We start from the raw sequence: 71,564 nt of genomic DNA, 5'->3' as shown, positions 1-71,564 counted from the left end.
CACAGCACTGCGTCCGTCCTGTCACCAAAGCTTGCCTTGTCTTCCTAAGGCTGACCGCCAGTCAGCAGCCCCAGGGCCACCCGTCTTTCTCCCAAATGCCTGTGATCGACAGGAACGAGGTTTGATTGGTTTTGCTTCTACTTGAGAAATGTGGCATCAGATCCCCTAGGCCATCGTCCTCCTTCTTAGGAGTCTGTGATGCTTCTCACAGCTGGGACTACTGGAGCAAGACACTGTACCGTCACTGAAGCGGCCTTGCCTTTCTCTGTCTTTCTTTCTTTCTTTCTTTCTTTCTTTCTTTCTTTCTTTCTTTCTTTCTTTCCTTCTTTCTTTCTTTCTTTTCTTCCTTCCTCCCTCCCTCCCTCCCTCTCTCCCTCCCTCTCTCCCTCTCTCCCTCCCTCCCTCCCTTTCTCCCTCCCTTCTCTTTCTTTCTTTCTTTCTTTCTTTCTTTCTTTCTTTCTTTCTTTCTTTCTTTCTTTCTTTCTTTCCTTGCTTGCTTTGCTAGTTGTGGGGCTTGAACTCAGGGCCTGAGCACTGTCCTTGAGCTCTACCACTTGAGTCACAGCACCACTTCCAGCTTTTTTCTATGTATGTGGTACCAAGGAATTAAACCAGGGTCTTCATGAATGCTAGGCAAGCACTCTACCACTAGGCCAAACTCCCGGCCCTGAAACAGCCTTTCTAGAGCACACAAGTGACCATCAGGGTTTCAAGTACAGGTGCCTTGACTCCCTTAGTATTCGTCCTGGGAAGGCAGAAATGGCATTTGAAAGCAGCCTTGTTTGACTTCAATGCAACCCAGCGCATCCTGGGCTGAATCAGCTAATGCCCAGTCCTTGTCCTTAAATGTGAATCTCCAAAGTCCCGATATTAGAGGTCAGCCCAGGCTCAGAGTAGGCACTCAATCTATAAAATCATCAGGATAAAATCGTGTTCCAGCCAAAGCCTGTGAGATTCTTATGTCCAATTAACCTCCAGAAAACTTGAAATGGCGCTGTGGATCAAAGTGGAAGAGCACTAGTCTTGAGCACCAAAGCTCAGGGACTGCCTAGGCCCTGAGTGCTCCTTGGTATTATATAGATGTTAAAATATTTATCATGATCCCTAAGTAGCCAGGCTAACAGAGGAGAGGAGCCTGCAAGGGACTTGCATTCACTGGGATGAAGGGAAAGCTGGTTTTCTCATACTGGGCTCCCTTCCTGGCTCTCCCCCATGGCCTGACCAGTTCAGTAGCACTGGACTGGCTGTTGGTCTTGGCTGTGGCTTCTCATCACCCAACAAACTAAGCCATGCCAGCCACAGCCAGTCTCTCCCATAGATCTCCAGGTCATCTCTTAGTGCCGTAAGTTGATATGGGATGGAGGACGGGAATTAACTCCTTATGGATACAGAGACAGTGGCTTCCACACGGAGGCCAAAACATGCCCCGTCAGAGCTTTCTTCCTGTCCTCGAATCTCTGTGCATTGTTTTCTAAATGGGGTTTATCTCATCGATTCAATTTTGCTCCATTGCTAGTGAATCCCAGGCGCTGTGGGGAATTTACAAGTAAAAAAAAAGAGCATGATAAACTCCAAGCAAATAGGTACAAGATGATCACAAGAAGAATCCGGAAGTCCCATTGTGCCAGAGCTCTTGAGAAACAGAGAATGCTGCAGGAAAGGCAGCACTGGGGAATGCAGCTCAGCTGCAGCTCAGCCGCAGGGTACAAGGCAGGGCAGCAGTGCAGAGCTCCTACTGTTCTGAGCAGGGAGGAGAGGCTTGGCTGGTCTTGTCTCCACCCACAGTCTCCCTACCACATTTCCTAGCTCACGGGGAAATGTCAAATGGCCTGGGGTGCGGCTCAAGGGGTAGAATGCATTCCCGGCATGCCTGAGGACTTGGAGGTTCAATCTCAGCTTCCATGTGTCTCTCTCTTCACACACACACACACACACACACACACACACACACACACACACACGTCACTTAAAGCATTGTCAATTCTCCTTCATATCAGGAGCATTAGTGAAAGATAAGGAAATCAAGCTATGTCTTCTCCACCCACTAGAAGAACGGTTTGGTATAGTAATATTCACCCTATAAAGATGAGCCAGATGGTCACTGGATTTTTTAAAATCGTTTACCACTAAGAATCCACCTATAGCCCCCCTCCTCTCACAGCTCCTCTGTTTAGCAGTCAGATACCTGGAATCTGCCACGAGCACTTTTGTCAGTGGCACTTCAGGCCCTCTGATTTTGAGGACAAGGACCTGTGCTGGGGTGTGGTCAGCAGATGGCTGGCCTTTGTGGGCCGGAATCTATCCTGCACTGTGCTCCTTTGACCACTAGAGGGTAATCTTGTTTTGCTAATGTTGAAACAAGGTTTGTCCTTCAGAAACCCATGTTCTAGGTGCTTTTAAGGAGTAAAAATAGCTTTTTAAAAATTAGCTGATGGCCTGATTAGTTCCTAATAAATATCAAACAACCAAATTGAGAATTGTGTAAAAATTAATCTAGGGCTGGGAGCTTGGCCTAGTGGTAGAGTGCTTGTCTAAAGACCGTGGTTTGATTTTTTGGTATCACATATATAGAAAAAGCCCAAAGTGTTGCTGTGGCTCAAGTGGTAGAGCCTTGAGAAAGCCCAAGGGCAGTGCTCAGGCTCTATGTTCAAGCCCTGGGACCGGCAAAAAAATTAATCTAACGTCCTGGATGTGTGGAGTTCCTCGGAAGGTGGAGGCAGGAGATCACTTGGGAGGCCAGCCTCCATGAAATCCTGTCTACGTAATAAGTAAATAAGTAATCCTCAGAATGACAATCCAGCATCCTCAACACAAGGCATTTCTGTTTAGTGCTTCATAGAGTTACTCTGAAATTAAAGCAAATCACCAGAAAAAAATGGCCAAATATGAATTCTCTGCTGAAACCACGTCTGGCAATACATTCTACCCACCTATGTTCTTCTAGTGGGCTCTCACACCATAGCTAAGACACAAGTATACATGAGTCTTCTGATAGATTAGAAAATTCAATCTTGGCAAAATTCCATCCTCAAGACCTTCTGGTGGCTGTGTTTGGAGCTGAGATTTGAATGCAGGCTTTTGGGTTTGTCATCAGGATGAATCACACTGCAGTTCTCAAAGTGCAGCCAGAGTGCCTGGAGATGCGGGGAGAGGTGACTGGAGGTGCTCCATTCAGTCCTCCCTCCCCGGGCCAGGCTCGCTTTAGGTTTCAGCAACTCCAACACTCTGTGAAATCATAGTCACAGGATGATAGAAGACAATTTTCAAATGTTCCAACAGGGAAAGAAGGAGGACAGAAAGCTTGACCAGTGTCAATGGAGGAACAGGGAAAGAAAGCCCAACAGAAAGAAGAATAAGATAGTAGAAATAATTCCTAGTGTATGACTAATCACTAAAAGTAAAATCAGACAGACAGCACTCTTCAATCTCTGTGTAAATAAACTAGAAATTCATCACTAAACCCCTGAACCTGATGTTTAGACAGTTACAATTATAGTTGTAAATAACCTTTGGTTCAGAGAACAAGTCAGGACAATACTCAGAATGTATTTAATTGATGGCCAATAATTCTACAGGAGGTACTGAATTAGCCAGTCATGTAAAAGGACATTTAGAGGACATCCCTAGGGGAAGGCTCTAACTGTGTAACTCCTTTGAGCAAGGAACTGACGTTTCCCACAATGCGTAGCAGGAAGCTGAAGTGTGTTCTAGATGGGGGGGGGGCATCAGGACAGGAATTGAGACAGGATTGGTGAACACACACATCGTCACATCCACTGCACCTGATGGAAAAATTGAACTGCAAAGCTTGAGGGCAGGGATGGACGGGGGAGAGATGGGGAAGACGACAGGGAGGACGTCGGGAGAGATGGCATGGATCTGGATGCATTGCACTTCTGAGACTGGAGCCCCTTTGCAAAACTAGTTAATACAAACCTGTAGTTCTATTATAAAAGGAAATTTATAGCTGTAATTTCCTGTATGAGACAAAAGTGGGATAGGAAGAGCTGGAATTTCACTTCAATAAATTATATCACAGTAACACAGTAAGACTTCTCTCTCCAAAGAGAAAAAAAACAAAAGTCAGAGATGAATGAAATAGAAAGACCAAGGGATTTTTTTGGGGGGGGTAAAGATCACAGTTCAGTGAAAAGATGAAAATAAGAAACATTTGCAGGATTCATCCAGAAAAAGAGTAGAAGGATCATGTGTTCAAAAGTCACTGAGAACTGGGGCCGGGAGTGTAGCCTGGTGGTAGAGAGCTCATCTAGCGTACGTGAAGCCCTGGGTTCGATTCCTCAGTACCACATACACAGAAAGAGCTGGAAGTGGTGCTGTGGCTCCGGCAGCATTGAGCTAGCCTTGAAAGAGCCCAAGGACATTGCCTAAGCCCTGAGTTCAAGCTCCAGGACTGGCAAAAAAAAGAAAACGAAAAAGAAAAAAAAAAGTCACTGAGAACTTAAGCTAGCAAATAAAGTCAAAGATAAAATGGATGCCAGGCACTGTGAGCCAGACCCTCAGAGGGCTGGGGTCTGAGGATGAGGGGATGATGACGTGACATGCATCAAGACACATTGTGTTCATAAGCTGATTGGTTTGGCAATGATGTCTTTGTACAACTGCTTTAAGATAACAAATATAGTCTGTAAAATGTTTCAGAAGAATATTGAAAATCTACATTTGATTTTAAATTCCTATCTAAAAATTTTCATCAGAATAAAGTATAAATAGTGGCATGGATGCAATTTTTGTATATTTTAAGTGAAGGCATTTAAAATGAAATCAAGAGATTTCTTTTTTTTTTTTTGCCAGTCCTGGGCTTGAGCTCAGGGCCTGAGCACTGTCCTTGGACTTTCTCAAGGCTAGAGCTCTACCACTTGAGCTTCAGCACCACTTCTGGCTTTTTTCTATGTATGTGGTACCGAGGAATCGAACCCGGGTCTTCATGCATGCTAGGCAAGCACTCTACCACTAGGCCAAACTACCGGCCCCAAATCAAGAGATTTCTATATCAAAAAGAGCCAACATAAAGTGTCAACTCATTATCTACTATCATCCAATCGAAAGATATCAAGACTTTCTCCAATCGTCATTAATTTTATAGTTTTCTCCTTGAACTTTTAGTTCCATTATAATACTTTACATTACTCTATATCAAAACAGATATATTTTATATTTGTAATGTTAATATTCTCTATATTTGATTAATATATGTATAATAAATTTTATATAACAATGCAAATTAGTTTTTTTCTTATAAATATAAACATTTCTTACATTGATTTATGATAATAAGTACTATTTATTTTTTTTAACATTCAATTGCCCCAAACATAGATATCTTACCCATTTTGATGAACAAATATTCAAATAATGATCTTTTATTTGCATCTCCTTATCAAGCCGTACATTCGTGAATGAATATTACATTTTGCTAGAATGACTAATAAAATAATCTCATTTCTTCCTTTCAAAATACACACAGAGCTGGGAGATTGGCACAAATGGTTGAGTTTTCCTGATTTGCCTGAGTCCCTGAGTTCAGTCCCTAGTAACACCAGTCAAAATCACACACACACACACACACACACACACACACACACACACACACACACACCATAAAACATAATGAGGAATCTCATTAAATCAACATATATAAATAAATACGTATTTACAATACAGGAATGAAAGCTTTTCTGTTACGTCTTAGCAATTTCATTCAGCACTTGATTGAAATCCTTCTACATGTCAAGTCTAAAAAGCACATATGAAACTCATAACAAGTATTTTTAGTGATCTGTGAGAGAATTTTAAAGATTCATGGGCGATCCACAATTCAAATCCTAGCCTGAGGAAGCACAAGCTTCAAGACCAGCCTGGGCTAGCTAGTGAGTTCAGTGCTAATCTTGTTTACATACTGAGACTGTCTCAATACAATACAACACAATACAATACAAAAGCTTATTCATGTTGCAGTGGAGGCAGGAAAGGGCAAATGTGTCCAAACTACACAATGGACTGAATTTTTAAAATTTCCATTTATTTATGATGAAATAAAAAGCAAGTTTTTGAAGTTTTGTCAATATAGATGTCTTATGGTAGCTTTCTCTATGATCTATAACAATAGAATTCACATAACACTCCAGTTGAGGGAAATAATGTGTATTGAAAGATACAAGGTACAGGATTTGTAATTACAGAAAACTTAGTCATGCTTGTGATCAAAGTCCCTTTATATAGACCATTCCAAATTGTGGTTTGGAAAGCGTTGACAAAGCCAAGTATTCTTTCATGTAAAATCACGTCCTGACGTGATCATTTTTTTTTAATGTTTATTATTCATGTAATTTCTTTTTTTTTTTTGCCAGTCCTGGGCTTGAGCTCAGGGCCTGAGCACTGTCCTTGGACTTTCTCAAGGCTAGAGCTCTACCACTTGAGCCTCAGCACCACTTCTGGCTTTTTCTAAGTATGTGGCACCAAGGAATCGAACCCGGGTCTTCGTGTATGCTAGGCAAGCACTCTACCACTAGGCCAAACTCCTGGCCCCTGACGTGCTCATTTTTATGGAATAGTGATGCTTCTCTTCAAACCGTGAGTGTTAACTGCTCAAGAAACGATGACGCATCCCAGTGCTCTGCAGGCTTTACTGAACCCGCAGTGAATGCCTGCCTCGAGTGCAAGCAGCAAGCCGCTTGGTTTTGCAGTTCAGCCAACCAGCGACAGTTAAGAAAGCCGCTTGTGATGCTCCTTCTCTGATTAGAGTTGATTGACTTTATGAAAGAAAACTGGCCCGCTGGGGACCTAGAGACCCCCCTTAGCACTCTCCATGTCTGAGAAACCCTCCAGTCTCCCCAGGACAACGTTTGGCCCAGTTTTGGGTCAACTATACTAAATGAGTGTTCGCATTAGACCTAAGATTAGTGTCTCATCTAAATCCCATTACCATGTCAACTGCTGCCATCATTATTATTATAATTTTAAAAAAGATACAGATTTTCAAAGCTATCGGCAGCGTGATATTACATTCCACAGAAGACAGCTGTCAGGAAAAGATGGCCCTGTCATTAGTAGATTCCAGGATGTGTTCCCATGGTGACACCTAGCAATTCATCTGCTAGTCCTCCGTCTGGCCCCCCACTGCCTAGACCCCAATGTCCCCTGTGCCACAGTCATGGGTTCAAATGTTGAGGTTCCTTCCTTCAGAGGGAAATCAGCTCTGCACACATTTCAGGAAGAAAAGAATGAAGACTTAAGGGAGGAGGGAGGGGCAGGCTGGTGTGGCCTCCTCATGCAGGCTCTTTGATCCCAGATGAGAAATGTAAATGAGCCTAAATGCACTGCCTGTGTCAACCCTTAATCCTGAAGTCAGAATAAGAGAAGCATCTGCTTCAGCCCCACCCTCCTTTTTAAATAATCAATGTAGGAAAATTACAAGTCAGAGGTGGGGAGATGGGTTGCATGATATTCGCCTGGGAATTCACAGAACAGATCACATATTGACCATGGCCCAGCTGTGTGCTAGGGACTTAGCCATATTTGGTAGACAGAATAAGATGATAGCTAATTAGCAAATACGTATCCCCCCGACCACGGTCATTCGCATCTGTTTCTTCCCTCAAAGGTGCCACCCTTGGGTGCTTGTCCAGTGTCTTTGACTCACATGGAGATTAAAGCATGAGCAAGTCAGTCTTTAGGATAATGCTATGTGTTTAAGCTCTCATTGGAGACCCTTGTAATATGTTCCCTGAGTTTAGGTTGCCTCTTTTCAGTTTTTTAGTAGTTTTGAATCAGCGTTGACTGAACACAGAGTAGTGGTGTAGGGAGAAGGGCAGCTCGGAGGTGAACTGATTCCATGCTAAGGCATCACACAAGGTCGAGTCCCAGGCCTCTGTCAGCCCACGGCTCGGAATTCCCACTGCAGCTGAGCCTTTGCTGTCCACAGCTTCCAGCAGGCTGTGTTCTTCACAGCACACAGAGCTCTGGCCCGACCTCGGGTATGGTTCCAGGTGTCATTGGGGGAAACAAAACTGGAAGACAATTTTAATTTTGGATCCCTTCTAAAGTAAATATCAATCAGTATAATGGGCAGGAATTTGCTGGCAAGACAGAAGGAAAACCACTTTGTAGATTGCAGTCGCCAAGGCTGATTCAAAAGCATTTCTTTATGCTAATGGGATTTGGTATGGCAGTTTATTAAGTTTGTAGGGTAAAACAAGGCTGAAAGGGGCAGGGGATCTTTTGAGTGCGTGTTTCTTTTTTAGATAATCTTATAATAAATGTGATGTTAGAAGAATGACATTGAGCCCATGTCTGGAGAGAGAGTCTCTGGTGTAGTTTGGTCCTTATAAATGAGCTCCATGCTGTACATCTGTTTCTGAAGGCTACTCAAAAATAAAAGTGTTGTATCACTTGCTTTCTGCCTGTGATTCTTTGTCTAAATCACTATGACATAAGGTATTTTTCTTCTTTGGAATTTGAATATTTTCTACTTTGATTAGTGCAGAATTTTTTTTTTTTGGCTAGTTATGGGCTTGGGCTCAGGGCTTAAGCACTGTCCTTTGGTTTTCTCAAGGGTAGAGCTCTACCACTTGAGCTACAGCACCAGTTCTGGGTTTTTTCTCTGTGTGTGGTACTGAGGAATTGAACCCTGGTCTTTGTACATAATAGGCAAGCACTCTGCCACTAGGCCAAACTCCCGGTCCCAGTGTGGAATTTTTTGCATAACTAGACCCATTGAAACTTTGCAAGAAAAGAAGAATGAGATATTAGATTTGTATACCATATTCCAAACCAGTCTTGTCATTGCAGAAAAACTGAAAACGTAACCATACCTGAACCCAGCTCTGTGACCTGGAACGTATTCCTAAAGTCTCTGAATTTCATTTTTTTGAAAATTGTGGAGTTAAAATTATTCTTACCTCATCAGTGTTCTGCGAGGATTAAATGACCTAATGCAGCCAGTTGCAGACTGTCTTGGCTAAACCTTAATCTCCCATCTTTTTAAGATGAGAATATTTTAAATAGTGCACTCATCAGGACTTTGTGATGATTGAATGAAATTGTCCGAGAGAATTATTTTGTTCAGCGCTTGGCTAAGATTATTGTACATATGTATACTTAGTACATGCAAATTCTCCTTTCTCCTGTCTTCTTAGGTTATAAGATACAATTTCATAGCCCAGCAATCCTTAGCTTGATTGCCTGGTATGTGGGTTGTTCTGTCAGATTGCATTTCCTTTGTCCATTTCCTTTCTACTTCACTGGTTGCTCAGCAACTTCTCCAACTATATGTAAGAACGGAGAAAGATTTCAAAGACGCCTGTCAATGCACAGAATTTCTTTGGCCAAAATTCAGATGGGTAGAGACTCTCTGAATGAAGTCACAGGTTATTCTCCTAATTTAAATACATCCTGGACATCTAGGATCCACTGGCTGGGATTAATACAAGGGAAATCCTAGTTAAGCTGCACCGTGGAAGCAGAGCCTTACCACACGTCTGGAGAACTCCAGACGTACAGGGAATATTTCCTTCCCATCTCTGCTACTTGCCTGGCTCATTCACTGACCAACTCCCTCATCCCAGGGGGCTTTGTCTCCTTTTGCTTTTCTTACCTTAGGTTCCCTGCTCAAGGAGGTCAAGCACACTCCCCTCTGCCCCCTTTCTATGAAGCCATCATCAGCCTCACACTCAATCTAAGATGCAAGGCATGGCAGCATGGCAGCCATCGGCCCCATTCCAATCCCCCATGGACACTGGTTTGCAGTTGTGACTGGAGGGGAGTGGCAGAAGCTCCATCTCTAGCAGCCACACACTAGATGTCTTTAGAAGGTAAGAGGATTCCTGTTTCTGGAGTTTCACCATGCAGAGGTCTGCTAAAGGACAGGCCTGGGATATATATGTATGAAGGAGCAAGGTTTAGTGAGAAGATGTCAGCAAATTGAGTACAACAGGAAACCTGGGCTATAGCCCTGGCTTTGTTGCTTAAAGGAGACACTCCTTTGTCACTTAAAGGTTCACCCTTGTGTCCCTAGTGCTCTCAGATTCTTTTTACTTGGTGGAGAGGAAGGTAAGTGCTGAGTCAGCTCCTCCCTTAGCACTGCTGCAGGAAGAATGAAGCTTAGTAAGAAAAAGTGAAACATCAAAGCTTGTTTGTGAGCATCAAGGCCTCTATCTCCCTAGAAATCTCTGCTCTTTTAGAAGTCATTGTGGGGACACTGGAAAGAATATGGACCATAGGGTGAGGGGAGATGAGGTGGGGCATGGGGGGGGGTGTAGAAGGCCAGGTGACAGAGCCTGTAGAAGACTTAAAACATCTTAATCACTTTCTGGTCCAAGCAGTTAAAAAAAATTGGCATATAAGGTACATTTCTAATAGTGTTTAATTTAAAAAATTAGCATATTCATTCATGATGGAATTTGACCTAAAGTTGGGAAATTTTTTGTTGTTGTTTTAGAATAAAGGACCCAAAGTATTTATGTTAACGACTAAGGAAGGGCAGAGAGTTTGGCAGGGTGGTAGAGTGCTTGCCTTGCCCAGCATGCATGACGACCGGGTTTGATTCCCAGTACATGAAAAATCAGAAGTGGTGCTGTGGCTCAAGTGGTAGAGCTCTAGCCTTGGGAAAGCCCAGGACAGTGCTCAGACCCTGATTAAGCCCCAGGATTGGCAAGACATGACTAAGGAAAATAACTGCATTTTAGTTTTAAACAGTCACAGTGTAAATAGTTCTCAATGTTTTTCTTTTAAAATTCAATATTGGTCTGAATTCAGTATGAGGTGGCAATGTAAGATTGCTAAAAAGTTGCTGCCATATAAGCACAGACTAGGAGATACACGATAATCACCCTTTGGGGAAGAGAATACCTTCTTGATAGCCCAGTGTGAGGCAGAGTGTGGAACACAGGAACTGGCCACGCACGTGTGGATACCAGTCCATGCTCTCTGTGTTCCCCAAATCATAGCAGTTATTACTTGTGCCATCTCTTCTTTCTTGTCATAGCTCCTAGGATTTTTACCTTGTAATTTCTGCAGGCAGGTTTGTCTGTGAGGCATTTACATATTATATATATGTATGTATTCATAATTATATATCATAGAAATATGTTTTAGGTTTCTTTCTTCCACTGTAAAATGTAACTTCAGTGCAATGAATGATTTCTAGTATGCTGTCTCCAACCTGACAAATCAGACACCTGCAGAGTGAAAGCTTCTCAAGGCACAGAACACTGCCTTTACCCCTGCCACACCCCAGAAACTTCCTTGGCCATTCCCTAACCTTCTCAGAAACAATGACTGCTCTGAATTTTCCCCCAAACTGTAGCTAAGTTTTCCCACCCTGGAATTTCATATCAACAAGATTTCTTTCATTTACTGCCAGCATATTGTATTGAGATTTATCCATGCTGTGTGCATCACCAGTAGCTGGCTTCTCATTATGTCCAGGTATTTTTCAAGCCCTATAAAGTCTGGGCTTGTGCTGTTAGGTTTCTGCATCCTTTAAAGTACACAAAAGAACTTCACACATTGTAAGTGTTCTGTGGACATTCGGTGGCTTTGTGGGTGAGTTATCTGATCAAATGGCAAGTCATATGAGACACAAGCAAGTTTCCCTTTTCTCTCCAGACAGTCTCACAATGTTCGACTTACCTAGCACCAGGGCTGCACATTCTGCTTTCAGAAGCCGGCCTGCTTTCTGGTAGAAATCCAAGGATCCGCCCATTTGCAGTTACTCAGCAGTTGCTGTAGTCTGCAGCCTGCATTCGGCTGCAGCTGCCGCAGCCACAGCAGAAAGGTACCGGGAAGGTACTGGGGAGGAGCTGGCTGCTGCTGGCCAGGATCCAGCATGGCTCCATGCAAAGGAGCCAGCCGCAGGCTTTGTCTGTCCCATATAGAAAGGCAAACAGAAAGCCTCCTAATTCCATTGATTTCTGAAGACACACACACACACACACACTCACACAGAAATCAGCCTAGAAATCCAAGTGCCACATGAAACATCTGGGGGCTGGTTAAGAAGCAGCATGTATTTCCTTGCAGGCAGGAAAGTCCAGCTAGATAAGCAGAGTTAGGGTCGTTGGCTCTAACCAAGACTGCTGTGACCTGGGAGGGATGATTGGCCCCAGCGGACCCTCTGACCTCAGGCTGATGACTGACTGAGAGCCTCCCCTGGGGAGGGGATGCATTAGCCTTGCTGGTTCCTCAGAACAAGCACTTAGGGGTCTGAGCCCATCACCATCTTTCTGTTCAGAGAGCAGAAAGCTGCTGTCATTTTAATAGTGTGCTCGTGCTGGGAATATAAACGTGTTTTTTTTTTTTTTAATGGATTCAAGAGTCATTCCGGTTTGCGCTGGAATCCAGATCATCCCTAGCTGCAGAGCATACTTTAGGATGCATGGCTGTCACCATGTGAAGTTGCAAGAATTAGAGGTATTCACACCTCTGTGGGAGCTTCCTTTCAAATATATTTCCAAAACCTTGGAGGAGGGGCACATAGGCTCTCTATGGTGGTCATATGACAGACAGTAAGAAATAGGAAGGGAAGACATTCATATTTCTTTTGCTTTTATATTTATATTTCTTTTGGAAGAGTTTAAAGGATTTAGGGAAGGGTGATAAACTCCAGCAAATGAGATGTTCAGTGATAGTATTCCCCCCCCCGTCCTTTTAGCCTTTACAGAAAACTTTCAAAGTTTTCTTTTTCAAAGAAAAGCAATTTATCAAGTAGAAAAGGAAGATACCTTAATTAGAGAAAAAAATGTAGAGAAGGTCTTGGGGTTCTTTTATCTGACTAATTCCTGTGAAGGCTTGGTAAAATGATGTGAATTTTGACTAAGAAGTTCTATCACAAAAACCTGAAGAAGTTGCATCACCAGATGTCTTGTGTTTTACTAAGGGCATTTGTTTCATTTGTTCATTTTTTAAACCTTTATTGTTGGTTGATGTTGAAACACCGTCTTGGAGTGTAGCCCAGGCTGACCTGGAACTCCAATCTTCCTGCCTCCATTTCCCAGTGTTGGGATTACAGAAATGCATCGCCATACCTGGTTCTGGCCATTTTATTTTACCTTGAGATTGGTATGATGACAGCACAGCTTTCCTTTTTTCCCTTCACTCCCTTCCCTGCTCTCCCTTCCTCTCCCTTCGTCCCCCTCCCCCAGTATCTGTCCAAATACAACCCATTCATTCACACACACACACACACACACACACACACACACACACACACACACACGCTTGAGAATCTGTGCACTGAAGCATGCAATACTCAAACCCCACAGGGACAGGGAGGACAGTGAATGTCCAGGGTAGGGCACCTTCTGTCTGGAAGAAACAAGAGCTTCTTAAGCCTGAGGTAGCTGTGTGGCTTGGCAAGTGACCTAAACTCTCTGCCCTCAGCTGTTTCTCTGAATCACCACTTCACAGGGAGTTTGCCCTTATTAGAGAACAGACAGCCAGGGCCAGCCACATAGATGCACCACGGGTTTATTTCCGGCATCCATCCTGGCACCAGCAGGCTGATGGCAACTTTGAGTCCTTGGAGACAGCTATATGATGGTGAGGTGGATGGAGACCTGCCTGAAGGTTTCCTCCAGCCCGGTCTTTAAGTCCCTTTAGCCCTGTGCTGAAATGAACTGAAATGCAGACTGTCACCAGGCCAGGTCACTGGTGAAGTAAAATATTTTCAGGGAGTGGCTTTCAAGGAGTTTTGCATTGTGACCTTCCTAGTAATATTCTCACATAGCACATTTGGAGGTGGCTACATGACTTCAGGAATAAGCAGAATGGCAGCAATGCCTTTAGTGAGTTTCATCCCCATTCCTGTACTGACTCTGTTTTGTTTTGATCGGCTAGGCCTGTGGTTTGCTGGTAGCCCTTAAGCAAAGTCATGTTTGTGGAGAACGGGGGAAGGGGTACATGCACGGGCACACAAGCATAACACACACACACACACACACACACACACACACACACGAAGAGTGCTTCCTCTAAAGAGAGACTGTTACTGCAGAAAACCCAGTCAGTCCTGGTGTCGGGGAGAGGAAGGGATCATCAAGCTGAAAGTTATGTACCTTACCACGGTGCAGACAGGCAGGGAACAGGCCATGTGGGCTTTCAGAGAAAAAGGCCAGGTGGAGGATTAAACCTGGAGGGAGATGGGGCAGAATGTTCGTAAAGCAGCAGGCATCCAGAAGAATGAATGATGGAGGGTCACTGAGACCTGCACCCACACTGGGTTCAGCCAGGCTGCAGTGGGGACCCTAGTGGCTATGCCAGCAGCCAGAGGTGGACACTAAGCTTGCATCTCAAGGCAGGAGCCCTCTGCCCTCCCCCACTCAGCCTTTTACCCTTCACCACACCCATCTGCCTCCTTTCAGGGCTTCACTAAGGACCTGCATCATTCCCAGCTGGCAGCCACAGCCAGTGCCCCACTTACCCCTAAGGCAGTGTCTGCAGTCCAAGGCCTCCGCCAGGAGAAGCTCAGGGCAAAATTGCTGATAGACTTAAGATTGCTATGTGTGACCTGCAAAGTCCTGGGGAAGGCAGCTGGCAGAAGTGACACTAGCCAAAGCCAGTTACAAAGAGGTGGATTAAACACACACACACACACACACACACACACGCACATTCTACCTCTATATGGATAACTAGATGCAGAAGAATAGATGCCAGGATCTCTCTCTGCCTTCTCGATCTCCGCACAGAAGCGTTCCTACTGCTGAGTCACTGATGAAGAAAATCAGGGCTATGCAGGTGACTGGACGCCATCAGAATAAAGAATTCTCATGGCTCCTCCAGCAGGAGCCTGCCAGTCGGCTTGAAGTCCTACAGGGGCGTGACACCCACTGAGTCACCCTCCATCACCGGTGTTTCCAAACGTGCATTATGTTATTCCGTTTAGAAATCCCAGGGAAGTTCTCTGCTCCAGCCTTTTTCTGTCCTGACCAGGGAGAGGAATCACAGAATGGAGGGTTTGGTCCTTTGCGATGTGTCAGAAAGGCCTTCACCGCTTAAGCTTCACCCCACCCTCTTCCCAGAAGCAATTCAGCCAGCTAGGAAAGCCTCCAGTGTTTCTTTTTGTACAGGTATCCTCTTAGTGCAGTTAAAAAGAAAAAAAAAACCCAGTAAGCTTCACACCAAATGCTAGGTTGCATGAATAAACCGAACACTACTGAAAATTATAAGATAACTTGTGGAAATCTCTGCAGTATCTCCATGAGCCCGGCGGCGCTCCTAGCAAAATGCCCTACAAGGCATGGGCCGCCCAACTTTTCAGGGTGACTGTGTGCTTCCTAAAGCAAATCCATTATATTATTATTATTATTGAATACAGGCGGCATCCCGATTCTGTGTTCTGTGATGCAGGGGTCCGGTTTTTCTCCCCGGAGACCGCGCCCTGCGCGCCCTGCGCGCCCCGCGGCTCCTCGGCGAAGCTCGGCTCCCGGCCCGGGCGTGTGGAAATCATAGGGCTGGGTGTCACGCTGGGGGAAAGGGAGAAGACGAGGCCAGTCTGGGGATGCGGGTGGCGGCGGCGTCCAGCACCGGCTCTGCGGCCCGCACTTCCCCGTCCGTCCCCCCCCCCACCCCGGCTAGTTCCTCGCGCCTCCCGGGCTCCCGCCGCCTCCCCGCGCGGAGGCGAGTCGGGCTTCACCGGCTCCCCCACGCCCGGATGGGGACCTGTGGACCCAGGGACGGGCGGATCCACTGCCCCAAGCTTTCCAGGTCCCGAAAAGGCCCACGGAGCGCGTGGCGATTTCCTGGGAGTGTGCTGGGGCGCCTACCCTAGGATGGAGAAGGGGCGCACGCCACTAAGAAAGGGGAAAGGGAAAGGGGAGACGAAGTGAAGAAAGGTGCCGGGAACAGCTACACACACACACAAGCAGAACTTTCCTCCACAAACACAGCACACGTGCCACACGGTGTTATTTGGTCATCGCAAAGGTCCCCCGGCCACCATCAGCACCAAGAGGAGGGTGGATTGCGGAGGCTCCGGGCCGGGAGAGCGCGCGCGCGGGCCCGGGACGAAACCCCAGGCCCTGCCTTGGAGACAGTAAAGAATCCAAGTGATGGTGGCGGGGAGGGAGGGGGACCACCGAGTGGGAGCTGGGCGAGAGGACTGGGAAAGAAGAAGACAGGGTGGGACGGGGGGTCTCGGAGAAAGCGGGGGGCCCGGGAGTTCGGCTGCGGAGAGCGAGCGGGGCCCGCAGCTCCCCCACTCCCCGCCTGCCCCTGCTCCCCGCCCGCGCGTCCCCTGGCGCGGGACCCGCCCGGGGCTGCGGCAGCGCCCCGCCCCCGCTGGCGCGCGCAGGCTGCGTCAGGATCCTCCCCGCGCATAAATAGGGCTGGCCGGCCGGCGCCGAGCCGCACACGGCCATCCACCCTCCCCGTTCCCTCTCCCCACCCTTCCTCCTCTCTCTCGCTCTCTCTTTCTCTCTCTAGGCCTCCAGCTCGGCCGCCACCATGAGTTCCTTCAGCTATGAGCCGTATTACTCGACCTCGTACAAGCGGCGCTACGTGGAGACGCCCCGGGTCCACATCTCCAGCGTGCGCAGCGGCTACAGCACGGCGCGCTCCGCGTACTCCAGCTACTCGGCGCCCGTCTCCTCCTCGCTGTCCGTGCGCCGCAGCTACTCCTCCAGCTCCGGATCGCTGATGCCCAGCCTGGAGAACCTCGACCTGAGTCAGGTGGCTGCCATCAGCAACGACCTCAAGTCCATCCGCACGCAGGAGAAGGCGCAGCTGCAGGACCTCAACGACCGCTTCGCCAGCTTCATCGAGCGCGTGCACGAGCTGGAGCAGCAGAACAAGGTGCTGGAGGCCGAGCTGCTCGTGCTGCGCCAGAAGCACTCGGAGCCGTCCCGCTTCCGGGCGCTGTACGAGCAGGAGATCCGCGACCTGCGCCTGGCGGCCGAGGACGCCACGACCGAGAAGCAGGCGCTGCAGGGCGAGCGCGAGGGGCTGGAGGAGACGCTGCGCACGCTGCAGGCGCGCTACGAGGAGGAGGTGCTGAGCCGCGAGGACGCCGAGGGCCGCCTGATGGAGGCGCGCAAGGGCGCCGACGAGGCCGCGCTGGCGCGCGCCGAGCTGGAAAAGCGCATCGACAGCCTGATGGACGAGATCGCCTTCCTGAAGAAGGTGCACGAGGAGGAGATCGCCGAGCTGCAGGCCCAGATCCAGTACGCGCAGATCTCCGTGGAGATGGACGTGTCCTCCAAGCCCGACCTCTCCGCCGCGCTCAAGGACATCCGCGCGCAGTACGAGAAGCTGGCCGCCAAGAACATGCAGAACGCCGAGGAGTGGTTCAAGAGCCGCTTCACCGTGCTCACCGAGAGCGCCGCCAAAAACACCGACGCCGTGCGCGCCGCCAAGGACGAGGTGTCCGAGAGCCGCCGCCTGCTCAAGGCCAAGACCCTGGAGATCGAGGCCTGCCGGGGCATGAACGAAGCGCTGGAGAAGCAGCTGCAGGAGCTGGAGGACAAGCAGAACGCTGACATCAGTGCCATGCAGGTACCTGGCCTTCCGGAGCCCGGCGGTGGCGGGGGGGTCGACCAGGTGCCCGGGAAAGGGGAGGTCGGGGGTGGAGCGCCTGCGCGCAGGTGGCAGAGGCCAAGAGGGAGGGGTAGGAGGGGGCGGGGCGGGATCCCCGCAATCCGGGGAGGGAAAGCGGCTGCTTAAGGGCTGGGAGGCGTGGGTTCTGCAGGAGCGACCCCAAAGGTGGGGAGGGGCGGGCGCGGGGGGCGGGCGTGGGGAGCCTGGGCGTTGCCCACCTGCCTTAACCACACGCCACTGTCTCCACCTACACAACGCCAGCCTGCTTTAGAGCTACTTTTAACCAAGCGTTTCCACCCAGCAGCAGAGACAGGGGAGCACAGGCAGGAATATTTAAGGCCCTTAGATGGCGATGGTTGGTCCTAGGAAACAATTTGTTCCTTTTTTTTTTTTTTAAAGTTCTTGATCTTCTGGAGGAGTAGAAATATAGATATGTAGCAAACATTTTAGAGAAAAGCTATCCAGCTGCTTCTTTCTATAAAGAAACGTAATACATGTTTTCCAGCATGACATGGCTAAAGAGCTTGTGTTTGAAGCAGTTTTTTTTCCTCCCTCCATTAAAAAAATAGAGATTTTTATGATCCTGAAGAGATTTTCAATGTTTCAAGTCTTAACTTTTTTCTTCCCTTGTTTCTTGAAGCTGTAACTTTAGGCAAGAAAGGTTTCCTTCCTTCCTTTCTTCCTTTTTTTTTTTTTTTTGGAACAAAGGGGAGCTTTTTTTTTTTTTTTTAGAGGTGTGCATCTTGGTTTTACATCCCTGCACAGCTATGAATGTACCACAGTAAAATGCGAGCAGTAAGGATTGATACCTGCATGTGTCTTCAATCTTCCCACAGGACACAATCAACAAACTGGAAAACGAACTGAGAACTACCAAGAGTGAGATGGCAAGATACCTGAAGGAATACCAGGACCTCCTCAATGTGAAAATGGCACTGGACATTGAGATTGCAGCATATAGGTAAAGTCACAGGGCTGGAGGCCAACCCCACGAACCCTGAGAAAGAAAACCAGACTCCACTGAAAGTCCAAAGGCTCTAAGAATACTGACGGGGTGGCTTTCTGCAGGGAAGCATTTAGATGATCACATAAGAACTGACCTGTTCACCATGAGCCCTGTTCTCAGCTTCCCCCTAAATTTGAAATGGAATAGGGTTTGTAAAGATTTCGTTTGGGAATTTTTATTTGGATTATTTGCTAGTGCTTATATTTTTCATTTCAATCACAAGATGACCAGCCATTTTGTCTTGATAATGTCCAAATGGCATTAGGAGCTTGGAGCAAGTCATTGAACTCATTTCTTGTGTTGATCTTCTTCCCTCCCTCTCTCTCTCTTCCTTCCCTCTCCCTCCCTCCCTTCATTTATTCCCCCCCAAACCCCACTCTTCTCCTGTATCCCTAGGAAACTCCTGGAAGGCGAGGAGACCCGGCTCAGCTTTACCAGCGTGGGCAGCATCACCAGCGGCTACTCCCAGAGCTCCCAGGTCTTCGGCCGATCCGCCTATGGTGGTCTACAGACCAGCTCCTACCTGATGTCCACCCGCTCCTTCCCTTCCTACTACGCCAGCCATGTCCAGGAAGAGCAGATTGAGGTGGAGGAGACCATTGAGGCCACCAAAGCTGAGGAAGCCAAGGACGAGCCCCCCTCAGAAGGGGAAGCAGAAGAGGAGGAGAAGGAGAAGGAAGATGCTGAGGAAGAGGAGGGAGGAGAAGAGGAAGAAGGTATCCTTAAAAACAGGCCCCTCTACTTTGTGTGTTGGTTCTGAATGTCACCAGGTGATCCCAGAAGCCCAGGCTACACCTACACCCTTGATTATCCAGGGAAAATGCATTCACATAGGAAGTTGCCATCTCCAATAGAACCTCTGTGTTGACCCCACATGCCCTTATTTTACTCAGTGAGGTGATGGGGTTAAGTTGTACAAAACCTGCTTTGGGAATATTTGTAAGGGCCCCATTCTCACAGTAAGGTTTGCTTTCAGTCTGCTCATTTAGTACCATAGTTCGGTGTTTTAGAAGAACACACACAGGACAACCATATAAAAATGTTGAGGTCAGGTCTTGAAGAAGACCCGACATATTCAGTACTTTCAAGTATGACTTGAATATGTGATATGTGGAGAAGGATTGTGTCTGGACCACGTGCTTTGGTAGAGTGCAGCTAGGAGCGCTGTGGCAGATATCCTGCTCATATGCCTAACCATGACAGAGTCTTAGTAGAAATGTCTGGCCTGCACTTTCCTGGGTTTGGATTTTGTAACTTTTCTTTTTATGTTAAAACAGCCAAGGAAGAATCTGAAGATGCAAAGGAGGAAGAAGAAGGAGGTGGTGATGGCGAAGAAGAAGACACCAAAGAATCTGAAGAGGATGAGAAGAAAGAGGAAGGTGCTGGAGAAGAACAAGCCACGAAGAAGAAAGATTGAGCCCCTCCCGCTCTCCCACTTTCCTTGTCTATTCCCGGAATAATTCTCCCCAGATCAGTTCACCCTCATCACCAACCACCCAGTTGAGTTTCAGATCCTATAGGAATTACGAAGTCACTATGTGTATAATTCTGAGGTGACTAGGTTGGTTGGACATTCAATGTTGTGCTGTGACCTTTTCTCCTTATGCAGAGTATCTGTTAGCTTGCAGAGTGGCTTTCTGGCTTGCCGCCAGCCCATGCATGGTCTACGCTTATGAGTTCAGGATCTATGGCAATGAGAATTATTCAGGTGTTTACAATTAAAGATTAAAAAACCACAACATGAACAAACGAATTCACTAACGGTAATGTTACACTTCATGGAAAATTAATCCTTTGAACCTTTGGTGGTTAGAAATTAAAGACCTTGAGTTACGTGCAATAAATAGTAAATAAAGATACAGTGAATGACATTGCTTGCTGTGTTTTTGACTTAATTAAAATACCTTAAAGAAGTAAGTACAAGTATGAAGTATATACAAGAAAATTGTTAACCTCCAAGGTTTCATAAGATCAAGAGGTTAACAACTACAACACTTTTGTTTTTATTCCTTAATTGGATATTCTGAGGGATGTGAGGAAATATTGACTCTAAAATCTCTGCCCTCAAAAGTTTTATTTATGATAATCATTAGTGAGGGGACACAAAAATAACACTATGTTTTGATCCATAAAATGTACTTCATGAATTTATGGGATGGCTTCTTAGGACAAAAATTTGAAATTACGTTCTTTAATTGGAATACATTCTTTACTGCCAACTAGCATGTAATGTAATAATGCAAGGTGGACCACATAGAAATCCAGTTATCACAGCTGCATTTTGAATATGGCCTAAGGATCGTGGATGGCCGTTGGACCTTAGCCCATGATCTAATTGAGAGGAATATTTTTCATCAATGTTTAGACATGAGTAGCGAAGTTTAGACTTTCAAAAGTTACTTGTCCCTGCCACCCTGAACTCTGTGTCTTATTAGCTTAATTCTGTTGCTTCAAATAAATATCCTTTAATGACACACATTTTCAAGCCTTTAAAAAATCACAGATATGATTATCAGCCACATAGGAGGAGGTAATATACCTGTGTTATAGTGACATTGTCCTGCATGTCTTACCTGGAGAATATTTGGATTCTGATGATAGCTTAAACTGATTGAATATTGCATCAGATAAATACCCTGTCTGCCTGTGTCCACTGTGGCATTATAAAAGCTCTTGTATTTGATGTGGAATGAAGATGCAATTCTGTGACTATCTGTGACTATGCTTCTGTTCCTAAACAGCTCACTGCCAACTAATTTTGTTCGGTATCTGCTTTAGATGACTATGGAAAGTTATGTATTTCACTTATCACCAAGGTGGTCACCATTTCCAATTATCTGGACCCTTTGCACTAATTCTCAGTGACTATGTGAGTGCATAAGTAAGTAAATATTTCTTTGACTACTGTGATTGGATATGTGTAAGCAACCATCCATGTGGAAATGGTTCGTTGGGGTGAGAAATCCGGGAGTGAAACACGAACACTGTTCCATCCTCTGTCCTGTGTGCCATAATAAAGTACTGAAAAACCCAAGTTCAATGAGTTTGAAAGCTTTAAAAATTTTCCCTCTTTTGGGCTGGGAGTTTGGCCTAGTGGTTAAAGTGCTTGCCTAGCATGCATAAAGACCTGCGTTTGATTCCTCAGCACCACATACATAGAAAAAAGCTGGAAGTGGTGCGGAGGCTCAAGTGGTAGAGCTCTAGCCTTGAGAAAGCCCAAGGACAGTGCTCAGGCCCTGAGCTCAAGCCCAGGGCTGGCACCCTTCTACAGTGCTCTACTTCTTTTCAGTACCATTTTCCCTCGGCTCCTCTTCTCCCCAGCCCCTCCTAAGTGCTGAGATTATGGGAGAGTATCACCATGCCTGGCTACATGGTTCATCCACTTAGCTGGCAGCTTCCTTTCCACACAGTGGGTCTGTTCTCGTAGCTGCTTGAGCATACTTACAACATGGCCACGGACTCCTCCCATAGCAAGTCTATGGAGAAAGCAACACATCAGATGCAAGGTTTTAATTTAGCCTTGAAGGCCATGCACTATTCCTACCCCAGGGAGACCAGCCTGTACGCTTTGTGGAAGGGACTTGCCATTTGCAGACACACCAAGAGGGAATAGTTGCTGGAACCCACCACAGCATAATTGTATGCTTGATTATTTCTCTTATAAACAAGAAGAACTTGTTCCAAAATGGAAAACTTCTCTGAGCCAATTCCACTTTCAAATATTCCTTTGACATTCTCACCAATATTCAGTCTCACATATGCCATGAGGACATGTTTTAAAAATTGTCAGACGGTCTGGAAAAGAATATCTCATCCAATGGGTCCATCCTCTTATTTGCCCTACTGTGGACATATTTCTCCAGTAATTCCCTTAGTGGAATTACGTGATACTGTCTTTTAATTCAGAAGGGTCGAATTCCCCACATGTAACTATAGTAATTGAATTAGGTGATACATGTCATACTTTCCATTTATAACCACCCCTCATCCTTGTAATTTCATGTATCCTAGCGGCCATTTTCCTGATATGCCTAATGGAGAAAAAACGCAGGTAATAACTAGCAGAATGCTCTATGTAGCAAAATTCCATTTTTTAAATTTCTTCTACTACACACTGAGAATGTTCTGGTTCACAAGGAAGGAGTTTTCTAACTTGTTTGTTTCCACTTTATTCCATGGAGAATGCCACATCTTACGACCCCTGCTGGGCTATCATCTCTCCTGTCCTGCTAGATTCACACACCCAGGTTATGGGCAGAGAACATCGCACCTGCCAGCCACACACCATTCACACGTTAAGGCAGGAAAACTGGTGCCAGACATGGGAAATCAGCCAGAGTTTGGAGGCCAGGGGAACATGTATTATCACCGTCTGGGGACTGTGTGATCGTGGATTGACCCCACTGTAAGCAGGGATCCAGAATGGCCCCAGGACTTTGGAAATGTGGGTTGCCATTGTGTGAGGATGCAGACGTGCCCTGGGGTTTGAGCCAGCTCCTCAAAGAGCACATTGGGGAAGACAAGAGCTTCTAGCAACTTCCCTCCTTTCCTTTGTGCAGTGGGCACGTGCCCTTCACACCAGGGCCAGCAGAACTGTGAAATTAGGAAACCACAAGTGCTATTTCTAAAGTGAAGAACTGGGAAGAGCCGTGGCACCAGGGAGGCCTAGCTGATTCCTACTACCTCAGTCCTGCAGTTAGTTTCCTGGCACGTGTGTGTGTGTGTGTGTGTGTGTGTGTGTGTGTATTTGGGGGAGGTAGGTGAGAGGGACACAGCTACAGCTTTGGGCAGTGGACTCCTGGTAGGGCAGAGATCAACTCCTGCTCAGTGATGAAAAAATAAACCAAAGGCATTTACCTCTCCTGCTGACAGCCATATCTTAGGACTGTCCTTGCTGCCATCTTGCTGAATCATCTCCTCTTCCCTTCCCCTTGAACAAATGCATCCTACGGTCATGGAAGAGGGCAGATGCTATGTCATGCTATATGGGCTATAATGAAAAAATAAAGGAGAATGGGATGGGGTTGAGTGAGATTATGTGTTCATTGTTCAGAGACGAGTTCTCTGTGAAGGTGATATGTAGTTGTTGACCTGGAACAGGGGAGGGAAAAGCCATGTATCCGATGAACAGAGTCCAGTTCAAGGCTTTCAGGTCGGAGCATGCTCAGTGTGCTAGAATGGTCCCAGGCTGGCAGACAAGATGGGGACCAGCAGGAAGGGAGGTCCAAAAGGCGATGGTTATTCAAGGGGTCATGGGTGTCCCAGAGGTCATGGGTAAATGAAGTGGCCTCAGGGACTGGTGAGGGCTTTAGATTTTATCATGTGGGATATAGAAAGCTATGGAAAGACTTTGGGGGATTTTCACCTGCACGGTGATGTCATGCGACTTGTGTTTCAGAGGATCTCTCTGGCTTCTATGTCAAGGTAGAGCTCAGGGACTGGAGGCTGGAAGCCCCGCAGGGCAGTGACGGTGATGTGCTCTTGGATGGTTGTGCTGGAGACCATGGGTTGGTGTTGCTCTAACTGTCTGCCTACTGTATCTCAAAGGTAGAGACAGTGGCATTTGTTGAACGTTTGGATGTGGGAAGATTGCGTGGAATCGAGGATGACTGCAAACTTTCTGATCCGAGTGGTTTATTGTATTTATCAATCATGTCTCTACTAGTGTTGCAAAATACCCGATTCGATCAGCTTACAAAGGGGAGAGGTTGCTTTGGCTCCTGACCTTCTTGTTTGGGGGATCCGTGGCCAGGCAGCGCATTGTGGAGGAGCAGAGCTCTACTATCACAGAGGCCAGGAGGTGGAGATGAGAGAGAGGAAGAGAGGAAGCCTCAGTTTTCCCCTTTAAGAACATTGCCCCACTCTGCTTCCTCAAGCCCCCATGACGTTCCAAGAAGGCACCACAGGAATGGCTGCCAAGCCTTTGAGACAGGAGGCTGTTGGGGGACTTACTGGAGGGAGTTCCCATTTCCTGGGCTGGGAAAGGCTGGAAATGTGGCAGACACAGAGACTCTCAGACACACACACACACAGACACAGAGACACACAGACACACACAGAGACAGAGATACACACACAGACACACAGCCTGACACACACACACACACACACAGACACACAGACACAGAGAAACACAGACACACACAATCACACAGCCAGACATAAAGACACATAGATACACACACAGAGACACACACAGATAGTCACACAGACACACACACAGAGCCACACAGACACATACACAGACATAGACACACAAACAGACACACAGAGATACTTACACAGACACATACACATGTAAAGATACACAGAAGGCACACACAAATACACAGACAGACAGACACACAGACACACCCAGACACACAGACACCCACACAAATGCACAGACACACACACAGACACATGAACAGACACACACATGCAGACACACAGACACTCACACAGACAGACACATGGACACACACACAGACACAGACAGACACACAGACACATATACAGATACACAGACAGACACACAGACACAGATACACAGACTCGCAGACACACACAGAGTTACAGACAGATACACAGACACACAGACACAGACACACAGACAGACAGACACATACACAGACAGACAGACACATAGACACATAGACACCCACACAGAGACACACAGACAGGTACACAGACACATAGACACACACACAGACACCCACACAGAGACACATAGACAGACACAGTCAGACACACACACACACAGACAGACACACACACACAGTCACACAGATACACGGACACAATCACACAGACACAATCACACAGACATGCACAGTGATACACAGAGACACACAGACATGCACACACACACACAGACGCACAGACACACACAGACACCCAGACAGACACAGAAACACAGACACACACACACAGACACACAAACACAGACACACACACACAGACACACAGACAGACAAAGACAGACAGACACACAGATACACACTGACACACAGAAACCCACACAGACACATAGACACACAGACAGACACAGATGCACAGACACTCACACAGACCGAGAAACACACACACGGACACACACACACACACACACACACAGACATACAGACAAACAGACACAGAGACACACAGAGACAGACACACAGACAGACACATAGACACATACAAAGGCAGACACACACAGATAGACACAGACACACACACACCAACAAACAGACAAACACCCACACAAACAGACACACACACATAGACACACAGACACACAGACACACGCAGACACATAGACACACACAGACACACAGACAGACACACTGACATACACACACAGAAACAGACACAGACAGACAGACACACACACACACATACAAATAGACACACATACACACACACAGACACACCTTCAGACACAGACACCAACACACAGATACACACTCAGACACACAGACATGCAGACACACACCAAATATACAGACACACACACACACACAGACACACACACACACAGAAACACTGACTCCCAGACAGACACAGCATGAAGGTTCTGGCTTTGTTGCTGTTTCCTTTGAGGTAGCAGTGGGACAGGCAGAGTGGTAGTTCAGTGCTGGAAATGGAAGTTCCTCCCTTCACTCCTCCAAGCTCTTTTAAGAAAGAAGTCCTTGTACAAAGCATCACAGAATTAGAGAATTCGGAAACTGAAGAAACTACCAGGATCAAAAAATGACACACAGGAAACAGAGATTCGGAAGGGAAATGTGGTTTGCCAATGCTTTCTGGTGGAACTTCAGCTGCATGCTAAGATTGCATTACCCAGGACTATCTCGCAGAAACGTTACCTTCATCATCCCTTCTCCTGTCTGGCGGTGAGGATTACGGTGAAGCACCTAGGCTAGTGTAAATTGGCCTGATTTGGCTCCAACGTGATCACCACCATCAACGAGCTTGGAAGGTTTAGAATGGAACTTGCCATCCCGTCTTTCTGTTCTCTCTTCCTGGGATCTCAGGCTTCTGTTCTGACTCCTCTTGACTCCTCTGTATTATGTGGAGTGGTTCCAGAAAATGTCACTTCTTCACTGGAAATAATTGTCTAAAGCAGGAGCAAGCTCGAGGGCGGTGGTTCTCATCTCTTGAAACATGGGGCTAAAGAACCATGAGGTGGAGCCAGCTATTTTTTTGCAGAGAAATCATTTATCCTCGTTTTGGGGGGAACTATGACGATATTCTTGGAATATCATGATTGTGAAGTAACACAATGAAAACAAATACTTTGAACAATTTAAGTAATCCCGTGGTGCGCACAGGCAGCCGGATACATCATCATCATCTCCCAGGCCCTGATCCGGCTTGTTTTCTGTGCTGTTCTCTCCCACTCTCCATATGGGAACCGGGCCTCCATCTGGCCATTCCTTTCATTCTTCACAGTTGATATTTTAATTTCAATGGCAATAAAAAAAATTATCAGCATCCTCAAGTTGGGGTTTGTCAGCAAGTCTTACTTTCTCCCAGTGCTGGGAGGTAGGGGGACCCATATCCCACATACAATAAGAAACACAGGGTTTGTGGCAGCCAGCTTCCCATGACAGAGTCCGTTTCCCATTTCTCCTTCCTCCCTCTCCAGCCTGTCTTCTTCTGATGTCTCCCCTGCTGATTTACACACCACTAACTGGAAAATCCTCCCTTCCAGTTACTGGGCTTCCGGAGCCATCTTTGATGTCTCCTCAGAACCCTTTCCTCCTCCACTTACCAATCTCACGGACTTTACTTCTCTCCACTTCCCAGGGCCACCATTTTGGTTCTAGGCACCCAAATATTCTTTACCTAAATAATTGCGGTAGCTTTGTAACTGGCCACCTCTGTTCTTAGCTATCACTTGCTCACAGTCTTTACAGGCAACACAATAACCAGAGTAATCCTTCTGACATTTTATTCCCCAAAGTTAGGAATTTAGCTTGTTTCCAGGACCTAGAATGATGTCTACCTCCTTGACGATCAGTGCTTACCAGTATTTGTTGAATGAAGCAGTGAAGTAATTCAGAGCTGCCCTCAAATGGGGTGAGCCACCTTGATTAACAGTAGGCCCTATCACCAAAAGATTAATGACACTGGCAGACGGTGACGAATGAACCTAAACATTCCAAGAGTCAGATGAATCTAGATGTGCTGTGAAGGAAGGAGAGAGACCACTAGTTTGAGTCTGTGTCATTGTGTGATTGAAGAACTCGGCCTCTGACAGGATTTGATAGGCTCTATCTTGTGGGGTGATTACATGCTAAAACTAAACAACCTATCACATGGAAACTTCTTAGCCTAGATCTTGACATTTAACAAATACGTAGTAACTATTAGCTATGATGAGGTTAATTCTCTTCCCACCGGGGACCTTGAGAATGTAAAGGTCAGGTATGCCATCTTCAGTTCTTTTCTGTCAGGCTTCTCCTTTAGTTCTGTCTTTCCTGACTATTCCCTGATCTCTCAAGTTTGCTTTCTATTTTGGGCTCTTTCCCAACTCCAAGTGGCCCACTTGTTGACTTTTGCCATTGTTATTTACTTTACTTACTGCCAAGGTTTGAACCCAAAACAGTCCCATGACAGATTGCTTATGCTGAGTCAGATTTAGGTGGGAGATAAATCCAATATCAGCTCATCTTCTGCTAGAGCTGGCACCTTTCCTACATAGCCTGAATGCACAATTAACATCTATTGGCTGTGCATTGGTTGTGAGGTCTTTAAGAAAGGGCCAAGTATAATTATTGTCATGGTAGTGAAGTGTTATCAATCCCATTTGCTTGTTTTCATGATCTATATAAGGTGAGACTGTAACAATACAATTCTGAAGCGATGGAGTCAGCTGGAATAAATGAGCTACCAGGAGTACAGACAGGTGGATGGTAGGATATGATAAATACCAAGTGTCATATGACATGTAGTCATGGTCATAGATTTGAAATACAGTGGGGGGAAACATTTATAATAGACTGTTACTAAAAACAGATCACTAAATGCCATGTACAGATAATCTTGGCCACATCCCATTGGTATACAGAAAAATGTCAGAGGAAAATACTCTAGAACCTAACAGTAATTTTAAGAGATAGAAATGTGGATGGCGGTTGGACAATACCAGTCCTCTACAATGAATACTTGTTATACCTAGAATTTAAAAAGTGAAACACAAATCTTATCTTTCTTTCTTTCTTTCTTTTTGTTTTAAAGTATGTGGTAGGGTCTACTTTCTTCAGATAAAGGTGAATCCTTTCTGTAAATTCTTGCTTCTGCTAGAGCTGGCACCTTTCCTACATAGCACAATTAACATCTATTGGTTGTGTATTGGTTGTGAGGTCTTTTTTTTTTTTTTTGCCAGTCCTGGGGCTTGAACTCAGGGCCTGGGCACTGTCCTTGAAGACTTTTTGCTCAAGGTTATAACTCTACCACTTGAGCTATGGCACCACTTTTGGCTTTTTCTATGTATGTGATACTAAGGAATCGAACCTAGGTCTTCAAGCATGCTGGGTGAGCACTCTACCACTAGGCAAAACTCCTGGCCCTGAGTTCCAAATCTTTGAAATACCAGCACTACTCTCGAGATGGACAGTACTGTTAGTGCGAGAACCCATGTGACAAATCCTCTCAGGTTTGTTCTTTCCCAGCATGTCTTGGGACCTTGACTCTTGGGTGACCATATTTGAAGTGCTCAGGTCTGACTCCAAAGGAGAAAAGTCTAGAAGAAAGAAATGCTGTTTTTTTGTTTTTTGTTTTTTTTAAATTATGAAACTGATTTTCCCGAGAAGGGTTAGTTCCAAAATGATTCCTCTTGAGCTTTGCTTTTGAGTTGAGACAAGTTAGAGTTTGAGTTGTTGACTGTGGGCTTAACTGTGTTCTGACTTTCTGCCTTGACATTCCTGCATCAGCCAGGGTGGCAAAGAAGAAACACAAATGTTAATGAAGAGCCAGGTAGGCTTCTGTGAGAATCTCTTCTTCTGGCTTTTAGCTTCTTTTGTACATTTTTAAAATACCACTAACATCATCATTGACTTGATGGGGTAATGAATTTGTGGTTATAGCAAAACCAACCAGTCAAACAGAAAGAAACCTTCCCCCCTTCCCAGTTTGTTCTTCCAGTGACTTCTTTCCTTCAGTGTTGGGATCCACTTTTCTGAAACCAAGACCTCATTGGGGCATCAAAATGTGTTCTTGCAAGCTGACTTTTACTTCCTGGATTGTTTGGTTCACCGTGTGGCTTGGTAAATAATATGAAATACAGGCTCTGAATGATCCGTGGTGCCCAAAGAAATGAAAATGTAAAAAGTAGTTCAACTATTGAAAGGTTCTCAGTGTGACATTTCAGCCAGTCTTTGTCCTAACAACCTGCAGGTTAGTGGTCTTGTTTCACATGGAATGAGGGTGGGGACAGGTATGGAAGGAAAGGGGTCGTAGGTCTTCATTACAAAGTGGGTCATCAGTGGCATGCCAAACCCTCAGCTGCGTAGGGCATTAGCTTGGCAGCTGATTGTATCAACTGGGCAACTGCTTGACCATGAGCTAGGTCTCATTCCACAAGTCTTTTCTTTTCTTTTTAGCGAGGTCTTCAGTTCTGTCCCTCTGCTCTGAGAAGGAAACAGATACTCTGGGTGACTTCATTGTCTTTTCCTTCTTTGGCCTGAATTTTGGTAATTCTGGATAGAGACACTTGCTTTCCCGAACAAATTCTCTAAGCGACTCCCTAGCAAAATATTGCTTGCTAATTGCCCAAGTTGAAAAATGGTAACTTCAGAAGTGTCGATGGATCTTTTCACTCGTAGATGAGGAAAACTGGAGATGGGCTTCAGTTCTTCTAATTACAGTGCTTGTTCTAGTCTGCGAAAGGAATGAGCTTAGTGGGCGGGCAGAATCAACTGCTTCTACAGAGACACAGTGATTAATAAGTACCCTAAAAATTAATGCCTAGCCAACGACATCTGATCTCAAGCTATGAGAATCACAGATGACAGTGAGTGGGACACTGAAGTGACAAATTCAAACGTGTCCAAATTTCTAAGATGTTAGACATCCTCTGATGAGAACTGCCTGGTCCCGAGTAATTGATACACAGCAATCACTCCACTTGCCACCTAGTCACTGGAATCTCCCAATGCTTTTCTTGTGCCCATCGTTGAGGAGCAAGGGTGGTCAAAGATTAGAGGAGGCACATGTTGCCAGAACCTGTGGAGTTCCAGCAGTATAAGTTCTCCAGTATAAGGGTCTAAGCATGTAGAAAATGCATGCCTTTGTTAGCTTATTACCTCCTTAAAAGTATGAAAAATGGCAAATAGTTCCATGGAGTATCTCAGACCCCCAGAATGCGAATCTTCTTCTCCTGCTTCTCCTTCTCCTCCCCCTCCTCTTCCTCCTCCTCCTCTTCCTCCTCCTCCTCTTCCTTCTTTCTTCTTGTTCTGGGGCTTGAACTCAGGGCCTGAGCACTGTTTCTGTGTCTATTTTGTGCCAAAGGCTAGCACTCTACCACTTGAACGGCAGCATCACATCTGCTTTTTCTGAGTAGTTTAATGGAGATATGAGTGTCACAAATTTCTTGCTTAGGCTGGCTTTGAAGAGTAATCCTCAGATCTCAGCCTACTATTTCTGTTACATTAGCAATGAAGTTTTTTTCTTTTTTCTTTGCCAGTCCTGGGTCTTGAACTCAGGGTCTGGGCACTGTCCTTGAACACTTTTTGCTCAAGGCTAGAACTCTGCCACTTGAGCCACAGCGCCACTTCCCGCTTTTTCTATGTATGTGGTTCCGAGGAATTGAACCCAGGGCTTCATGCATGCTCAGTGATCACTCCACCACTAAGCCACACTCGTGGCCCCTAGCAATGAGTTTTAAAGTAACAATCCCTAGAAGACAGGTTTTTTTTCTGTATAAATGAAAAAAGTTGGAGTATTGGATCTATTTGGGTCAGTCTACACCAAACATGTAGAAGTTTTATTCCAAGCATAAGAAAGTTACATGTATATGTGTGTGTACATGGTACATATTATAATATATATGCAATATAATATATACAATAACATTGCATGTTATTACACATTATAATGTATAATACATGATATAATATAGATAGTATAAATTAAATATATAATGTAATAAAATATATAATTTATATGCTGTCTTACCTATAAAAGTATATAGGAGAAATATATGGGTTTGTTTTTAAAATGTCCTAGATTCTTTTTGCTCAGGGTTCTTCAATAGTAACCACAACAACTTCTTCTTATGAAGCCTCGGGAAGAGTGGCTGGTGGGCATTCAATGTACCCTTTGGTGTTGTTATGAGCTGCTTAGACTTGGGCACAGGTCTTTTCCAATCTGAAGGTCTGATCTGGGAAAAGGGGAGAGATTCTTCAGGACTTCCAGGAATTTGCACCCACTGGTAAAAGTTATGGGGGGCATCAGAGATTTCAGCAGTATGCACAAGACTTGGAAAAGTCAAAGCTGCCTGTTGGCATGGTTTCCAAGCGCCTGATTTCCTGTCAGTGGTAGCTAAAGAACTACTCATGAGCCATGAGAACAGTCAGTTCACTACTGGAAGCTATGTCAACCTTCAGGATTGTGTGACGCTAAGGGGAAATATAGTAAGTGAAGTTTACTGTAGGTATACCTGCTCTTCTTCTTTGTTTTTGGAAACTTTGTTATAGGTTGAATCTTGGTGTGTACCAAGATTCTTAGAGATATTGTAACTGAATGCGTGTGACAGCTTCAATTATTTATTTCTCTTTGGACTATGAATAATAGTGGCAATTAGAATTTACCACGTCTAACACATAACTAGTGTGTGTGAGACTTGGTTTTGTGAGTCCTCCATTTATGATTTTATTTAATCTACCACTCAGGAGTTTCAATTCAGAAATAAGTAGGCAGGCTTAATCAGAAAGAAGCCAGCAGAAAGAAGAAGACATCTTGTTTTACATTTACATTCTAAGGTATTGTTTTAAAGAATTTGCATCAAGAAACTTTGACGCTCCTTGTTGTGTAGATAGATTCTCCGGTATCTTAGCAACTCTTGCAGTCTACTGTAGTGAAAAGTCAACAATCTTTCCAACAAAAATAATGACATGTGTGTTTGTGTTCACTGAAATGTACACATGCTTGAGTTCACTTTTATCTGTATTTTACACTAATTATGGTGAATGTAATTACAACTTGCATTGAAATCATATGTAAGAAAATTATTGGGATAATTAATTTCTCATCCCCAAATGAAATACCCACTATAATGGTGTCTTGATCCAATTTAGAATTGTGTATGTTCACTGAATAATTCAGTAATAGTTCAATGACTAGGCAGTGGTGGGAACTTTCATTGCAGCATCATAGCGCACACTGCAGCATCCCTATTTTACATACCAAGTAGGAAGCTTATCAGTGTAATAATGGATTCAGAAATACTTTTCCTGCCCATGAGTGTCAACTTGAACTTGAATTCGATGCTTTTGTCAAAACTAAACTTCTAAGTATCAAAGAGGCCTGCAATTGGAGAGAGATGTGTAGTCACAATAAAATAACTTACTTAAAAATAGCTTCTGTTTCCCATTGGGCAAATTATATAAACCACCGGGAAAAAGAACTCATTCCAAACTGGAACAACTAACCTATTTGTTGTGGAAATGAATATCCTCTTGTTTTAGTGCTGGCTCCGCACCGACTGGCAATAGAAGGAAATGTACTAGAAATAACTCTTCTCTCTCTCTCTCTCTCTCTCTCTCTCTCTCTCTCTCTCTCTCTCTCTCTCTCTCTCTCTCTCTCTTATTGAACATGAAAGTTACTAGGATAAAAACGTACTCACCACATTTGTACCACGTTGCAAGCTGTGTGGTTGAAGGAATCACCATTTATTTCGTATTGGAATATTTTTTTTCTTTTCATGATACAACAGTGTCCCAGAGAAAGGAGTTCACCTCAGGTTTTGGTTTGAGCATGAAGAGATGAAAGTGCCTTAAATGTGCACTTCATGGCAGGGTTCTGTTCACTGTTTTTCCATGTAGAACCAAAAGAAGGACCACAACTAAACATCAATAAAAATTGAAACAGCCCAGAGGTTGGACTGTGGGCTTGGTATACTATAAAGAATTAAAAACAGTATGGAATCACAACATAAAAAAAAGGCATGACTAAGACAATCTACCTGCAACACAGACAATTCTATTATTCAACAGCTTATTGTCATTGTCATTGGAGACTGGGGGGGGGGTACTCTAATTTCCTGATCACTTAGAGGTTTGTACTTTTTTTTTTTGCCAGTCCTGGGCTTGAGCTCAGTGTCTGAGCCCTGTCCTTGGACTTTCTCAAGGCTAGAGCTCTACCCCTTGAGCCTCAGCACCATTTTCGGCTTTTTTCTATGTATGTGGTACCTAGGAATCAAACCTGGGTCTTCGTGCATGCTAGGCAAGCACTAGGCCAAACTCCCAGCCCTGAGGTTTGTACTTTTAATGTATTCTTTCTCATCTGTCTTTGAACATATTTAGAAACATGAATTTCAAATTGCTTTGTTTTTTAATATTAGTATAATGGTTGGCATTGACAACACAGTAAGTAATTAGAAGAGATCATTGTGACTCTTCTTAGTAAATGTTTGTTGACTTAATGAATCAACCAGGCAATCTGATTTACTTAGAAACATTTGCACAGCGTAACAAAAGCATATTGCTTTCATTTTTCTTTTGTGCAGAGCTGAAGACTGAACTCAGGGGCTTGCACTTGCCAGGAAAGTGCTCTTCCACTGACCTAAATCCCCAGTGTTCTCTACATTTCAGAGGTCAACATAGACATTGTCTTCCACAATAAATAGAAATATCCTTGGGCAGGGGGGGGAGAGGGGGGGGCGGGCGGAGGGGGGGATGGGATAAAATAATCTAAAACCAAGTCAGGGATGATGAGAATAGGGATGATGGCCTTGCTACAAAAAGAAAAAAAAAATCTGTTCTTTGGAATTATCCTTTGGTGAGACGATTTTTAGGGGCCTTTGTGTATTTCATAGTAATCTACTTAGTAATCCTGCAACTATCATATGTAGAGTCAGTCTCCATTCTGTGGTCAGCCGTGGCTCTGAGATCTTTTCTGGGGAAGGTTGGTTGTCCATTGTTGGAGCCAGTTTGGGTGGCACGGTTAAGCAAGATGCTTCTCCTATTGGTGGTCAAGGTGGGAGATACCATAGGCTGCTGGGGCCGGGATAGTTTCATGCGGCAAGCCAGGGTTGAGTGTGGATGGGCCCTGTAGCTGGGGGTGGTTCTGCTGACCTGTGTCCCTGGAGCCCGCCCACTCGTTCACAACACCTGCTCTCCACACTGCGCTTCCTATTCTAGCACTTGCCTCCTGTCCTTCCAATATGCTCTTCTTTATTTTTAAAGTTTACCTAGCCAGAGTCAGACTTTACAGGTTCTATTTAAACCACAGTCTCACCTTGGGTATCATGGGTATCCAACATAGGTTGCTTCAAAGAAGATGTTCTGTATAGTGATCAGAATGACTTACACTGAAAGCACTCACCTTCCCCCCTGACAGTTATATCCTAGAGCTGTCCCTGCTGCCACCCTCCTGAGTCACTTTCTTCCCTTCCCTCAGTATCCCTGAACAAACGCACCCAGAGTTCTTGGAAGAGAGTCTGGGACCCAGGCCACCTCTGGCACTGATGCCCCCTGGTGGATACTGATGTCTCTGGAACCTTGAAGCTCTCCACTCAAGGTAAGATTGTTCTCACACCTGTCTCCATGTTACCCTGCTTCCATCTGCCCCATCTCACTTCACCTTTTCAGGCCAATAAAAGAGACCCTATATATAAGGTGTGTGTGTGTGTGTGTGTGTGTGTGTGTTGGGGGGGGGTCTGGGAGAGTGCTCCACTTCTTCACCGAGGTAGAAAGTGACTTGGTGCCCTTCCCAGGTTTTCAGCCCAAATAAAACCCATTGGTCTGTTCCTTTCAGATTCAGTACTGGAAATACGTGCATGCAGGTGGTGTACAGATCTACTGAAAATTGTGAGCCTTGGTGAATGACTAATTACAGGGGAATATTCCTACTGAAACTCCTGGAACCAGCGAGCATCTTGAAAATGAGAGTTTCAAGGATGGTATCATTGGGCTTAACTGGCTGATAAAAAATGAAAGATTTGGAAAAGATAGCAAGTATTAATATATTGATAATAGTTTAAAAACCCTGACTGGTGTTATTTCTTGGTTAACACCAGAGTTTTCATCTAAAATCCCTTATGTGCTGAGAACCTCAATTTTCTGTTCCTAGTGAGGGTGTTTTATTTCTGACACAACTTCTCCCAAATTACTAAAACACTAGAAATATAAATCTTTATCAGCCAAGCCAAGAGTTGGGGCAGTTGAGTGTATATGCATGGCGTGTGTGTGTGTAGCAGAGAGGTGAATGTGAGAGTGGGTATTGGTGACAGGTGTCAGAAACTTCAGACCTGCCAGTCTGTACAGTACTAAAAGGCTATGCAGCATCCTTGGTGTATGACTCAACTCTGACATATGATTTTGTTATCATTATAACTTCATTATTGCCACCCCTCCCTTGGCCCTTACCTTGATGTCCTTCAAAGTTGGGTTTGAGGTGGTGATGCCTGGAGATGGGTGGTTTCTATCCCACCACATTCTTCTTTTGCATCTGAGGCTTTTTTTTTTTAAATTTCAGAAATACAATTTAAAATTTGGGGGATGAATCTTGAGCTATGCAAAGGTTTGACACCTGACTATAATCTCAGATCCTCTAGAGGCATATCTAGAGGGGTGAAAGTTCAAAGACAGCCTAGGCCTAAAGCTAACAAAACTCCATTTTAAGAACAACAAAAACTGGGTGTGGTGGTGTGTGTGGAAGATCCCAATTATGTAGGGAAGTCTAAGTTGGTCCTGGGCAAAAGTATGAGATTCTGTCTCACAAAATAATGAAACAAGGACTGCAGGTATGGCCTAAATAGTACTTTTTTTGGGGGGGGCGGAGGTGAAGGGGGTAGATTTTGACACTTAAAAATGTCTTTAGGGCTGGGAGTTTGGCCTAGTGGTTGAGTGCTTGCCTAGCATGCACAAAGACCCGAGTTCCATTCCTCAGTACCATATACATAGAAAAAAGCCAGAAGTGGTGCTGTGGCTCAAGTGGTAGAGCTCTAGCCTTGAGAAAACCCAAGGACAGTGCTCAGACCCTGAGCCTAAGCCATTCTGTTTCTGAAGTCAACTCTCTTGGGGGCGGAGAAGGTCACAGCTACTTAGAGTTTCCCAAGTCTATTCTGGGAAGAGAAATGGTTGGGGGAGTGGAAGTTTCCCTCTGAAATAACACCCAGCACATAACTATGTTTCCAATATGACCTTTATTAAGCAAGTACTGCTGTGACATTTAACATTGATCAACATAAGGTTGTAAACTGTGCATGTCCTCAAGGTTCTCCCATGAACAAAAGTCCCTTTTAAATGCACCAGTGAGGTAAACATAATGATTCATATATAGCTTCCTTAAGGCTATGAGAGTTCTGTGTGTCATTTATTAGTTTTTGGCTCAGTTGGTACTTTACATAGCACATCTCCAGACATTCCCCACCCCCTGAGTGCCCCCTTCCAAATAGCTTAGGAAATTGGTCACTTCCCCGGGTACACACATGGATCATGCATTTGAAGTCCCCCCCAAAGACTGAGGAGGGAGCACCCTGAGCTGGCATGCAGTTCCTTCATATTGCACAAAGTAAATACAAGGTCAAGGCCTGGAGCCCCCATGGGAGAACCCATTCGGTTTTTGATGCTGTCAATCACATGCATTTGATTTTGAAATTGTCATATGGCTTAACCTTTTGCAATGGACTCCTAACTTTAGTCACTCTGAGTGACTTCCTTGACGATGGCGTGGGAAGTGACTTTCTCTACCTTTTTAGTGGACACTAGCTTCTCCTCAAAGGTCTCCTCGTGCTCCTCGACCTTTTGAGTGACAGTTACGGACTTGGTGATGTATTTGGTAGCACCATCGCCCCCCTCACTGGTGATTTTTTCTACCTTTGTGGTCACCACTGTTTTCTCATCACTTCTGTCACCTCCCTTCTTTTCATCTGCTGGGCTCAAGTCTAACCCATTGGTGACCACACCTTTCTCCTCTTCCCTCCCACTGCCTTTTTCCTTAGTTTCCTGCTCTTCCTCCTCCTTTCCCTCCACCTCTCCATTGACTGCTATGTCTTCCTTCTTGGATTCCTTTACGCCTTGGTCACTTCCTTCCTCCTCACTCCCTCCCTCCTCCTCTGCTTTCTCCTTCTCCTTCTCTTGCTGTGGTGGCTTCTGCTCTTCCCTGGTGTCTTTCTCCACGCTCACCTTGACTGATTTGGTGATGGTGATCACCTCCTGCACTGCTTTCTCCTTCACCGGGGACTCAGCTTTCTTCTTGTCTGGCACATCTTTTGGCTTCTCCTCCTTCGTCTCTACCTTTTCTTCCTTGGGGGATTCTGGGGCCACTTCTTTCTTTTCTTCCTCAACTTTCTTCTCTTCCTCTTTCTGGTCGCCTTTGGCAGGTCTGGCTTCTGCTTTGGGCTTCACTTCTTCCACGGGGGATTTTGGCACAGGGCTCTTGGCTTTCTCTGGCTTTTCTGTCTTGGTTTCAGCCACTGGTTCTTCCTTGGCAGCCACCACTTCTTTCTTTTCTTCAGTTTTCTTCTCATCCTTAGCTTCTGCCTCCTCTCCGTCGCCTTCTCCCTCAGTTTCTCCCTCCTCTTCTTGCTCACCTTCATCTTTTTCGCTGGAGCCTTCCTTCTCAGAGCCTCCCTCTTCCGCTTGGTCTGACTTAGCGCCCTCATCTTCTTCCTCTTCCTCCTCCTGGCCTCCTTCTTCCTCCTTTTCCTCCTTTTCCTCTTTCATCTCAGGCGCAGTAGCTTTCACGGGAGACTTTTTGGCAGCTACCACTTTCTCTTCCTCCTCCTCCTCCTCCTCCTCTTCTTCTTTGGCCCCCTGTTCCTCTTCCTGTTCTTCTGTTTCTTCCTCCTTCTCCTCTTCTTTGGTGGAAATGGCCAGCTCCTCTGCAATGGCAGTCAGGGCCTCTTCCATTTCGGATTTCTCATCTTCCACTTTGGTTTCCTCTATGATCTCCTCCACAAATTTGTGCTGCACCTTCAGCTTGGGGGCCTCCACCTTGGTTTTCTGAATCTTACTGGATATTGTGACTGAGGGCTGGCGGTGGGTATACAGCGGGCCAGCGAAGCTCCCAGAGAATGTGCTAAATCTGGTCTCCTCCCCTTCCAGCAATTTTCTAAGGAGAAAATTTGATTAAATTTAATTGAAACTTCATCAGATCTGCTGAGCTTCCTTACTGTTATAGGAACTCTTGGACCTGCATAAAGGAAAGGTTCTTTCAAGCCAGTGCAGTACCTACTATGGTGTCATGGGTCAGTTCTGCTTGGACAGCCAGCCCTTTACCTGCTGCTTCCAGTAATAACCCACTGCTGTGATCAGCTCACACAGCTATGAGTCATGTGGCACAATATGAATAGGCTAAAAGGTTTTCTAGTTCCCCTCTCTCACATCCCTCCAACCAACCAACCTCTTACTAGCCTTGCTCTCAGGGTCTGGATTTAAGGTTTTAGGCTTAAACATAATGCTTAAACGTTTTATAAAACTAACCATGTTTCAGAATTTAGGCTATATTAAATCACAGCCAGGTGTCAGTATAATGAATCAATTATAATTTGGTCTGAATTTTTCATAATAATACATCTGTTTAGAGTCATTATTCAGCCTCTGTTGAAAAGAAAGTGGATTTTTTTATTCTTCTTATAATTACTTCATTGGTAGAAAAACTGTTTAATCAAGAGTTTAGTCAAAGCAAGAACATATTAGGGTGTCTGTACCCAATCCATCAAAGTAGGGATGTCTACGTGTGTCTGGCTATACGAGTCCTATACAGAGGTAGGTAAGGGTCCTGCCTACTATACATAATCTACACTACACAGTCTGATAATTCCACATCTACGTTTTCCATATGTAGAAATGAATATATACATCCTCTAATTTATCTTTATCCTTAACCAGATGGGGCGATAGTAAGCCATCAGAGGAGAGAAACAGAACGTCCTAGTGTTTGTCCTTGACAGTGACCAACGTGACAAGCTGGAACCGCTGCACAGAGTATTAACAACGGAAACTTCATGTATGTTTCAGCACTGGGAAATCTTTCTCATAGGAAAAGCACCGAAATCCATCGGTGTTTCTCCCCCACACGCACTGAATCCTCATTTCAGCTCACATCCACTCTGCTGCGCTTGCAAACCTTAAGAGTGGTTTTGGTTTAACGAAGCGTGGAGCGGGGCGGTGCTGGGCTGCGGGTGGGGGGAGGGGGAGGAAGGGGGAGGGGGGAGGGAGGGAGGGAAGGGAGGGGGGGACGTCGCCTCGCCCTCCGCAGTGCGGGAAGGCCCGGCCTCTCACCTGTAGGCGGCGATCTCGATGTCCAGAGCCATCTTGACGTTGAGGAGGTCCTGGTACTCTCGCAAGTGACGCGCCATCTCCCACTTGGTTCCGCGGAGCTCATTTTCCAGCTGCTGGATGGTGTCCTGAAACAGACCCCGGGGAGTCTCCACGGCGGCTCCGCCAGCTTCACCACCCCACCTTGCGCTTTTTCTCTCATTACACGGGAGGGATTCGGGCACAACCCCCAAACCAAAGGAACACAGGGGCACTGGAAACCCGTGGACCCAGGAACACGCACGCGTGGGTGAATCCCCAGACAGGACTCCCCCCCCCACCCCCGCCGTCCTCCACCCTCACGCCTGGACCAAAGCCAATTCTGAGAGCTCTTGGGATCCGGGGGAAAGTAAGGGAGCGTGCATGCGTCTCTGCCTGAGCGATCCACAAGTTGCTCTATCCTCAGTGGCTTTATGTGTGCAGAACTCCCCAGGAAAAGAAGTATGGAGTAACGACAGCGACCTTCGGGACCCCAGACATCAGGGGCATCCAATGGCAGAGCCCGGGCCGGGGGCGGGGGTCGGGGCGGCCGCCAGGGGGCGCGGTGGGGCGTGCGCTTGGCACGCGCCCTGGCGCGGAGCGGGAGCGCGCGGCGCTGGCGGGCGCCGGCTCGGGCGCAGGCGCAGGCGCGCCGCGCAGCCGCCGTCTCCCTCCCTACCTGGTAGCTGCTGAGGTCGTGGTTGTGGCGCTCCTCGATGTCGCTGAGCTGGCGCTCCAGGGACTCCTTGGTGCCGCGCACGGACTCGAGCTCGATGCTCTTGGACTGCAGCTGGCGGCGGTACTCGGCGATCTCCTCCTTGGCGGAGCGGATGGCCTCCTTGTTCTGCTCGGCCGCCTCGGTGAGCTTGGCGTAGCGGCATTTAAACCACTCTTCGGCCTGGTGCATGTTGTGGTCGGAGTGGCACTCGAGCTGCGAGCGGATCTCCTTCAGCGCCGTGGAGATGTCGGTCTTCAGGTAGTCTTTGCGCTCCACGGTGACGTGCGACGCCTGGATCTGGGCCAGCAGGTCGGCCACCTCCTCCTCGTGGTTGCTGCGCAGGAAGGCCACCTCGTCCTGCAGCGACTGCACCTTCTTGTCCAGCTCCACCCGCACCAGCGACGCCTCCTCCACGTCCTTGCGCAGCGCGCGGATGGCCGCCTCGGTGTCGTCGCGCAGCCGCGCCTCGTCCTCGAAGCGCTCCTTGAGCCGGTGGATGTCCTCCTCCAGGTGCTCCGAGTCCAGCTGCACCTGCGCCTTCTCGTGGTTCACCATCTCCAGCGTGGCGCGCAGCTCGCGCAGCTCCTGCTCGTACGCGTCGCCCAGCTGGGCGTGCGAGGCTTGCTTCTGCCGCAGCGCCTGGATCTCCGCCTCGATCTCCTTGTTCTGCTGCTCCAGGAAGTGAACTTTCTCGATGTAGCCGGCGAAGCGGTCGTTCAGCCCCTGCAGCTGCTCCTTCTCGTTGGCGCGGGACAGGCGGTAGTCGCCGCCCGAGCCGCCGCCGCCGTTGAGCAGGGACGAGCTCTGGCTGAAGTCGAGGCTGCTCTCGGCCGAGCTGAGCACCGCCGAGCTGTAGGCCAGGCGCGGGGCGAGCGCGCTGCGCTTGTAGGAGGAGGACGCGGTGCTGGGAGACCCGCGGGACCACGACTGCGAGCGGAAGCCGCTGGACGGGGAGCCGCTCACCCGGCTGAAGCTCGAGCGGGTCTCGGTCACCCGCCGGTAGGCGGACGGGTTGCCCAGCGGGTCCAACGCGTAGCTCATCTTGGAGACCTCGGGGTGTGTGGAGCTGCCACCGCGCTCTGCCGGCCGGCGCCGCAGCCCCTTTATAGCCGCGGAGCTGGGTCCGGGCCAGGGCCCCGCCCCGTGGAGGCGGCGGCGGAGGGGGCGGGGACTGCGGGCCCGGGCCGGGGCGGTGGGGGGGGGGGGGGTGCGGCAGCGGAGCCGGGGCGGTGCGCGCTCCACCTGGGCCCAGCCCGCGCCTCGCGGCCCCGCCCCGGCCTCCGTTAGGATCCCGGGCCGCGCGTCCCCCCCCAGACCCCCTCTCTCGGTGTCCCACCTCTGCCAGCCCTTTCCCCCGTCCCGGCCCCGCGGCGCCCCACGCCCTTTCTTTGTCTAGTCACTCTACGCTCGCCGCCTCCGCGTGCGCCCCGGGTCCCCCTCGTCCCCGGCCCCACCGCCCCTGACTTTGTGCTGTGGCAGTGGCCCACTCCCGTGTTTAATCGCTTCTCCCTGTGGGCGCGCCCCCTCCCGTTACCCCGCGGCCCCTGCCCTCCCCGGGGGCCTCTTCCTGGCATTCTGTCCCCTCCCCACCCTCCCCCCGGCCCCCAGGTCCCCCTCCCCGAACCCCCACTCCCCATCTTGAAGCCTCAGGGATGAGCCCAAGGGAGTTATGGCTAGAAGACATTTCTTTTTTTTTTTTTTTTAAAGGAAAGGACTTGGAGGCTCGATCGCCCCGCGGCCTTCGGGAAGGGGACACGCGGACAGGCCCGGGCGGTGGGTGCCCTGCATGGCCGCGGGGGCTGCAGTCCCGTCCCGCGTGGCCTGGGAGAGAAGCGGGCCGCGTCCGCGGGGCAGAAGGTAAGGTGCGAGGAGGGCTCCATGGCGCGGGCAGCACCAAGGACAGCGCCCAGGGCGCGCGCCGGGCGTCCGGGCCGCAGGCCGGTGGCCGGGGAGGTCAGTGGGGTCGGGGAGAGAACTCCCCCTCCTCTGGCGCGCGCGGCGAAGGCAGCTGAAGCCCGGCGGCGGTGACTTTTGGGGAGCCAGGCTGCAGCCCCCACCCCACGACCTCTGCAATGCAGGCTTGGCACACAGAGCCGGATGCAGGCTTTGGAAAGGGCCGCAGCAGCTCAGGAAAGTCAGTTGGGCAGCAAGACAATCTTGAAACCCAGTTAGACTTTCTGACAGAGGCAGGATGGACGCAGGAAGTGGAGAGGCAGGAGAGGAGGCCTGAGCTGTGAAGGTCAAACGACGGTCCTTGGGAAGGGGAATTTGAAATCTGTCCAGGGAACCAGGGTTTATGGTCGTTTGAGGACAATTGCTTCCTCCTCTTTCAGTTTAGTACTTCTTATTAACTGAAGTGATTGTCAGGGTGTCTGAGTCCACTTTAATTAAAAAGTTGCCAAACAGATTCCTTGAATCCACGTTGGCCATTTTTATTTCAAACGGGATGTATTTCCCCCACGTAGATTTTAATAACTGATCTGGAACAGCTCTTCCATGTCCTTAAACATGGTTATCTAGAGAAGTCTTCTACATAGCTTTCCTGCTGCCTGGGGTCTTTCTTTCTGGCTGTTTACAATGTGCCTTTATTCCAAGTCATACTTAGGGGTAATTCAGGATAGAAAGTTTACGGTGGCTCAAGACAGAGAGAAGGGCAGAGCTGGAGGGGACAGTGCAGGAACGCAGGCACAGGAGAGCTACAGCGTTGAATGCTTGCTGTGAGCCACCACAGACCACAGCTTGGCAGAGAGGTTTAAACAGCTACTTTTCACAGCATACTTTCTCTAGTCCCTGTTTTGTTAAATACAATGCACCAAGTAATTAGTGAGAACTCAGAAAAGGCCTCAGTCTCTAGTCTGCCTGCCTGCCTGCATGCCTGCCTGCCTGCCTGCCTGCCTGCCTGCCTGCCTGCCTTCCTTCCTTCCTTCCTTCCTTCCTTCCTTCCTTCCTTCCTTTCTTTCTTTCTTTCTTTCTTTCTTTCTTTCTTTCTTTCTTTCTTTCTTTCTTTCTTTCTTTCTTTCTTTCTTTCTTCCTTTTTGTATGAGCTCTCTTGGCCCCTCAAAGCAGCATTTTTAGAAAGAAGGGGTTAATCCTGGGAGCTTTAGTTTGTGACTATGAAAGTGTGGCATTGCAGGCTGGGGTTGGGAACATGGACAGACAGACAGACACACAGCGAGAGAGGAGATAACTTGTGAATATTGCAAAAACCACAGTTGTCTGCTTCACCTGGGCAAATAAAGAAAGAGAAGGCAAGCTTCCTGGCTCTGAACAGTGGTGGATTTTGGAACTGGAGACTAGCAGAGGCGTGCAGTTTGTGTGTTACATGCTAACTATGCAGCATTTGTGTCTCGGTTGTGTATGACTTTCTGCTTTTATTAAAACATATAGAACCCCGTAGCAGTGTCTTGCTGTGCATTCTGCAGTGAAAGCACATGGTTAACGGGCAAGATTCAGTTGTGACTTCTCTTTTGGGTTTTGGCAATGAGATGACTCTGCAGAGACATTTACAAGGAAACACATGTCTAATTTCACAATTAGCCTGTTTTGCCTTGTATCTAAACTAGCTCAAAAATTGTTAAGCTTCCAATGGAGTACAGAAGTAGTAGAGCATTGCCTGCAAACAAAAATCACAGCCAATTACTTAGGCTAGATCTAGTGCTTACAGTTAAAATTGTGAAGTCTGTCTCAACGGAACTATTCATTGTTCAGTATAGGTCCTGCAGAATATTGCAGGGAATTTAAACAATCACTTTATTAAGGAGAAATGTTCTCATGGCTAAAGAAACAATGGTTTCATTTTCACACTTAGCAAAGTATTTCATTTTGTATTAGATTTACTTTGGCGTGCTTTCTGAAGGTGATTTGAAGGTTATACCCATCCATACATTTAGGGTTTTTTTTTAACCTCTTTTTTTTTTTAAATAAAAAGCTATAACAGACATTATTCTTTTGGTCTTATATTTTTGAGGAGCATTTCTACCTTAATATTTTTCCTGAAAGGAAATGTTTATGCACATTTTTAACTCCCTAATGACATAAGCTAAGGAATCCTAAAATAGTAACAATAGAGAATGAAGCCTGGAAACGTATTTGTCTCTCGTACACAGCCTTGGTGGAACTGAGTTCAATACAGTACTTTTGTAATTTGTTCTAAAGAAGCAAGTTACACATATGATTCAGATATAAGAGTTTTTGTGAAATTATCTATGAATTGTTTCATAAGCTCGAATCTGTTCTGAATCACTCTGTAGAGAAATACAGAAGTAATTCTATTCTGTGTTCCCTGCTGAAGTGCAAATATTCTCTCTGAAGCTAAAAGATACATAGTGAGGTGTTTTTTTTCTTTCTTAGGGTTTTTGTAAGGATATTGGGAAAACATCTGATGCAGAAGTTATTTATTTGTGGAGTCAGAAAATAAAGATAAATATAAAAAGTTTGGCACTTTCTCTCTTTTCATATTTCTTTACTTTTCTGTTTTCTTTTTCTTGTTTAATTGATGATACACAAAATGCAAAGAGGATGGGATGTATGAATGCATCAGCAAGCAAGAGACTCTGGAAGGAAAGCTCCCTGCCAAATCGTTAGGCTGATCAGTCTAAGACGAGACAATCTGTACTTCTGTCCAGCCTGCTGTCATGTCTTGAGTCTGCTCATTTTGCCTGAGATCCTCTTCTAGAATTCATGATGAATTGTCCTTTACTAAGTATCGAAAGGATTGTTGATGTGGGATGCTTGGAACCCAGTCGGCTTCAGCAGGAGCAAAAGGGTAAAGAAACTAGAATATTTATTTGAGTCTCTGATGACCAAACTTAAAGAAGAGACATGACTTTAAAAAATTATTTCAGACGTTTTCAAAGAAAACAGATATCCTCAGGGAGAAAGGTTGTTTCTGGTCAGGAAAACTGGGATGTGAACGTAATGTATGTCCTTCTTGTTTTTAATTAAAGTAAGTCCATCTGGTTCAGTGTCCCTCTTCTGACATTGCCTCTCTTGCCAAATGTTTTAGGCAGTGCATATTTTGTGTGATGATTCTGCTAGCTGCTGCTTTTCTGAAGCTAATTGAAAAAAAAAGAAGCTTAAAAAAAGAAGCTTAAAATATTTCATCTGTATGTGTTCCCAACATTAATTTAAGTCAATTTTGAAATTCTCTAAATGGTGATGGGACATTTTGTGGGGAACGATTTCACTTTCAGCTTTCACAGAGCTTGCTGGTTTTTGTTTTTTTTTTTTGCTGTGTAATGCCTTCTCGCTCCTCCTGTGGATTCATTCCGTGAGAGCCAGAAGATGAAGACTTAGAATCTTAAAAAAGTCACAGAGCCTTGCTGAAATAAGTTCTGAAGACAAATGTCAGGAGATACATTACACCCCCCCCCCACCAAAGTACTACTCTCATTATTTGTTGGCATGTTTTAAACTGGTGATAATTGGCTTTGCCTCTAAAGTGCTTCATCTTGATTTGTACTTGAATTTTTAAAACTCTGCATTGCATACAATCTTACACCAGCCTAGCACTGCATCTCTTACAGCATATGTATGTGTGGATATATATATATATATATATATATATATATATCCACACATACACACACACACACACACACACACACACTTACACACGCACACATTCACATTCTGAAGAGAACCTGACTCAGGTATATTAAGTCAAAAATTCTTATCTAATAAGAATCTTGTTGTCTCTCTCAGGCCTGGGTTGTTTGGTTCATATTTTTTTGGCAATTCTGAAAACAGCAGTAATCATTAGTAAGCCTCTAAGAACAGGTTTACCTTCATCCCGCTCATTTTCCCCTTAGATTGCCAGGGATATTTTGTATTTTGGGATATTTTATTCATTTTTCTTTGTTACAAATGAGAAATACGGCAAACACAAAAAGGCAATAAATACTTTCCTGTGGCTTTTTTCCTTATTAATTTAAATACAGATGGGATCTTCCTGTTTGTATAATGTCCTGTCTCATTTTTATGAAATAAATAATCCTTGGTAGAAAGAATGTGGTACTGTATGGCATAAGATCTGTGTTCTAGACAAGTATTCACCAATTATTTTCTACTTTAAGAAAAGATCCTTAAAAGCTCCTGAGATTAAAAAATAGAACTATAGCAACTGATAACTAATAACAATAATAATCTTTCATCAGAAGAGCTTAAATGGGTTTAACAGGCATTTCTTGTCTCTCTCTTTTTTTTTTTTTGGTCTGTCTTTCTCTCTCACTGTTTGTTGGGATGATGGTGGCTGTGAAGTTGGAGAATTGTGGTGCTGTCAGAGTAAAGACTAACCTGTAACCTGGCCTGATCAGGCCTGAACTCTCTGTACCTTCCCATACACGGCTACCCTGAACTGCAAAGTCAGCATCATCATTATCACAATAAGAATTTTACCTGTGAAACAAAAAAAAAAGTGAAACAAAATAAAGCCATGCTGCTCTTGTCTGAGGACAGACAACACGGAACACACGTTATTAGTCTCATTTTACAGTTCATTCATTGGATTAAGAGATTTGTTTAAGGCTGAGGATCTGACAAGCGTGGAGTTGGGGTCAGAGCTCACATCTTCTGACACCAGTGTAAACAGTAGAAAATAAGAATCCTTTTTATGAGAGTATCAAATCCAGTCTCAGTCAGCACGAAAGCCAACTGAGAAGAGATCATGTTCTGTTAATGACAGGTGAGTACTTAGGAGTACTAACTGTGTCTAGGATCTAGGCCACACCTTTGCTGGGTTATCTCATTGGATTATTCACAACAATGATCTGAAGTGGCTCTAGTGTTCTCCCTGTGTGACAGAAAGAGCGACAGAGGGACAGAGGGTAAAGAGCCCATGCAGTGGGAACATGGAGAAGTGAACCCAGGAGCTGAGGAGTTGGACTTTGGAAAGGAACCCTGTCATGGTTACCAGACGGTCATGCTGTCCATCTTAAAAAGAGCTCATGTTACGGTCATTGTTTATTTATCTGTGTGCCATGTTGAAGACCTAAACATTCTATGTAGCTTTTACTGAATATTTTCATTTTTATATGAAAAAAATAAAGCACTTGGACATCCTGTCTGATGAACAGACTTTCTTGGTTTGTGATTTTATTAACTACAGTATAAGTAAATGTGGAACTGTATGGTATGAGATCTGTGTTCTAGACAAGTTTTCACCAATTATTTTCTTCTTTAAGAAAAGATCCCTAAAAGCTCCTGAGATTAAAAAAACAAAACAGAACTATAGCAACCGTGTTATTTATTTTTGTTATATTTTATCCTGACTTACTTTTCTATGTAATCTGGAGCTGTGGGGCATTTTGTCCAGCCACTCTATTCCATAAACTGTAAGAAATATCCTCAGCTATATACCTCTTATTTTATATCTTCAGTTATGTATCTGTTATTTTATCTGAGGTCTGTCATTAACATTTGCATGCAGTTTAGTTTCTGAGAAGATTTTAATGTATACACCACATTCATTTATCAGCATATCACTTATGTATCCATCCATATATATATTAAAATTCAAAGGAAAATCTTTTAACCACATCTATAAAGTACTTTTTTGGTAGATGTCAAACTCTTTGAAGCAAATCTCCTTGGAAATAACTAGTAATAAGCATTTGAATGTTGGCCATGGAAATAGCTTGGCCCACAACTTTCATTAGTGGAGTTCTACAATGGGGTGTTTGGCAAAGAGACAGCCACAAATAATCTTAAGTGAGTCTTCTGGATCATCTATTTTATACACTAAAATCAGGGTTGTGTACTGCATTTATATAGATTGCTGGGAGACAAGTCAGTCTTAATCTATTTTTCTTTGTTATTTATGGGGGAAAAAGTGCTCTGCCTCACCCTTATTTTCATTTGTAGAAACTGGCTTCGGCTTCTGCCTTGTCAGACATAGTAATAAAAGAGAGCTGTGTTTCATTCTTCTTGAGCAAAAGTTGACTTTGGAAAAAAGAGCTCTGCGTCCTGTGTTAGTCATGGTGTCAGTGGGTTCCTGCCTTACCTAAAGAGCTGAGGAGCTGGAGGCCTAATGAGCCAGCCCTTCCTTAGCTGTGCTGACTCATTTGGTTGGGTTACTTTCTCCGGGGTCCTGTAGTGTCCACAGTGGCCCTCATCTTTCTGCTGTGCTCAGCAGACGCTGGAACCTCCACATCTCCTAGGCTCCCAAGCATGAGGCACCCTCTGAGTCACATGTGTGTCTTCGCCCGCAGGCCGCCATTAGGCACTGCTAGGCCCTGAGCATTTATAAAAGATCCTACATCCCATTCCACAGCCTCTGCAGAGCTCCTAGGACCAGATTCCAGGCGATCACCAGCTACCCAAGTCCTTCCCATATTTTCCTGGCATGAATTCCATCTTATAATTTGTGATGTGGTTAGGTTTTCCTGCTGCCAATCAATTAATGTCCCAACACACTAACTAACCTCAAAATGCTAAGTAGTGCAACCAAGTCATTATAACTGTCTATAATTTTATAGTCATACAGTAAAAATATTACATATTTAATACCATATATAACATAAGATATATGGTGTATATGTGTGTACGTGCTTGCATTCAACATTACCATGCATATATGTATGTATACATATACATATGTTCTTTTTTGGTGGTGGATGTGTTATGAATATTGGTTGTGCAAGTACACAAATGAAGTTGATCCCTCTTGTCCTCAAACGTTCCTCCAGGTATCACTTGGTTTTTCCAGAATCAGGCACTGTTGGGTATTGTGGGCGAGAGGTAGGAGCACAGCATGGCTGGAGAGAAACAACGTGAAATAGGAGCACAGGGGAGGGACAACTAAGCCCACTGGTGACAAGGAGGGAAGATCTTTACAGAGGCCTTTCTAGAAGAGGTGTTCTTTGAGGTGAGTCACGAGTAAGTAGGGAGAAGGGGAGGTGAGGAACAGAAGAAAGGCAGAGAGCTGAGGTGGATGGCATACAGGGGGCCTGTGTGCAAGGCCGGGCCATAGGGACAGCAGAGGGTCACTGGTGAGCCATTTGACAAACCACAAATCAACATGGCTCAGATGACAGCCCATCTTTATGGGGTGAGGTACGGAGCCTGGTATGGGCCTACAATCCCAGAGTCTGGTGTGCCCTGGTTGAGGACTTTTAGGTAGTGAGAAGAGCTCCATTCCAAGTCTAGTTGTCTTTTCTCTACAAACTGGTGTTCTCTATAATCTGTGAATGCTTTTTAGACAACTTTAAGTCCTAATCTGTTGGTTCATTGGACACTTGAATTCTTATCCCTTTCAAATTCTTAGGTTTATGCCTTTCAAGTCTTTTATTTATAGAGATCCTATCAATAGGTGAGAATCAGAGAGAAATTATATACTTCAGTAGAAATAGTGTGGGTGAAAACAGTTATTTATCACAGCATGTTTCATATTAAAATATCTGACAGACAGCTCATTATTTTCTTGGCAAACTGCTAAGGCTTCAGAAAGGGATTAGAAAGCTCTCTGTTTCAATATCGCTTATCTAAAACACCAATTGTCAGAGCACTCAGACACTACCACACGTTTCCCAGAGCTTTTTTTTTTAAACATCTTATAATCAGAAAAAGGCAGTGTAATGTGCAAGTCTGAATGCAAATTACCTCCGTTTTTAATTACATTACAGGTGTAAATTACTCTCAGCGTCAAACATCTCTACCCCAAATTCCAGAAGTCTGTTTTGCAATTCTATCTTTTGGTGCTCTTTGCAATCTGACAGTCAAAACCCATGTTAGAAGCAATAATTGTGATGTACTGGTTAATTTCAAATCTAGCATGGTATTTTTATACTTGACATATAAAAATCCACTCCCATTACACTTGCACCAGCACCTAAGTATAAACATTTCTGTGTGCACAATCTCTGCAACAAGAAGTGACAAAGTCATCAGATGCCAAGACTAGAGCCCTGAGAGCCAGGGAGCCAGGCAGCCAGAGGACCCCGGCAGGCTGAGTGACTTTGAGTTATCCAGGGCTTTAATTTGCTCCTCTGTCACTCGGGGTACACTATCTGCTTTATCCTAATGAGATGGGGTCTTCAAAGAATGCCTGGTATTTTGCGTTAGTTGAGAAGATCAGGCCAATGTAATTGGAGATCCAATCTTACAATAACCCAGAGAACGCGAAGTGTGCTCTTTCCTATACTCTTTGGGGTTTGGCCTGCTCTACTTTGTGCTGGTGCTTGGGGCTTGGAAGTTGGTTCTTTGCTATATGCTAAGGGAGTGACTTCAATCAAACTCATACTCCAACTTACAGAAGGAGGATTATACAAAGCCTGCCCAGACCTGGGGGAGCACGCCTAATTCCTGCTTCTCCACTGATAGCACAGGGAATGTGCCTGCACGGGGAACTGGCTGGTGCTGTCACTATGAGGGGCAGCTGCAGCCCTATTGCTTGTAGGCTGAGAGTAGGATGGACAGACCCCATTGAGAATGGATTGGACGAACACTTCCGGCATGGCCAGTGAGCTAGCAGAGTGCACAGCGGGGTTACGGTCCCTCTAGTCCTACACAAAGTGCATTCTGACGCTACATAGGAAATAGAGACGTGCAGATGGCGTCCCAGCTTAGCCAAACCCAAAGGGTGTGTAATGGTAGAGCTGGGTGTGGCGCTGTGTCTGTGTGACGAGCTCCTCTGAGCTCAGAACTGAGGGATTCATGAGTGGACTGGACCCAGGGCCACCGTGCTTGATTCTGCTTTCTCTGAATTCTCCTTCCATCATTCACTACCTAGCCAAAATTCTGTCCACTAGAGGACAACTCTACCTACTCACAAACATATGTTACCTTGTATCTCACAGCCGCTCTCTCCCACAGCCTCTGTCTCACAGCCTACTCTCACCTCTTCTGTGAGGCCATCAGCAGTAGGTATATACAACATGGCTCCTATTATTTTGTATCACATGTGAATACATTCTGTTCTTGTGGTAGGACTTGAAGATCCTTAGAGGCAAAGACTTCCCCCATGTCAATTTACCTTCCTACAACTTTTCTGCCTTGACTAGTGTATAGAATAATATCAAGTACCACACATTCTCTATAAATAGACACATTGAAATAAATGCAATTAGAGAGAGGGGAGGGAGGGAAAGAGGGACAGAAGGGGAGAGAGAGGGAGAGGGAGAGGGTTCTGCAGTTTTGTCTTGGATTGCTAGGGGCTTGTGTTCAGAATCCTCTTGGGAAGTCTTTCCAGAGTCCAGGGCGTAGGTCAGGCAATTCAGAAGATGTCCACAAGGTCCAGGAAGAGTGATTTCCAGCTGTGTGCCTTGTGCTGGAACCCTGGGCTTCCTTCTGTGTGTTTGCTTATTCCCAAGATTTGTGAAGGCTGTGCAAGTTTCAGTGGGAACAAAGGCAGCATGACTGTAGAAGATGGTATTTTACATACCTAGCTAATGGACAATCAATGTTTGGTGAGCAGGTGGTTAAAATAGTAAAGAGAGGTTAAGAATGGGACACTGCTCTATTGCTGTCCCTTAGCTATCTCATATTGTTACAGTATTTCACCTTGTTAACTGATATATTGTATATATGCTTATTTGGTTATTTGAAATAGGATAGGGAAGGGGGAAATAAGATGAGGGGCAGGGGTGGAGGGGAGGGAAAAGGGGACCAAGACATGAGAAAGGGAATCAATGTATGTGAATTAATGCATCTTCTATCTGGTGAATATAATGTAACCCTTTAATTAATTACGCTTAAAATATATGGGAAAAAAAGAGCGGGACACTGCTCCCCCTCCCCCACACTGATTTCTTCTGATTAATATGCACAAGGCAGTTGATTTGGACTTTTTTGGCTCTTCAAATGAAATCTTTATCTCGAGGTTCCAGCAAAGCCATCTACTGTATTTGCGAGGCTCTCCTCCCTGCTTTTGACTTTCCTTTCTCGAGCTTCCCTTTCAGTCCTCTGCTGAATCTACTTTGTGTGGCTTTGCATGGAGAGGGAGAGCAGGAAGAGAGTCCTGCAGTGGCTGATACTGCTGGGCTTGCCGTGGGAGTGGCTCAGCTGCCAGTTGGAGAGCTGGTCTGAGAAGGAAGGCCTTGCAAACTAGCACTTTCCTTCCAGCAATCTGCCCAGTCTGGGTGGGTGAGGACAGCCCTAATGGGGTCAAACCCTGCCCTGCCCCTGAAATCCCATATAGTGGGGGATTGCTTCTTGGTTTGGCACTGGGTTATTTTAGAAAAATGTGGGAGGGTTCTTGTTAGACAGGTAATAAAAATAGCAATTGTGTCATGTGCCATTTTTTTTAAAGAAGAGTATTTACATCACATTTTCTATCTCCAAAAGAATTTGAAAGAAATCAGAGTAATTGTCAGCGACTGTGCTTCATTTGAGCCAAATTTATGAGAGTATTTTCTTTTGATCTTGAGAGGGTGGGTAAATAATAGCTTCCAGCATTAGCGAGCAGATACAGGAAGCCAGTCCTGGCTCCCAGTTTCCATTAACACTTGATGGACAGCCCTCCGATCAACGGAAGACAATGGTAGAATCTGAGGAAGGGAAAGTTCTTCTGAGAAATGAATGGAATCTGGACATAATGGCAACTAAGTGGTTCTAGGTAAATGAAAGTCACTTACTTGCTCAAAATCGTCTATCAAGGGTTGGGAGCATGGCCTAGTGGTAGAGTGCTTGCCTAGCATGCATGAAGCCCTGGGTTCCATTCCACAGTACCACATATGCAGAGAAAGCCAGAAGTGGTGCTGTGGCTCAAGTGACAGAGTGCTAGCCTTGAGCAAAAGAAGTTCAGAGACAGATCCTAGACACTGAGTTCAAGACCCAGGAGTGGCCAAAAAAACATCCTGTCAAGAGAAGGATCCACATGTGGATTAAACGTAACCATTTTCTAGGTGTGGTGATACATGCCTGTAATCTCCGCTTCTCAGGAAGTGAAGGAAGTAAGACAGTGAATTTGAGGCCAACACAGGTAAAAGTTATCTGAAAAATAACATTGAAAAACTCACAAAAAGGGGCCGGGAGTTTGGTCTAGTGGTTAAAGTGCTTGCCTAGCATGCATGAAGACCCGGGTTCGATTCCTCGGTACCACATACATAGCAAAAAGCCGGAAGTGGTGCTGAGGCTCAAGTGGGAGAGCACTAGCCTTGAGAAAATCCAAGGACAGTGCTCAAGCCCTGAGCCCAAGCCCAGGATTGGCAAAAACAAAACAAAACAAAAAAACTCACAAAAGTGTTGGGGTGTGTGGCTCAAATGGGTGAACACCTGGACTTCATCTTTAGTACTTAAAACAAGAGAAAAATACATTCTTTTTTTCCCTTTTTGGCCTGTCCTGGGGCTTGAACTCAGGGCCTGAGCACTGTCCTTGAGTTTTGTCAAGGTTAGAGCTTTACCACTGGAACCACAGCACCACTTCCCGCTTTTCTATGTATGTGGCACCGAGGAATGGAACCACGGTCTTTGTGCATGCTAGGCCAGCACTCTACCACTAGGCCAAACTCTAGGGCGCCAAAATATATTCTTAAATGGATAAACCACTGTCTACTAGAATAAATGACTGCCCATGAGTATTTCTCAGGGATAATTTCTTGGCCACACATGCCAAAGAATACAGATTGCGTCCCTGGAATCCAGTGAAAGAGTTAGAAACACCATGAGCCATTCTTGATCCCATTATTACCTTTTCCGTTCACAGTTCTCTTCTCAGAGGACTTTTTCTTTTAGTTTACTCGTTGCTTTGCTTCTATTTTTGATGTGGGGATAAACTGTCCTTCTTGCAATGCCAAATCTCCATAATTCTTCCAGTGTCCAGACTCCCTTGCCTGGTCCCAATTAGGGACCGTATCTCCCCAGTCCCAAATGTACTGGAACTTGAGTCACATCACTGCTCAGGTCATTTCCAGATACGTTTGGTTAAGTTATGTTGATAACATCCATTCATCGACTGAGTTGGCCATTAGCCATGCATAGGGAATCTACAATGATCAGAATGTTGGGCCAGGAGCTGTGGATTTTCTCTGTGAGCCTCAGGGTGGAGGGATGGAAATAGGTCTGCACAGATCATCTGTTGTACAAGTTTGGAGAATGAAGATTTATATCAGATTGTACTGTACTAGGCCTTTAGGAGATTCTAAAATGCTAACATGATTACACAGATTAAGGTTCTTTCTAGTGTGATTTCTTCATGCGTTTAAAGGCTGTTGGACAGAAGGAAAGGCATTCCCGTATGTCCTACATCAATGACATTCTCTCTAGTGAAAGTTCTAGAGGTCTCGGATGAACGAAGGTGTTCTCGTAGTGTGTACATCCGTAAGGTGAGTTCTTTCATGGCTTTGAAGGGCACAGGCGCTGACGGAGGCCTTTTCACATGGCTTACATTCCTGGGGCATCTCATCAAGTGTGTGTTCTTCTTTTATGGCTCCGAAGGACACTGGGAAGAGTGAAGGATCTATCACGTTGCTTACATCGCCAGGGCTTCTCTCCATTGTGAGTACTGCCATGTTCTCGTAGGTGACTAGAAGAAGTGAAGGCTGGCAGAAGAGTCCCCATGAGTCCCCTTATTTCCAATGAACCACTCAGAAACTGGAAGTGATGCTGTGGCTCTCAAGTGCTGGAGTGCTAGCCTGCAGCATAAAGAGGCTCGGGACAGCTTCCAGGCCCCATAACTGACAAAAAGATCCTTTGGGAACAGCACAGATCAAGATTCGTTATATACATTAATTGCTTTGCTAAATGTCAACAATTCAATAGATAACCTAAAAATTAGGAAGCGTGAGGGAAGCAGTGGGGCTGGAAGGGGAGCGAGAACATTGCAAAGGGTGATAAGGATCAAGAGTGTTCAGAAACTGCTTTGTCGAATGGCAACTCCTTTGTACAGCAGCTCAAACAGAATAAAAATATTGAGGAAAAGGTCTCATTTGATCCTCACTGGTAGATGGGAAAATGAAGACGTTAAATGACTTGTTCAAGATTATCCACTTGTAACACAATTGTGCCAAGCCCTTGTCCTCTATTTGCTGCAGTGTGGGTGCACAGAACACAGGGCACAGATATGGAGCTCTCACGGTGCAGATGGTCGAGAGGAGATGGTTGTTATTTTGTCAGTAAGGATGTTTGCATCTAGTCACATTCTTGTCTTCCCAAAGTCACTTTCCACCTTAGATCTGAGCCTGAGTTTGAGCCCAGAATTTCTGTTTCCTATTCATTATTCCGTTACCACCCTCTTTAAAGTCATCTGAGAAAGTGGCTGAGATAAGTCACATGGCAGAGTTAAAAAAAATGCATGTTAGTCCCTTAAACCCCAAGTAGGGACTTAGTTTTATTGTGTCTGTCTGTCTATCCATCTTCCTGCTTGACTAATGTTCACCAGAAAATTCTACCAGGCAGTTTATACTGAGAAACATTATGCAGGATGTTGCAAAAGGAATAAAGTGGGTAAGACATTTCTCAACCTTGGAGCTTCTTCCTTATTCGGAAGAGGGAGAGGCTGAATGTCTCCACCGTGGCTAAAAACATGTGTCTTTGTATAAATGAGAATCTCTTTCATGTTTATCTGGCCAATTCCTTCTGTAGAGTTGTAATTTTTATTTTATTTGCTCATTATTTCTGGGAATTAAGTTAGATCTGATTTATATGTCTGTACCGTATTTCTCTTTTAGTACTAGATAATTAGATTTCAAGGATAAAGCTTACCTTATTTTCTAAATAGACTTACAGTCTTTCATTTAATTATAGTATCAGAAAGTTGACTGGCCTTCACAATGTATTACTTCTATTAAAATACATACAAGCAAAGAAGAAAAGCACAGGATCTTTAAAATACAAGGAGACCAAAGGCCCTGCAGACTTGATAACAAATATCTTTATTTTACTGCAACTGTTTTTAGCCTTTTCCAGTTGCTAAAGCAAAGCATCATAGACTGGGAGGTTTAATATGGTATGAAAATGACTTCATAGTTCTGGAGGCTGAGAAGTTGCAGATCAAGGTCCGACAGATCTGTCTGCTGACAGCCTCCTCTGGTTCACCTCCAGCTCCTTCTTGAGTCCCCACGCACTGATGAGCGGGTTCTCTAAGGTATCACAAGGCCTGTGTCTTCTCAATGTCCTGTCTTCTCAGACCCTTGCATTCAGTGTATGATATCACATAGGATTTGGGAGAAGGGAGCTCAGATGCCCAATCTGGAGAATCATCTAGAACATTCTTGAATTGCTCATTGGCTGTTCCTTGTGTGTAGATGTGGCATGGTTGGAGTTCTGATGCTTGAGATGAAGGCTCACCTGCTTCCTGTGGGGCCGTGCCAAGTGTGGCAGGAGAGAGCCATCCTTGGCCTCCATGAGGCCTGCCTGCCTTCCTGCATTCCTGCCTTCTTGCCTTCCTTCCTCTCACACTATATTTCTCTTGATTGTTCCTAGGTCACACTATATTCACTTGTCTATGTCTTGTCATTAAACTTCCACTGTTGACATAATTTCATTGATCTGCTACCAAAGGAAAACTGGAGCCAGCCATAGTTATCTTTGTATGATACCCACTTTTAAATGAAAATCTGCACAACAAACACAAGCCTAAGCCATGAGTGCTGATTTCATCAGTTCCTAGATTCCCTGCCTGTCTCACAGTTGAAGCAATGTATTTGGTGGTAACAATCCTTTTCAATGTCATATTCACTCATAACTTACAAAGACTCCCTACTGTTGTTAAATCGATCCTTGCAGCTCTCTGACATCGTTCTTCTGGTTCTTGGAGAAGGTGTCTGAGTCTCAGAGATGGGGAGGGAAGATGAACCAAGGCCCTTAAGGTCAGAATAAGTCTGTGGCAGCTCTCTTCCACCCGGGGCCAGGATGGTCCCACAATTCTGTGTCCAACATACACCCTGTGGGATGCATATGCGGCTTCCTCATTCCAGGTTGTACCAAAGATAGAACCCCTATTTGTTGACTCTGTTGGGGTTCAGGTAAATAGCTAACAACTCTAAACATTGATTTTACACCTACTCATGTACAAGAGCTGGATACAAAAGTCTGTATTTTGAGAAATTGATGATTTCGGTAACTGCCTACCTGATGAACTATGAAAATACTCTGTGTTTCTACCTCGGAGTTTCATGTCAGGCCAAAGTCCTGTGGCCCATGGCTGTGCAGCTGTCCTTTCTTTGTGTCTACATGACACAGCTCAGGCTTGGCTACAGTTAAATTCCTTAGGGCCCCAGGCTCACTTGTAGAGATTCTGATTTAATTTTTCTAAGATTCTGATTTAATTTGGCCTGGGAAACAATATAAGGTTTTAAATCTTCCTGAATGATTTTGATATTCATCCAAAGTATAAAACCACTGGTCTGGAGGAACGGCTGTCAGAATGTTGGTAATGAGAGGGGATGTATCCCAGTGTGAGTGTGTGTGTGTGAGTGTGAGTATGTGTATGTCCACCACAATCCCTAGAACTCTTATAGAATGTTCTATGTAAAATATCCTCCTCTGAGCGTACCAGAGTCCTTGTCTTTATTTGCTAGGGTATGGTAGGGTTAAGATACTTAACCCTTCTCAACTGTGATCTTGCGGGTACAGGTGTAAAAATTCAGGGCAGGAATTTCTCCAAGCCTTTGCTAACTGCCTGTCTGCTGCACCACAGGAAAACGTCTGGAAACATGGGACTCTGATACACCGTCTTTCGTGAGCTATCCATCATCAGAGCTAAGGAAGCATGGGTGCAGAGATGGAAATAGCTCGTTACCAGGGATAAACCTTGAAAAGGGAAGAGAGATTATTGTTTCCATCTAGTGATTCTGCTCTCCAAAGCCTTTCTGGAAGCTTGCCCACTTTAGTCACTCACTCAACTATCTTCATTGCAGGTCCAGTGGGCCAGGCACGGTCCCGGTGAGGAAAAGGCAAGAGTGTTAACCTGTGGGTCAGGGGGTGCTGGAGGGCTGGCAAGCTTACTTTCAGGACACCCCAGCATCTGTAGCGGAAAATCAAGGTTGGGGATGGAAGGCTAGAGCCAAAAGATTCTACCTGTGTTAGCTAGAAATACCAGCCTCAGAGATCCTGGCAGCTTGAGATGTGAGGCAATGGGAGCCAGCTAAGACAATGCCTTGCTGAGAAAATGTTTCTAGAGCTAGAAAGGCTGGTTTGTCCAGTCTGCTCAGCCTCAAGGACATTAAGACTTAACTATGCAAAGAGTTCCCTCTACTGGGCAAATGCCACTACTGCACATTAGGATTCTCAGGGAGAGAGTTGATAACTTCAGCCTGGTGGTTTCCAGACCCCTGAGAGGACTCTCCCTCCTCCCTCCTTCCCTCCCTTCCACCCCATCCCTCTCTCCCCTCCTCCTCTCCCTCCTTCTCCTCTTCCCCTTCCCCTCTCCCAATCAGTCTGTGTTTCTTGTTGTCACACTCTATCTCTGCCTCTCTCTCTTTTCTCTCTGTCTCTCTGTCCCCTTCTCACCGCCACATTTACTCATCCCTCCCTTATTTTTCCCATTTCTACCTATGCAGCCAACATATCTGCTTTTCAACCTGCCTGCTGGGTCCCAGGCCCTGCAGGGATGCAGAGATGTGTGTACTGAAGCCACTGGTGTGGCGTTCTCCAGGGGCTTCTTTAGAAACAACTTTTGTCTTGTCACTTTCCCTTCTTATTGCAGCCATCAGGTTGGTCATGAAGGCTGCGACAGGCACGATGCCTGCCACTCAGGGCCTTTGTGCTTTCACTAGAGGGCAGGACCTTCCTTCATTCTTCTTGTGTCCTTCACGTGTACTTCAGCATGCCATGCTTAATAGATGCTCTGATCGGAGCTTACAATGATGTTCTCTGCAGCATCCTGCATTCAAAGCTTCTCCATACTGTAGTTAGTTGTTGGTCAATAAAATTATTCTTTGAAGGGTTTTCAGGTTCATGGTGAAAGAATTATTTCTTTTGTATTATAGTAAATTTAGAATAGGAAGCTTTCCAGATATGAGTGAATTTGTTCAAAATAGCCACAGACTATTGAAAGGAATCATAAGAACTGTTAGCAGTGATCTGTAATTTCCTGTAATTCCATTTTCCTCTCTATCGACTGGGGTAGGACTCCTTAAGACAGAAATAATAGCCATAACTAAATTCTTTGATATAATAGTATTACTTTCATTATTTTTTAAAGGGCCTTTTGGATTCCCTGTGGCAGATAGAATGAAAAATAAATTGCACTATTTGGCAATTAGACTAAGTTCAGAAATGACCATTTAGCTTGCCTTTTCTCTAGCTGCCTATTTTTTTTCACTTCCCATATTCCAGCCATATTTAATTTGTACTTGTCTTTGACACTATTTTTTATTTAAAAAGTACTCATTTAGACGGAGGTGTGTGCTCTGCATTAACACACCTGCCTACAAGCCTGAGGCCCCGCGTTCAAACTCCAGCATCACCAAACACCAGGACTGGGCTTTCATATTTGAAGCTCTTAGTGGTTCATGAAGACTCCTTTGTAACAGGCCAGGCAGGGCTGCCCACCCCTTTCTGGCAATGCTCTTCCTTTGGAGGCTGCGGGCTCCCAGCTGCTCAGGAAGGCTCTGAAGCCCAGGTTGTCTGTTCTGTTCCTGTCCTTGGCTCTTCCCCATCCTGCTGGCTGTCAGTGCAGCCATGCTTCAGCTGCAACGCTGGAGAACAAGAACCAAGAACCCTCTCATTTCACTCGCAGAAGTGAGCCTGTGGGAGGAGGTAGAGGGGGCAGGTTGGAGGTGGAGGAGAAAGTGACCATGAGGAGAATATGGGATGTCTGATGTTTCCTCTATTTGTTTCCTTTGGGAGGAAGAAGGGGAGTCTGAAGATAATTCCCAGAAAAGCACCCTTGACTAATTGCCCAGAGCCACAATAAACCAGAAGACAGCAATGTATAAGAGCCTGCCCTCAGCAGGAGCTTTCGTAGCACCTCCGTCCTCTTTACATTTCATGTTCATAGATATGGCTCCCATCTCAAAGACCCATAAACAACAATCTCTACCAGTAATGATTTTCTGCAGGCCTTCTGGAAGGCATTAGAAAGAAAATGTTTCCTTTTAATAGGCTATTCAGGGAAGATAAAATCAATGATTTCTAGGCAGACAGTTTGCAGATGCAAATTTATACCATCCAAATTACTCCTGGCTACAACCCTACATCCTCTAAAAATGGCCACCTGATAGTGTTGTCTTTAGTAAAGGGAGGTACTGGCTTGTATTTCTTTGTGTGTGCACAATGAAACAAAAGCCCATGCTACTTCAAAACAGCATGGAGACATTTTATATGCTTCGTTGTATCTAGCTGCCTTTGGCTACTGCTAATAAATTCCCTAGTAGAATTATTCTCTTTAAGACCCTGACCAATCAAGATTATTATGCTATTTGCAGGGAAATGTGTGGGTCTAGAAAAAAAACTATGTTAAGTGAAGTAAGTCAGACAGGAATGACAGTACGGGGCCAGGGGGTGTTGTGAGAATTAAGTGAGATATACTTTGTTAGGCCCTTGTTCCTCTACTTTTTCTGTGGTTGGTGCTCAGTCAGCTTTCTGGTCCCCTCTCTTGGTAACTGATCTAGGAGAATTTACTAATACCTTGACAATTCAAAAGATAGACCCCTAAAGCAGAGCTCATTGGTGGTAGTGGTAGGCCACAGGAGACTGTCTGGGTGATTTTGTTAGACGTACCATGCAGAATCCTCACCCTTCAGAATGGTGTGCAGTGTGTGGCGTCTTGATGGCTCCAACAACAGCGCAGAACCACTGCTGGAGGCCTTGCTCTTCCCGGTAACCTCTTGGGTGCTTTGCCCCTGCAACCACACTTAGTGTGGAGGCAGCCCGTGTCTTTGGAGTGAGCACTGGCTCTGAGGGCAGGAGTTCTGGGCACTCACTTTGCCCTTCCCCTTAGCACTCCATGCATTTGGAGCAGTCAGCCACCACACTTCTCTGTGATGCACTTTATCATTCATAAAAACAGCTGCCCTGGGATATATTTCTTACACCCTTCTCCCAGGAAGACTTCATGGAGACCCGAAGACATAAGAAACAGGAAAGCTGTAAAGCAGATGTCATGCATCTGCGTGCTTTTCTTTCTTTCTTTTTTTTTCCTGCCTGTTTGGGATACTATGAAGAAGGTATCCTCGGGCTAGCAGGCAGGATGGATGGTTTGGGGATATATTTTAAGAAGCAGAGCTTCACGCAGAACTGGACATGATTAGAAAGCAGAGACTGGGTATTTCTGCATCTTCTCTCCACAGTCAGGGCAGACCAAAGCCATAATTGACAAAGGAGCGCCTGTCACTCGCACCTACTGGCCCGGGACATTTGGTATTTGGTGGCCAGAGTAATGTCACGGTCACAGAGTAGGCTTGTCCACTCTTGGTGTTCTGAGAAATTGTTCGTGTTGCACAGAACAGCAGTGGCTAGCTGCAAGTGCCAGGCTGTCTCCCAAGGGTTCCTCCTTTGCAGAATAAAAGTCTAGAGGTTACCCAAAGCACACCAGTTGGTAAGTGCTTCAAGCTGTGCAGCTTAAAATCAAAGTCAAGCTCTTGTGATGAAAGCACTAGGAGGTGATAGAATATTCAGATACCACGGGAAGGCAGCTCATTACAAATTACTAAGTAAATGATTTCCAGATGTTATTTCAAAAGCAACTTTTATTTTATTTTATTTTTCACCAGTCCTGGGGCTGAACTCAGGGCCTGAGTGTTGTTCTTGGGCTTTCTCAAGGTTAGCACTATATCATGTGAGCCACAGCACCACTTCCAGCTTTCTCTATGTATGGGGTACCATGGAATCGAACCTGGGTCTTCATGCATGCTAGGCAAGCACTCTACTACTAGGCCAAACTCCTGGCCCCAAAAGCAACTTTGAAAAACTCACAATGATTTATTCTAATGAATGTTGGATTCTCAAAGTGAAGCTGTCTGGTCCATAGGACTTAGAATTCCCCCAGGGAAGGGGCAATTTAATTTTCTGTGATGGAGGCAAGTAGGCCTTGATGAGCAATGCGGTGATTAGAATGTTCCTCCCTCTCATCTTGTTCTGTCGCTTCTCCTTGTCTTTGTGATAGTTCTTGTCAGCGCTTGGGAAAGGGGGGGCAATTGCAGAGATTACGGCATGTCTCACTGGAAATTGCTCAGACTTCCTTCTTTAGGCAATGTCTGTATTCACTGGGCTGAGGATTTAACCCAGGAACTCCTGCATAGGAGAGTGCGGTTTCAGTGACCTCTAACCCCAGTGCTATATTTATTCAGGTGTGAATGAGACTTACTTCTTCCAGTATGCTCTGCCCAAAATATCTGCCTCTAGCTACCCATCTCCTGATAGAACAGGTCTCTCTGCTTTGCTCATGGCTTGGGGCTCCCTGAGTGGTTAAGTTACCAGAGAGCCACAGAGGCTCCTGAAAGGAGGGCATCTTGTAGGTAAGAAAGTATGAAAGAATACTTCCCTTGCTGCTTAGACTTCCTTCGCCCTTAGTTGATTTCCCATTTCCTGTTTTGAGAAGTTGCTATTTGCATGTTTATCATTTTAATTTCGTCTACTTCTTTTACAGTGCAAAACCATTCCTGTCTTCTGGGTCCTTGGTGCTCTGCAGAGAAGGAGATTGGTAAGAAAACATCTATGGGCAGGGGATTTGCACATCAGTGCTACAGGAAATTAACTGGCAATTGTTCTGAGTAAGAGTTGTTGAGGTTTGTATCTTCCTTAGGAAGCCTGTACCCCAGCTTCCTGGGTTTTATCCAGCTTTCTGAGACTTGCTGACTATGGAAGAATTTAGTAATGTATGCAAGTTGGTCGTCTTGCTTCTTTTAATGTGCCAATTGTAGTCATTAAGTGCTGTTGGAAGAAGATGAACGTGCAATTTAGGGAGAAGCTTGCATCTAACTACCGGCTTAATTAATATGGAGGGATTGCAGCAGAGAGACCATTTATTTCCTTTTCCATTTGCTAATGTCTACACTTGCTTCCTTTTCTCCAAGCCCCGGGGCGGAAGCCTCAAGGATAAGCAGGATAAGCAGAGCCAGCGTGGCTCGCACTGCCTCGTGGGTGCGTGTGGTGTGTATGTTGTATCTCAAGCCCTCAGAGGACCCGGGCAGGCTTTCCGAGCTGGATGTTGGCGTTGGTTTCTACTTTGCATGGCTTGTAGGCCTGAGACCTCTCATCCCTCCAGATCTTCCCTCCTAGGCTTCTGATTGCTTTCCATCATTTCCAGATCCCCCTTGCAGGAATTATTCTGAGAAATTGGGGGTTTCCTCATGATAAGGGGGTGTCAGTGCTCCTGAGAACCCATGGAGGGAGCATACTCCAGCAGAGCAGATGCTAACCCCCCCCCCCCACAAGGCTCATAGTCTGATTGCACCTAGGGAAGAGAACCCGTCCTAGAGCCACTGTCAAAAGCAGCTCAAGTGGAGGAGCTGGAGCCAGCAGGGAGAGAAGCACAATCAGCAGGTGTGGCGCAGGAGTTCCAGCCTGAGATGTGCCATGATCCTGTGCAAGCACACAAGTCCCGGTGAGAAGCATCACAGCCCTCTGAGGAGACTGGCTGCGGGACTCTGGGTAGCAAAATCCACGAGTGCTCAAATGCCTTACAGAAAGGGTGTCATCTTCACATTTCATTTATGTACACTCAAGTGTGCTTTCAGTCCTCTGCTTATTGCTGATAACCTTTCTGTGGTTTGGATCTGAAATGGTGAAGGCTTGGTTCCCTGAGCAGCCAAGTCCACGGTTTGGGAAGTGACTGGATTCTGAGGGCTCTTGTTTCATCAGTGGGTCACCCCATGGGTGGATCCATGATTAAATGAACGAGTGGGAGGCGGAGGAAATGGAAAGGGGCAGGACCTAGCTGGGGGGGGGACCTTGCTGTGGGGGGAGAGTCACTGGGGCGTGTCCTCTGGGGTGTCCTCCTGGGCCTACACCACTTCGCTGTCTCTTTGTCTCTTTCTCTTTCTCCTCTAAAGGAATCCATGTGTAGGCTCAAACAGACAAGAGATGAGATATAGAGAAAACTCTCATTATTTTTAGCAAACGCACCCAGTGGACAGGATGTTAGAAATGAGCATGTTGAAAGAGCTTCTAATGAGGTCTCTGGTGGAAATGGGTATATGTTATTGGACACAGAGGAGAGGCAATGCTCGTTATAAGCTGCCAGGGAACTTGTATGAATTATGTTCTGCTGTGAGTTGCAAAGTAGACCTTGGAAGAGAGGAACTTGGATATTTACTCAAGCAATAGGCCATGAATATCTGAACAGTCTACTCTCTAGAAAACCTTGATTGACGAGCCATAAAATGAGGCACCACGCAAGCTCCTGCCATGGACCCATAGCACCACAATGCAATGCTTGTGAGCTGCTTTACATGGCAAAACACAAACCAAACCAAACAACAACAACAGTGAAAAATGTGGCAGGAAACAGCCCAGGAAGTGGACACTTGTTTCCAATGTGAGAGTTGAAATTAGAAGGCAGAATGTCACGATACTTTCCCTGGGTGACTCAATTATTTGCTCACACTTGGTGGACATCTCTGGTGACCCAGGAAGCACTGTAAATACTGACGGGGGGCATCACATAAGTTCTAGTGAACAGGGCAGTTTGTAGAAACAGAATCCACCCATGAAGACAGACATGTACAACTGCTCTTTAATTTCAGTGGTGCTGAGATCATGGTGATGCATACTTGTGTGCGGCTCCTCGTGGAGTCAGAAGGTCACTCAGGGGGTTCGAAGATTGCAGATGCATCTTTGAGAAAATGACAGTAAAGCTACTTGTGGAGAATGAGTAGGGAGCTGGGTAGAGCATTATCAAAACAGCAAACTGTATGCACAAAGGACCAGGGAGGGGAAAGAACAGTGTATATTGCGTGGGTCATATTTCTTGTACATACCTGTATATATTTCTTTTACATATTCCTTGTAACTGGGATTCCTTGGCTGATGGGAGATGCAGGCCAAGACTGTACAGGAGGACATTGTAACTCCATTAAAGGCTCTGATCTGTTTTCCCCGAGAACAATGGGACACAAAGCTGTAAGGAGATAGAAATTTTGTGTTTCATAAAGGTCATTCCATTTGGCTGAGCATTGAGGAAGGGCTTTAAGGGGGCTAAGAGGACATGGAGGCCAGTCAGAAACTTTTACCCATGCTTGAAGAGAAATAGGGCTGAGGCTAGGGGAAGGGAAGGCAGTATAAGGGCCAGGGTTGGGGTCTGATGTGAGCATAAGAGTGCCATTTCTAGAGCTCAGGTGTAGAGGGAATGGAGTTTTTGTTCGGAGGCTATGTTCTGCCTTATGAGATATTATGAACTATTTTGATATAGAATATGTCATCCCCTCATGAGTAGCTGATCTGCCACCCAGCTGTGGGGATGGCAAATGGCAGGTGGTCCCCAGAGCTCAGAAACCTCAGGGTCTGGTGTTAGCCACAGCAAGCTACTTCCAAAGCAGATAGCCCCTATCCCAGGGCAGGCCATGTCAGGTGAACAGAGACAATTCATTTCCGAAGATGAGAAGCTACAAGGCTAAAGTTGAAGGAAGAAGCTTAAAAGTTCCTTAAGGATTAAAAAAAATAGACTAGAACATATTTGAATGGTCATTGGAGAATCCAGGCAGGGATGAGTGAGAAGAGACAAAAGATAACTAACAAGGGTTTTGGGGAAGTGGACCACAGAGCATACCAAGATTTACCTGACCTCGGAGGAAAGAAGTTGACTTCACCAGGAGCTGAGGAGAGAGAAATCATTGCTGGTATGTTGTATGTTTGAAAGAAGTATGTGTGTGTTGGGGAGGGGGTGGCGGGAAGCTAAATGTTCTTTGGTGGCTCCTAATTTCTGCAGGGTAGGCACGAAGAGGTCTTCTGAGTGTCACTTGGTTGATGGGAATGGAAAAGATTGAACAGAGATTAGGGAAGGAAGCCATGCCATAGTGAAGCATGAAGAATTTATCAACAAGGCTATTTTATTCCATCCACTTTATTTTAGACATGGTCTAAAATAATATGAGTTTTGGAGTACAGAAAACGAAGGAAAAATGGTGGTTTTTTTTTTTTTTGCCCCGAAGAAGCCAGTATTCTAAAGGTAAGAGTTCTAAAGGCAAGAGTTCAGCTTTCCTCCTACTTCTTGACTTTCTGGTATTTGGCCATTCCTTTGACAATTTCTCTCCCTTTTTATTTTTTGCTGGTTCTGGGGCTTGGATTCAGGGACTGGGCTCTGTCCCTGAGCCTCTTTGTGATCAGAGGTAGTATTCTACCACTTTGAGAGACAATGCCACTTCTGACTTTTCTGAGTAGTTTATTGAAAATAAGAGTGTCACAGACTTTTCTTCCCAGTCTGGTTTCAAACCGGGATCCTCAGATCTCAGCCTTCCGAGTAGCTAAGATTACAGGCCTGAGACTCGAGATGCCCAGCTGATAAATTCCTTTTTTCTTTTTTTTTTATCAGTCATGGGGCTTGAACTCTGGGCCTGGGTGCTGTCCCTGAGCAATTCAGCGCAAGTCTAGCTCTCTACCACTTTGAGCCACAGCTCCACTTCCCTGATAAATTCTTAATAATAAATATTCTACCTTAATTCCAGAGTGAATTTCCCAGTGTGAGAAAGAGTTGACATTCATGACCTTTTCTCATTGAATCTTTCTGTTTGTTTCTAAGGTAGGTGACATTATTTTCTACTTGAGGAAACCAATGTCATGTTCAATGGCCAAGGTCAATGGTAAGGTCATGGAGCTGTAATGGTCTAGATAGGGACATAAGCTCAGGTCTTCTCTATTCAAAACCATTGACCTCTGATGGGTTCATATGTTTAGATCTCAGACACAAACTAGATTTGGCTCATTTTTATCCTTGTGCTTAATTCACCAGAAACAAATAATTTAACTTTGATTTTGTTTTGTTTTGTTTCACTTACTTACATACTCCCTTGAGCCTAGATTTGCAGGCCATTATGAAGAATCATTTTCCTGGGATCTTGAATAATGGCCGGGTAGGAAGAGCAAAGGAAGTAGCTAGTTTGGAATAGTGAGTGCTAAGCCCCTATTCCATAAGAAATTGTTCTCATCTGTGTTTTGCCTGAGTTATGGCTCCAGTAATGTGGTAACTGGCACCACTTCAACAGTCATAATATCTCTTCAAATACGGCGGCCTGAAGATGACTTAACGTTCCTAATGCTTCAGGACAAGGCTGTGGGGATGAGGGATCGGGGATCGGGCGTGCAAATGCTTCTCTGTGCAGAGAAGACACATTTGATAGTGCCACCACGATCCCAGAAGAGTAACAATTACTGCAAAGACACAAAGGATGACTTGAAACAAACTGTACATTTCCCAGGAGTTTTGTTTTTGAAGTTTCTGAAATCACTAAGTTTTCTTCCTTTTTTTTCCCCTTTTGGTCTGAGACTGGGACATGATCGCATTTTGTGATGCTTTTGCTCAGTGACTGGTGTTCTGCCACTGGAAGCACTCCTCCAAGTCCTAAAGTTGATAACTTTAAAGCACAACAAACAGCCCGTAGACTCATCCGTTCCTTCAATTACATATTTGCGCAGTATGATTTCCATTTCTGGATCACTGTCTGTGTGCTTGACTTTGGAGTTGGAAAGGGAAGCCGGCGCCGCCTCATCCCCAAGGACAGCGTTTTCTGGTGGGCAAGGCAGATGCCCAAGCAGCTCATGACAAGATTAATGCAAAAGCTAAGGTGCAGTGGTCAGCAGAGGCAATGTTTCCACCCTACTCCCTGTTGCAATCTGGAAGCGTGTGTATTAAATTAAAAAATAATTAAGATTGCTTTCCTCTAGGGTGGGACTGAGGGAGACCTTTCCATTTTCTCAATTTATCAACTTTTATTTTGAAATAATGATGTTTGCAATCGTATAGAGGAATAGGACAAATACTGCACGATTTCACTTATATAAGATTTGGTCAATTCAGTGGTTCAGGAAATTCTCTTTCTCTCTCTCTCTCTTTCTTGTCTGTGTTCAGACAAAAATTATGGAATGCGATGTCTTTGTTAAAGTTCAATACAGTCATGGTGTTGATCTTGATGCTCTGAGAAAGTCAAAAGGTCAAGAAGAGAGCTGGCTGTGAGAGCCAGGTCTGCTGCTTTATGTCAGAGACTATTTTTTCGTTCCTACTCCATATGTGTGTATATTAGGACACATACATTATTGTTATTTTGTGTATCTTGTTTGAATAAATGACAGTAGAATGTTTGTGTATGTATCTTTCCATAGCTAGCTTCTTTCCTTCAACTTTATGAGGTGAGATGGACCCTGGTAGAGCAGGTCTAGTTCATGGACTTTCTCTGCTATTTTGCATTCAGCTTCAGTTCTTCTTTTCTTGTTAAGAGCTGCACTGATACAAATAGCACAGAAACTTAGCAATATCATTCTCCAAAGAGGAAAAATAGTGCCAGAAAGTAAGGAATGTAGAAAAACATACAAGCTAGTCTAAAAAGTTTCCCACTCGGGAAGTAGGGCTTGGCTCAAGGGGTAGGGTGGTGGCCTTGAGCTGAAGAGCTCAGGGACAGTGCCTAGGCCGAGTTCAAGCCCCATGACCCACAAAAAACAAAAACAAGAAACAAATAAAAAGTTTCCCACTGGTGAAGTCTTGGGACAATCTGAGCAATAAAATAATGGTATAATCGTGTATGATAACCCATAAAATAAATATACATGGGTTTGTCCTGTTCTGAATGAACAGTTGAATATTATTGAACACAAAGATTTTTTCACTTGGCCTGCAGTGTCCACAATTACATCACACAATTTAGCTTTAATGTGGCTATTTTTTAAAAAAACTAAACTTACTTTATAGCTTTATTTATATGCCATAAGTAAGAAATAATTTCTTTTCCAGGGAACCTAAGGATCCTTTCCTCATAAAAGTTTTAAAGTTTTGTTTTCTAGTAAATCTGAAAGTTGTTTTGGCTTTGGTAAGAAGAAGGGAAATAATAACTTTTTCCATAAAGAAAACAATTTCCTACAGTAAAATGCAATTCTTTCTCTGGATTAAACAATATTTGGTTCCTAAATACTTTTCTCTGGTTTACCAATGTATTTATCTCTCTACCTTCTTCTACACTGTTTATCCTTTTTGGCTGATTACTCTTTTGTGTAATTTAAAATTTTCTTTATGTTCTGGGAAAAAGCCTATTGAGATTTTGATTGGAAATACATTGAATGTATCTATTTCAATGACCATATTATAAAGTATTTCCATTAATGATCCTAAACCATCTCTCAATTTCTTTACATCTGATTATGCTTATGATTCTATAATCTTTCCATGAATATTTCATGCATACTATGTTAGCTACGTATTTAGATTAGCTAGGAATTTCAGGGCTCTCTTACTGACACCTTTGCTGCAATGTCTTAAATAGATTAAGGATCACTCTTTAAACAAAAGATTCCCAGAGGCAGATCATTGTTGGTTTTTCAATCATTCAAAATATGAAATGGTTGCTCCTTTGATAGCTCTGGTGTTTGAATCAGGGCCTCATGCTTGCTTGGCAGGCATTCTACAACTTAGGCCAGGCCTCTCACCTTCTGCTTTGGTTATTTTTCAGATAGGGTCCTTCATTTTTGCCTCCTGTGGAGCTGGGGTTACAGAAATACACCAACATGCCTGTCTTATTGGTTAACATGGAGTCTCATTAACTTTTTTTTTTTTTTGCCATATTGTGATCCTTTTGATCTCTGCTTTCTGAGTAGCAAGGATTATGGGCGCAAGCCACCATCTGTAGTCTTCAAATGGTTCTCAACTTCTGTTGGGTGCATGACTCTAAATGTCTGAAAGGAGGAAGTACAGGAAGTTCCTAATTAAAATATAATACAGGCAGGGCCAGTTATCTGTTTAGTGTTCATCTCTGCAAGCAGTGACAAATATACACAGTTGCCACTTCGTTTGAGAAACATGTCAGAATGAGAAGTGGAGAGATCCTGGGTTGTTGTCAGAGAAGCAGGCAGGGTCTCGCTCTTCAGTGACATTTCAGGTGATGGTAAAGAGTCTAGACCTTTAATTTCAGTGGGAAGCTGCTGGAGGGCTTGATGTGATGCTGCAATTCATGTTGGAGAAGACATACTGATTTCTTTGGAGAGTGGCTTCCAATTGAAAGAGAGAAGAAAGGAGCCAGTGTTAGGCCCCACAAACAAACACTGGCAGCCACGAGGATGCCAAGGGAGGGAGACCTCACACAGACTCCAAGCCACTTGTAGGTTTCTACTTTCAGCCATTTCTACTGCTTGGATGCAATTCCCTCTGGAAGTCAGATGTTCAGAATAATGACTGTAATTTGTGAATTTTCATTGCATACATACAGCCTGCTAATTTGGCAAAGCTGTTATTTTTCTTCTCACTTCCTATCTATGGGCACATGTGTGACTCACGATCTTCATGGTGTCATTACTTTCCTGGATCATAGAAAAGGATGAAGAAAACATCCCATTTGATAAAAGAATTGTTAACCATGTTCCTATGACTTCTACTACTTAGATTTGGAAGCAGGTTAAGAAAAGTGCCTGGTAGAGGTCAGACCTCAAGAAGTTTGAGAAAGCCTTGGTTTCCTGAAACTCTTTCATAAACGCCTCATGTACATGAATAAGGTTCAGATTTGTTTTTCATGCTAGCCTTTCTGAGAGGAGTAGTGTATCAGATCCTCACTAATGCATTCTGCTACGCATTTCTTTACTCGTTTTTCATTTTAAATCATTTCTGACTATATAAGAGAGAAGTGATATTTTTAGGAAAGAGGGGAGGGAAGGGGAGGCTGTCGTCACAATATCCAGTGCATATCTTATGAAATTTGGAAAATCAAGGGGGTGGTTGCATTGGGGGATGGGAGAGAATCATGAAAGGGGGCATTGATCAAAACAGGCAGAATGCTCATCAACTAACAAATGGTAACCTCGCTGGGCAACTACTTAAAGACAATAAAATATAATTAAGGGTAGTTTTATT

General features: G+C 45.2%; 2 protein-coding genes across 2 annotated transcripts; one reads left to right on the top strand and one right to left on the bottom strand.

The window, feature by feature from the left end:
* Positions 1-16,346: 16,346 nt before the first annotated feature.
* Positions 16,347-21,590, top strand: Nefl (neurofilament light chain). The gene is made up of 4 exons (XM_090353618.1): positions 16,347-17,508; positions 18,387-18,511; positions 18,953-19,272; positions 19,834-21,590. The coding sequence occupies exons 1-4, from the start codon at positions 16,462-16,464 to the stop codon at positions 19,971-19,973; spliced, it is 1,632 nt and encodes a 543-aa protein (XP_090209744.1). The 5' UTR covers positions 16,347-16,461; the 3' UTR covers positions 19,974-21,590.
* A 15,281-nt stretch (positions 21,591-36,871) lies between these two features.
* Positions 36,872-41,766, bottom strand: Nefm (neurofilament medium chain). Its single transcript, XM_090353617.1, has 3 exons — positions 40,667-41,766; positions 39,973-40,097; positions 36,872-38,800 (listed from the first exon to the last, which is right to left on the bottom strand). The coding sequence occupies exons 1-3, from the start codon at positions 41,744-41,746 to the stop codon at positions 37,384-37,386; spliced, it is 2,622 nt and encodes an 873-aa protein (XP_090209743.1). The 5' UTR covers positions 41,747-41,766; the 3' UTR covers positions 36,872-37,383.
* Between the last annotated feature and the right edge of the window lie 29,798 nt (positions 41,767-71,564).

The sequence above is a fragment of the Megascapheus bottae genome, chromosome 20 (genome assembly GCF_031878675.1).
Source record: "Megascapheus bottae isolate mThoBot1 chromosome 20, mThoBot2.hap1, whole genome shotgun sequence".
Classification (NCBI taxonomy): domain Eukaryota; kingdom Metazoa; phylum Chordata; class Mammalia; order Rodentia; family Geomyidae; genus Megascapheus; species Megascapheus bottae.
Note: the sequence above shows the minus strand (reverse complement) of the source record. Positions and strands in the feature narration are given on the sequence as shown.

Bases quoted from the DNA above. Each gene is read 5' to 3' on its own strand.
- Nefl (XM_090353618.1), top strand. From the start codon at position 16,462: ATGAGTTCCTTCAGCTATGAGCCGTATTACTCGACCTCGTACAAGCGG. The intron at 18,512-18,952 runs GTAAAGTCACAG...CTGTATCCCTAG, and splicing joins ATTGAGATTGCAGCATATAG to GAAACTCCTGGAAGGCGAGG. The intron at 19,273-19,833 runs GTATCCTTAAAA...ATGTTAAAACAG, and splicing joins GGGAGGAGAAGAGGAAGAAG to CCAAGGAAGAATCTGAAGAT.
- Nefm (XM_090353617.1), bottom strand. From the start codon at position 41,746: ATGAGCTACGCGTTGGACCCGCTGGGCAACCCGTCCGCCTACCGGCGG. The intron at 40,098-40,666 runs GTAGGGAGGGAG...GGTCTGTTTCAG, and splicing joins ACGACCTCAGCAGCTACCAG to GACACCATCCAGCAGCTGGA. The intron at 38,801-39,972 runs GTGAGAGGCCGG...TTTTCTCCTTAG, and splicing joins ATCGAGATCGCCGCCTACAG to AAAATTGCTGGAAGGGGAGG.